Source organism: Nicotiana tomentosiformis, chromosome 5, assembly GCF_000390325.3.
Source record: "Nicotiana tomentosiformis chromosome 5, ASM39032v3, whole genome shotgun sequence".
Lineage (NCBI taxonomy): Eukaryota > Viridiplantae > Streptophyta > Magnoliopsida > Solanales > Solanaceae > Nicotiana > Nicotiana tomentosiformis.
Genome location: NC_090816.1, coordinates 12,276,403 through 12,348,491, shown reverse-complemented (window position 1 = coordinate 12,348,491; position 72,089 = coordinate 12,276,403). Strand labels below are relative to the sequence as shown.

General features: G+C 38.0%; 3 protein-coding genes and 1 long non-coding RNA gene across 5 annotated transcripts; all 4 read left to right on the top strand.

The window, feature by feature from the left end:
• Window positions 1-25,325: 25,325 nt before the first annotated feature.
• On the top strand, window positions 25,326-29,380 carry LOC104121594 (expansin-A4-like). Its single transcript, XM_009633623.4, has 3 exons — window positions 25,326-25,576; window positions 27,120-27,432; window positions 28,722-29,380. The coding sequence occupies exons 1-3, from the start codon at window positions 25,396-25,398 to the stop codon at window positions 29,023-29,025; spliced, it is 798 nt and encodes a 265-aa protein (XP_009631918.1). The 5' UTR covers window positions 25,326-25,395; the 3' UTR covers window positions 29,026-29,380.
• Window positions 29,381-35,698: 6,318 nt separating this feature from the next.
• LOC104120181 (uncharacterized) lies at window positions 35,699-40,772 on the top strand. Of its 2 annotated transcripts, XM_033652569.2 has the most exons (8): window positions 35,699-36,082; window positions 36,739-36,787; window positions 36,862-36,964; window positions 37,063-37,158; window positions 37,246-37,320; window positions 38,119-38,188; window positions 39,722-39,787; window positions 40,488-40,772. In XM_033652569.2, exons 1-8 carry the CDS (start codon window positions 35,726-35,728, stop codon window positions 40,560-40,562), a joined length of 891 nt encoding a protein of 296 aa, XP_033508460.1. In that variant the 5' UTR covers window positions 35,699-35,725; the 3' UTR covers window positions 40,563-40,772. The 2 variants fall into 2 exon arrangements, with proteins under 2 accessions (XP_033508460.1, XP_009630202.1); XM_009631907.4 differs by lacking the exon at window positions 39,722-39,787 and having other exon boundaries at window positions 35,702-36,082.
• Window positions 40,773-42,902: 2,130 nt separating this feature from the next.
• Window positions 42,903-43,216, top strand: LOC138910781 (uncharacterized). Its single transcript, XR_011415925.1, has 2 exons — window positions 42,903-42,965; window positions 43,124-43,216. It is a non-coding gene; the product is annotated as an uncharacterized lncRNA (long non-coding RNA).
• Window positions 43,217-43,684: 468 nt separating this feature from the next.
• LOC104120180 (superoxide dismutase [Mn], mitochondrial) lies at window positions 43,685-48,149 on the top strand. Its single transcript, XM_009631905.4, has 6 exons — window positions 43,685-44,142; window positions 45,455-45,501; window positions 45,577-45,702; window positions 45,841-45,897; window positions 47,134-47,211; window positions 47,792-48,149. Exons 1-6 carry the CDS (start codon window positions 43,857-43,859, stop codon window positions 47,882-47,884), a joined length of 687 nt encoding a protein of 228 aa, XP_009630200.1. The 5' UTR covers window positions 43,685-43,856; the 3' UTR covers window positions 47,885-48,149.
• Window positions 48,150-72,089: the final 23,940 nt, after the last annotated feature.

Sequence of the window (72,089 nt, the reverse complement as noted above, 5' to 3'; positions counted from 1 at the left end):
GCGATTATGTTGTTGTGAACCGGATCTACCGGTCCTGTATTATTATATTCTGTGGTTATGAAACTAGAGCAGATCTCCTATTGCTTGAGATGACCGATTTTGAAATTATTTTGGGCATGGACTGGTTATCTCCATATCATGCTATTTTAGATTGTCATGCCAAGAATGTTACCTTGGCTATTCCAGCATTGCCTAAGTTGGAGTGAAAGGGTTCGCCTGTTAGTTCATTTAATCGAGTTATTTCTTTTATAAAGGCTCAACACATGGTTGAGAAGGATTTTTTGGCTTATCTAGCCTATGTTCGGGATACTACTACAGAGACTCCGGTTATTGATTCAGTGCCTGTAGTTCGGGAGTTCCCCGATGTATTTTCGTCAGATCTTCCAGGTATGCCACCTGATCGTGATATTGATTTCTGTATTGACTTGGCTTCAGATACCTAGCCTATATCTATCCCACCGTATCGCATGGCTCCGAAAGAATTGAAAGAATTGAAAGAACAGCTTGAAGAGTTACTAGCCAAAGGGTTCGTCAGACCAAGTGTATCGCCTTGGGGTGCACTAGTATTATTTGTGAAAAAGAAGGATGGAACAATGCGGATGTGTATTGATTATCGCCAATTGAACAAAGTCACTATTAAGAACAAGTACCCGTTGTCGCGTATTGATGATCTATTTGACCAGTTGCAGGGTGCTAGGGTATTCTCTAAGATCGACTTGAGGTCAGGGTACCATCAGTTAAAGATTCGGGATTCGGATGTTCCGAAGATTGCTTTCCGTACTAGATATGGTCATTATGAGTTTCTGGTAATGTCTTTTGGTTTAACTAATTCCCCGGCAGCATTTATGGATCTGATAAACAGGGTAATCATGCCATATATTGATTTGTTTGTCATTGTCTTCATTGATGACATATTAATCTATTCGTGCAGTAAGGAGGAACATGAGTAGTATATGAGATTAGTGCTTCAGACATTGCGGGAACAAAAGCTATATGCTAAGTTCTCTAAATGTGAGTTCTGGCTTGAGTCTGTAGCATTTTTGGGACATATTGTGTCGGGCGAAGGTATTAAAGTTGATCCCAAAAAGATTGAGGCAGTTCAAAATTGGCATCGTCCCACTTCGGCGACTGAGATCAGGAGTTTTTTGGGTTTGGTAGGTTATTATCGTCGGTTCGTGGAAGGCTTTTCATCTATTGCAGCACCTTTGACCAAATTAACCCAGAAGGGTGCTCCATTCCGATGGTCCGATGATTGTGAGGTAAGCTTTCAGAAGCTTAAGACATCATTGACTACAGCACCAGTGTTAGTGTTGCCTTCCGGTTTGGGGATGTATACAGTGTATTGTGATGCTTCGCGCGTTGGCTTGGGTTGTGTATTGATGCAGGAAGGGCAAGTTATTGCATATGCTTCACGTCAGCTGAAGCCTCATGAAAGGAATTATCCGGTACATGATTTGGAGTTAGCTGCGATTGTTCACGCTCGTAAGATTTGGAGGCATTATCTTTATGGGGTATCTTGTGAAGTTTACACTGATCATCGCAGTTTACAGCATTTGTTCAAGCAGAGGGATCTAAATTTGAGGCAGCGTAGATGGCTGGAGTTACTAAAAGATTATGATATTACTATCCTGTATCATCCGGGCAAAGCAAATATGGTTGTAGATGCCTTGAGCAGAAATGCAGAGAGTATGGGTAGTTTGGCTTTCATTTCAGCAGAGGAAAGGCCATTAGCCTCAGATATTCAGTCCTTGGCTAACAGACTTGTGAGGCTGGATATTTCAGAGCCCAGCCGAGTTCTTGCATGTGTTGTGGCCCAATCTTCACTATTTGAGCAGATCAAGGCTCGCCAGTATGATGACCCACACCTGGTGGTTCTTCGTGAAACGGTACTACAAGGTGGTGCCAAGGAAGTCACTATTGGTGCAGATGGTGTTCTATGACTCCAGGATTATCTGTGTGTTCCTAATGTGGATGAACTGAGGAAAAAGATCCTGGAGGAGGCACATAGTTCTCGATATTCTATTCATCCAGGTGCTACGAAGATGTATCGTGACTTGAGGCAGCATTATTGGTGGCGACGAATGAAAAAGGACATAGTTGAGTATGTAGCTCGGTGTCTAAATTGCCAGCAAGTTAAATATGAGCACTAGAGGCCAGGTGACCTACTTCAGCAGATGACCATACCAGAGTGGAAATGGGAACGAATTACTATGGATTTTGTAGTTGGGTTGCCATGGACCTTAAGGAAGTTTGATGCAGTTTGGGTGATTGTTGACAGGTTGACCAAGTCGGCACATTTTATTCCTGTTGTGACTACGTATACTTCAGAGAGGTTGGCCCAGATTTATATTCAGGAGATAGTTCGGTTGCACGGTATGCCAATTTCCATCATATAAGATAGAGGCCCTCAGTTTACTTCATATTTCTGGAGAGCAGTACAAAGTGAGTTGGGGACCCGTGTAGAGCTCAGCACAGCCTTTCATCCGCAGACCGATGGACAGTCAGAGAAGACAATTCAGATTTTGGAGGATATGCTCAGGGCATGTGTGATTGACTTTGAAGGTCAGTGGGATCGTTTCCTGCCTTTGGCCGAGTTTGCTTATAATAACAGTTACCAATCCAGTATCGAGATGGCTCCATTTGAGGCTTTATATGGTCGGCGATGTCGTTCACCTATCGGATGGTTTGAGCCAGGTGAGGCTAAGTTATATGGTACTGATTTGGTAATGGATGCCTTGGAAAAGGTAAAGTTGATTTAGGAGCGACTTCGTACAGCACAGTCCAGACAAAAGAGTTACGCGGATCAGAAAGCGCGTGATATATCATTTATGGTAGGTGAAAAGGTTCTCTTGAAAGTTTTGCCGATGAAGGGAATTATAAGATTTGGGAAGAAGGGCAAGTTTAGCCCAAGGTTTATAGGCCCATTTGAGGTGTTGAAACGAGTTGGGGGAGGTTTCTTATGAGCTTTCCTTGCCTCCCAGCCTATCGGGAGTTCATCCGATTTTTCACGTATCTATGCTCTGGAAGTATCATGCCGACCTATCACATGTGTTAGACTTCAGCACAATTCAGCTAGATAATAGCTTGGGTTATGAAGAGGAGCCAATTGCCATTGTTGATAAACAGGTTCGCCAGTTGAGATCCAAGAGGATTTCTGCAGTAAAAGTCCAGTAGAGGGGCCAACCAGTCGAGGAAACGACTTGGGAGACCGAGGAAAACATGCGGAGCAGATATCCAAACTTATTCAGCACTTCAGGTATAATTCTAAACCCGTTCGAGGACGAACGTTTGTTTAAGAGGTGGAGAATGTAATGATCCAACCGGTCATTTTAACTTTTAGAACCTCGTTCCCTAAAATAAAACTTTCTGTAGGTGCTTGTAATGATTTATGACTTGCGGGGATGGTTGGTTCGGGATTTGGAAGTGTTTGAGGTGAAACCGGAATACTTGGTTCCTTAAGTTGGCCTTAAAGTGCTAAGTTTGACTTCGGTCAATATTTTGAGAAAATGACCCCGGAATAGAATTTTGATGATTCCAACAGCTCCGTATGGTGATTTTGGACTTAGGAGCGTGGTCGAAATTTTATTTGGAAGTCCGTAGTGAAATTAGGCTTGAAATGGCTAAAATAGGAATTTAAAGTTTGAAAGTTTGACCGGGGAGTTGACTTTTTGATACCGGAGTCGGAATCCAGTTTCGAAAATTTTTATAGCTTCGTTATGTAATTTATGACTTGTGTGTAAAATTTGAGGTCAATCGAAGTTGATTTGATAGGTTCCGGCATTGAATGTAGAAGTTGAAAACTCTTATTTTCATTAAGCTTGAATTGGGGTATGATTCATGGTTTAAGCATTGTTTGATGTGATTTAGAGGTTCGACTAAGTTCGTATGATGTTTTAGGATTTGTTGGTATATTTGGTTGAGGTCCCGAGGGCCTTGGGTGAGTTTCGGATGGTTAACGGATCAAAAATAATTGGAGTTAAAAGGCTGCTGCAATTTTTCCTCTTCTGTTGGACATTCTGGGCTGTGATCGAGCCCAGATATCGAGCCAGATATCGAGCCCAGGGTTGACGAGGTACAGGCTCGAGCTAGTGTATCGAGGGCCATGATCGAAGGTCCAGCTTGAGGGCCAGGATCGAGACCCAAGATCGAGGGGTCACAATCGAAGGCTCAAGCTCGATGCCATGATTGAGGCTATGATCGAAGGCCTAACCTCGATACCCTGATCGAGGCCATGACCGAGGTCCAGGCTCGAGCCTGTGATCGAAGATGCGATCGAAGGCAAGGCTCGAGGGCATGATCGAAGGTATGGCTCGAGGGCTAGGATCGAGACCCAAGCTCGATGCCCTGATCAAAAGCACATGTTCGATGCCGCGATCGAGGCCCAATTCGAGGATCAGTTCCGAAGGCTGCTGGGCAGTTTTATAAAAAGAGGGCATTCGTACCATTTGCCATTTTTGACGAACTTGAGCTTGAGCAGAGACGACTTTTGGCAGAATTTCAGGGGAAAAATATTGGGGTAAGTGATTCTAACTCGGATTTGGTCTACATATACAAGTGTATCATTGTTTTTCACAATTTAATTAGTGTTTTGAGATTTGGAAAAGTTTAGAAATCTCATAGAAACGAAATTTTGAGATTTCGGTATCGATTCGGAGTCGGAATCGAGTCAAACTGGTATGGTTGGACTCGTAATTGAATGGTTTGTCGGATTTCATAGCTTTTGCCGGATTCTGAGATGTGGGCCCCGCAGGCGAATTTTTAATTAATTTCGGGATTTTTATTAAAAATGTAGTATTTCATTATAAAATTTATTTCCTATAATTTTTAGTGATTGTATCGAATTATTTTGGCTAGATTCGAGCCAGACAGAGTTGGATAATCGTGGAAAGGGCAAAATTGTGGATTAAATTCGAGCAAGACGAGGTAAGTCTCTTGTCTAGTCTTGTGAGGGGAAAATTACCTCATAGGTGATTAAAATTAAATAATTATTGCTAATTGTGGGGGGGCTACGTACGCACGTGGTGACGAGAGTCTGTGCGTAGCTACTATTAATGCTAAAGTCCGGGTAGTTTAGAACTCAAAGCATGCCTTACTTGTGTAATTTGTATTCTTTGATTTATTTATATTAATTGATATCTATATGAATATATTGTGAATTGTTAGATAAAGATATTAAAGGATGGAAATCTTATAGGCTTGATTGTCTGTTTAAATTAATTAATTATTAAAAAAAATTGTTCTCCTCCCAAATTCATCTTATAATAAATATACTCTCCTTCCGGAGGCACATAAGAAAATGTCCTCCTTTCTTGTGGAGCGGGCCGAATGCCTCGGCAGGATAGATGCATCTATGGATCGCGCCGCACGTCCCTCGGCAGTGTACACGACACTCTGGATTGAGTCGTACGTCCTCGGCAGAAATCGTGCTTAATAATAATAATTACACGATACTTTAATAATTTATTTCAGCTTGTGAAGCTAGTTAATAAATTGAAAAATCCTTGGTATTTAATGAATTATTATTCTTTCTTGTTAAGGAATTAATTGTGACTCCTGTAAATGAGGTTTAATTGATAAATTGGAAACTATTTGAATTGAAGGAATTTAATTAATATATTGAGAATTGTTACATTTGAACGAATTTGATTATTTTTGTTGATTAAATAAATTATTGTGAATTCTGTAAATCATGTTGATTTAAATATCCTAGTTTTATTTCAGTTATTATTGACCCATAGTGAGTGTCAATGTCGGTCATCTCGTCTCTACCACTCCGAGATTAGGCTTGATACTTACTGGGTACACGTTGTTTACGTACTCAGACTACACTTGCTGTACTTTTTGTGCAGGATCCGAGACAGGTACTAGTGGAGGACCTATCATCACATACCCACGTCATCCCGAGCCATAGTGGTGAGCTGCCTTTCTGAGCCGTTTTGCAGCTACCAGTGTCTCTTCTTATATTTATATTCTATCTATTTCATTTCAGATAGTATTTGGAGTTTTGTATAATCTACTAGATGCTCATGCACTTGTGACACCGGGTCTTGGCACACACACATTGGTAGAAGTTGGTATTTTATTATTTTCTTGGAATAAAAGTTTAACCAATATACGTATGACTTATTAGTTGGCTTGCCTAGCTGTAGTTTTGGGCGCCATCACGACCCATAGGTGAAATTGGGTCGTGATATAGGTCAGGTTAAAATTGAATTGAATTGAATTGATTATCTAGGGTGTAAATTGAATGTTTAAGTTTGTATTGACTTGAGTAGTTTAATTAGAAATTGAATGTTTAACTTTGAATTGAATTGAGTTTTTAGGATTTGTTCTTGTGAATTGAACTTTTAGGGTATGAATTGAATTTTTAGTGGTAAGTGTTGAACTTTTTGGATAGAGCTTATGTTTTGTGAGGTTAATTGAATTGTTTAGGGTATTAATTAAAATTTTTAGGGTATGGGTTGAACTTTTAGGATATGAATTGAACTTTTAGGGGTAATGATTGAACTTTTTGGATATGAATAAAACTTTAAGGGATAAGTGTTGAACCTTTGGGGTATGAATTGAACTTATAGTTTATGTTTAAATTGAATGAATCATAACTAGTTATATTTACTATAATTTAATTTTGGTGTAATTAGTAAAAATTAATTATCTTAATTAAATAAAAATAATTTAATTAATTTATAATTGTAGAATAAATTAAGTAGATCTAATACTTATGGAAATATCTCAATTTATTTTTGTTTTATTTGTATGGATGAAACATCGTACTTGGATGTACAATAGGAATTATCCTAATCGGCGGGGATTGAGGGAGGATTTTGTAGAAGGGGTTGATGACTTAGTAAGACATGTAATGTCACTTTCATCATACCAAATTGAAGGAATAATTATGTGCCCTTGTGTCAAGTGTGATTGTGTGAAATTTTAAAAACCGGAGGAAGTTAAGCTTCATCTTTATTGTCACGACCCAAAATCCACTATAGGCCGTGATGGCGCCCAACATCGCCGTTAGGCAATCCAATGGTGAATTATCAACTTAATTACTTATTTCGTTATTTTTAAAATCATAAATACCATTAAATAAAGTGAAATATGATACTCGTAGAAACCTGTTATTTTCTTTACCAAATCCCGTATAAAATATAAAATTACAAGTTGAAATGATGATGATAATAATAATAATAATAATAATAATAATAATAATAATAATAATAATAATAATAATGATGATGATGATGATGATGATGATGATGATGATGATGATGATAATAATAATAATAATGATAATCATAATCATGATGATGATGATGATGATGATAATAATAATAATGATAATAATAATAATAATAATAATAATAATAATGATGATGATGATGATGATAATAATAATAATAATAATAATAATAATAATAATAATAATATGAACTACAATAATGAACATCCACTAGGAACCCCCAAAACTCGGTGTCACAAGTGCATGAGCATCTACTAGAAGGTATAATAACAATACAACATCTATCTGGAGTACAAAATAGACAGGATAATGTAACTAATTAAGATGCAGACTCTGTATGTTGCGGGTCGTAACATAGAATGCAGCTTACTATGAAGTCCCCGCAATAGTCGCACCTTTGCACTCCAAAGACCACCAGACATATATATAGTTGCACAATAAGTGCAACAAGTGTAGTATGAGTACGCAAATCAACGCGTACCCAGTAAGTATCTAGCCTAACCCCGGAGAAGTAGTAAGGGGTCGACATAGACACTTACTAGTTGTCCAATAAATCAAATACAGTATGAAGTAAACAAATATGAGGCAAGGTAAATAAACAGTATAAACAAATATAGGTACGCGGTACAATCTCCTCTGAAAAGTAAACTCAAGCTCTCAATTATCGGTCACCTCCTCAACCGGAGTATATATGTCAAATGGTTCCCACCAGATAGGTCGTCACAACTCAAATCAGGAAAACTCACGAATAGGATGGCTTCTTGTCAAATATTACGCACGACGCTGCCGAGGCGAATGGCCCGATCCCATAAGAGTGTTCCATGAAGCTGTCGAGGCGAACGACCCAATCCCATAAGGTATTTATGGAAATGCCGAGGCGAACAGCCCGATCCCATTAGAATATGATGTTGATGAGGCGAACGTTCCAATCCCATAAAAATATGATATTGCCAAGGCGAATGGCCCGATCCATAATAATATGATACTGCCGAGGTGAACAGCCTGATCCCATAAGAGTGTGGTACATAATTTTGCCGAGGTGAACGACCCGAACCCATAAGAGTGTTGTACATAATCCTGTCGAGGCGAACGACCTGATCCTATAAGAGTGTGGTACATAATCCTGCCGAGCCGAATGGCCCGATCCCATAAGAGTGTGGTACATAATCTTGTCGAGGGGAACAACCTGATCCCATAAGAGTGTGGTACATAATTCTACCGAGGGGAACGACCCGATCCCATAAGACTGTGGTACATAATCCTGCCGAGGCGAACGACCTGATCCCATAAGAATAAGAAGCTTTACCGGGTCCTTGATCCCACTCACGAATATACGTGTGAGTTATGAAATTTAAAGAAGCTTATCGATGAAAATGCACAGCGCGAGAGAAATTTGTAAGGGAAGCACAATTATTCTGCGGCTAATCAAGTAGCTCGTCAAATCTCTTACAATAGTGATTCTATCACTCTACGCAAGCCTAGTCTCAAGTCGTAACGCAAAATAAAGGAATTAAACAAGCAAGGATAACACAAATAGTACAATTAAAGCATGGCATAAAACTAAGTCTATCCGGACAAATCAGGAATTCTAGTATACGCACGGACACTCGTCACCTCATACATGCGTAGCTCCCACAACATGTAGCACATAAGAATATAATATCTATGGGGTAAATTCCCCATTCACAAGGGTTAGACGAGAGATTTACCTCGCTCCGAAGTTCCATAACCGACTCCAATGCCTCTCTAACACCTCGACTCAAAGCCAAACGATCCGAAACTAGTCAAATAATGTGCAAATCAATCAAAATATACTCAAATGCTTATAATTAATCAATTTATAACAATTCTCAACTCCGCTCGAAAAGTCAATAAAGTCAACCCTCGGGCCCACGTGCCCAAATTCCGAAAATTTTCGAAGATAAACTTTACCCATAATATCACGAACTCAAATATATAATTTATTCCAAATTCTATGTCCAATTTCGTGATCAAAATCCAAAAATATAATTTCTAGGGTTTTCTTCAAAAATCCCATAATTTTCACCAATTTCATGTTAAAATATGTATATAATCTATGTAAAATAGTTGGAAATTGAACAAAATTACTTACTCAAAGATTGTAGATGAAAATTCCTCTTCGAAAAACCGCCTCCTACAGAGCCTAGGGTTCCAAAAATGAGAGAATGTCTCCAAGATCCCGTCTCCCAGCCCTTTTACCCGGTGCAGATTTCGCATTTGTGACATAGGGTTCGCATTTGCGGACCTCGCAATTGCGGACAAGTGTTCGCAATTATGAACCAAGGAAAAAATCTACAATCATCGCAATTGCGAACAAATGTTCGCAACTATGAACCAATGCAAAAATCTACAATCTTCGCAATTGCGAACAAACCTGAGCACCAGCAATACCAACAATCTTTCACGACCCGAAAATGTGCATAACTCTCTCATACGACATCAGATTTTGACGATTCTTGTTGCTATGACTCCGTAATTACGATACGGATCTAATAGTTCAATAAAATCACAAATCAAAGGTCGTTTGCTCAATATTGTATCCTTTATACCCAAGAAAATGACGTTGAAACATCAAATAAGAGCGTGACACAACCCAAACACATCCGAAACACACCATAGACCCCCGGGACCCCGTCCAATTATACAAACCAATCCCAAAACATAACATGAACCTCCTCGAGGCCTCAAATCTCACCAAACAACACCAAAATCATGAATCGACAATCAAATCCTCTTTTTAACTTTCAAACATTCAAACTTCGACGAACGCGTCCGAATTACACTTAAACATTCCGGAATGACGCCAAACTTTACGTACAAGTCATAAATCATTATACGAACCTATTCCGAGGCTCAAAATCCCAAACGGACATCAGTAACACCAAAGTCCACTTCAAACCAAACTTAGGAAATTCTAAAACCTTCGAATTGCTAACTTTTCTCAATAAGCGTAGAAACACTCCCAGACCACTCGATGCTCAATTCGAACAGACGCCCAAGTCCAAAATCATAATACGAACCTATTGGAACCTTCAAATCCCAAATTCAAGGTTGTTTACTCAAAAATCAAACTTTGATAAACTCTTCCAACTTAAAGCTTCTGAATTGAGAATTTTCCATTCGAATCAACTCCGAACCTCCCGAAATTCAATTCCAACTACACGTACAAGTCATAAAACATGAAGTGAAGCTACTCAAGGCCTCAAACAGCCGAACGGCTTGCTAGAGCTTAAAACGACTAATTGGGTCGTTACCTTCTCCCTCACTTAAACATATGTTTGTCCTCGAACGTGCCAAGAACTGTTCCATAGTTGCCTCAAAATCACTGCTCAACACCTTGTGCACCTATTTGTGCCACCACAACCCAGGTGAATACCTTTGCTCAAGCCAGACTGAAATCCTCCCTTGTTTTAGTCAATAAGCCTTAGGACCAAATTTCAACCTCCGAATTTCTTTACAAGACCTGATTCTAACATACGGACATCGTATTAATCTCCACACGCTGAACCCACACATGATCATGCACCCACGCTGACATCACACAATGCACCGCATAACTCATCTGCCCATGATAACCTCCTCCAAGCACAACAACTGCAAATTCACTGACTCGACGCCTGTAGTATACCTTATAACACATCTAAGCCTGGTCTCAACCCTCACAATACTGTAACGACGAAAGAGATGCGCATGAACTCACAACCACCTGTTAAATCAATAACTCACGGAGTTCCTCCGCTCGACAAGAACCATTACCTCATTTTGAACTGAATAGTGACATTTTCCCTTTAATATACCTTACATAAATTCGATCGCACTGATTTCAGGTCCAATAACCTCGTCTCACCCAGTACAAGCTGCTCAGGCAATAGGCCACCTCAAACAGTGACCAAGATCTCATATGACGCCATCAGTGCGCCAACAAGCTATAATTTGAATATGACACATAATGAAGAACGATATTTGGAAAAGAACTATCCAACCGCGTAACAAATAAAACAACCAAAAAGATTATATGAACCCTTCTCAGCGAATGAGAAACAAAATACACAGAAATAAGTATAGGGAACCATACTCAACTTCGAGACATGAAATTTGATCCAAATAACATACCTGTGGTAGCGTGCCACCCGATCCACACATGACAATAAACAAGGAAATACCTATCAAGCCATAATGCTTATACCTACGAAATACCTGAATATCGGCCACAAGCACGCCAAGTGCATAAATATGACTCTGGGGAGACGGATCGCGCCATGTGCAACAAAACTCGAGCTCGACTAAGGTGCAATAACGATAAGATACACATGACTACAACACCCGAAGGCTCCTCCGTAAACAATGCTATGCTGAATAAACACATCTGACCTGACGTAGAGCATACGTTCATACTAGATCTACTAGCGGACCTCAAACCGATTTTGATCATCCCATACTGGGCCAATAACCTTCCAAGAACCCATAATGACCATATTCATGACATATAAGAGCAACTGTCAAATCCGTAACAAACTCCCACAGTCCACAACTAAAGGAATAAAGCGTCTCTCACTCATAACCTCTCCCATTGGCGATATTACCAAAATCTCCATACATGTTTTAAATCTCTAACAATTAAATGACTAACGCGTCACACTTATACGATTTTCCCGTGGGATATACTCCCACAACCTTATGCACCAGGTAGTAAAATCTAAACATTAATGGCCATAGATCATGGTATTTCTATAATATTGGCCAAGCATCCGCATTTCAATTCCCAACACTTCTACTACAAAACAGACCATCCTCAAGCTGCCCGAAAATAGTGCCAGCATATTCCGAACATCTGAAATCTTCTCCTGCTCCTCCGATTCGTGATATTCTTATCAAACCAAACTGTAACCTTGATCCCAACTTCCCATTACTATACCGCTCACCGCACCTATCCTGCCACTGTGCGAGAGTCCAAGAATTTCATCATAACCCCTAAACCGCCAGTATAATACGCACTTTATCGGCTAGAACACCTTTCACTCAACTTATTTCTGAAGAACAATTGCAACACGCAATCAAATTCCCATAACTCAGAAAATCAAATCTCAAGTTGTGGTCTAAACCACCATAATTTTTTCGGGATTCATTTACATATAACAAGGCCATCAGAATCAGCTACTTCCAAATCAATCCAATTACGGTAGTTGTCAAGCCCGCACGTACAACCACGAATCACCTGTATATCCTTAACACAACGAAGGAACTGATCATTTCCACAACCATGCTGATTTAAACCATTGCTAACTGACCCAACTTCTTCCAATTTACTCTTTGACTTGCCTCCGAAGTAATAATAGCTCCATTCAAACACATAACATGCCTCAAACAACACTCATCCCGAGTGACCCAAATAATGAGACCACATCATTTCAATACCCATAAGTCATCTCATACCCTCCTTATGCACTCAATAGTATTCCCAACTGATACACCCGTTCTGAAAGACCCCCTACGAACCGAAGCTCTTTCTCCCATTTCTCTAAACACTGCACCATAGACCCGATGATAACATAGAAATTCCCTAAGTATTCTCCACACTTTGCTGCAAATCCCAGTCCTCATCCACATAACGAACCCAAAAATTTTAAACACCGCACTTTAATTCTTACACCTACTAGAACCATTATTGAGAGTCACCGACTCTGACCTAGTCCCGAATCTATAACCAAACTCTAGTGCTCTGCTAGCATATAGACACTTTCAAGGAAGCAACCGTATGAATTATGTTCGTTGCCCATCACCTCCACATGAAGCAAAAATCTTGAGCCATCCCCAACACTTACACATGAATCAATAATGCGAATGCAACTCATATACGTCAAATTTCCTAATCCAAAATACCTCTTGGTCATAACTAAACTGTCAAGGCACCGATAATCAAAAACCGCACAGACACACAACCATATGGCCCAATCGTAGACGGTGGGCTTCCCCACTTAGCTTTATGCTAAAATCACTTAAATCTCGACCCCTCAATGACTTCTTCTTCTTCCCTATTACCATGGTCCCACACCGTCGCTCAATTTCTCATAAGTTCTTGTTGGACTAATCATAACACATCCTGAGTTATCAGCCACAAATGCACACTCGACATCCTAATAGTCATACTATCTTCTCCAAGCGATCCAGCTCACATCGTAGTGCATGCATCCCGTGTTAGGCAGAAAGTAAAATTCTTCGTAGGAACCTCATCAAAACCATAAAATCGCTAACCTGCTCACCGGAGATAGCCCACTTGTGTAGCCTTGTATTGACCTCCTCCAGCGTCATTGCTATAGTTATATCCATCATGAAATCAATTAATCTCCCTGGGTCCACACTGATCCACCAACCGTAAGAATCCCTTCATTCATTTACATCACCCGAAGGTCCAACAATATGTTACCAAGTCTTTCTCGCCACATTCAAAATTTCCTAAGCATAGAAACCACCTCAGAGATCATATCCCTCGAACCATCAACACTGGGCTGAAATAACAAAATACTCCTCCACAAGGCGACGATCATGGTCTACCCGTATTCGTAGAGAAAGACATCATACGTTGTATCTGTAGCATCTTAACAACTCGTTAGTGCCCAATTGATAACAAGCACTCCACACCGTATAAGAATGAGTAGGAAGGAAATGAAGTCATAATATTCAATGGAATTAAATCGCACGATGAGGAATCAAGAAAGGATGTTCTCCTAACAGCCATGTAGCCTATCGAAGATAAGTAAGAATGTCTCTGTACCGATCCACAAGACTCTACTAGACTTGCTCATGACTCGTGAGACCTAAGTGAACCTAACACTCTGATACCAAGTTGTCACGACCCAAAATCCACTATAGGTCGTGATGGCGCCCAACGTCGCCGTCAGGCAAGCCAACGATGAATTATCAACTTAATTACTCATTTCGTTATCTTTAAAATCATAAATCCCATTAAATAAATAGAATGAAATCTGGTACTCATAGAAACTTGTGATTTTCTTTACCAAATCCCGTATAAAATATAAAATTACAAGGTGAAATGATAATAATAATAATAATAATAATAATAATAATAATAATATGAACTACAATAATGAACATCCATTAGGAACCCCCAAAACTCGATGTCACAAGTACATGAGCATCTACTAGAAGGTACAATAACAATACAATATCTGTCTGGAGTAACAAATAGACAGGATAACGTAACTAATTAAGATAGAGACTTCGTATACTACGAGTCATAACATGGAATGCAACTCACTATGAAGTCCCTGCAATAGTCGCGCCTTTGCATCCCAAAGACCACTAGACATATATATATATATATATATATATATATATATATATATATATATATATATACACTGCACAATAAGTGCAGCAAGTGTAGCATGAGTACGTAAATTAACACATACGAAATAAGTATCTAGCCTAACCCCGAAGAAGTAGTGACGAGGGGTCGACATCGACACTTACTAGTGGTCCAATAAATCAAATATAGTAGGAAGTAAACAAATATGAGGCAGGGTAAATTAACAGTATAAACAAATATAGGTACGTGGTACAATCCTCCTCTGAACAGTAAACTCAATCTCTCAATTATCGGTCACCTCCTCAACCGGAGTATATATGTCAAATAGTTCCCACCAGATAGGTCGTCACAAATCAAATCAGGAAAACTCACGTATACAATAGCTTCTTGCCAAATATTACGCACGATGTTGCCGAGGCGAATGGCCCGATCCCATAAGAGTGTTCCATGAAGCTGCCGAGGTGAATGACTCGATCCCATAAGAGTGTGGTACATAATCCTGCCGAGGCGAATGCCCGATCCCATAAGAGTGTGGTATATAATCCAACCGAGGCGAACGACCCGATCTCATAAGAGTATGGTACATAATCCTGCCGAGGCGAACGATCTGATCCCATAAGAATACAAAGCTTTAACAGGTCCTTGACCCCACTCACGAATATACTTATAAGTTATGAAATTTAAAGAAGCTTTTCGATGAAAACGCACAACGCGAGAGAAATTCGTAAGGGAAGCACAATTATTCCGCGACTAATCAAGTAGCTCGTCAAATCTCTTATTATAGCAAGTTCATCACTCTACGCAAGCCTAATCTCAAGTCGTAACACAAAATAAAGGAATTAAATAGGCAGGGATAACTCAAATAGTACAATTAAATCATGGCATAAACCTAAGTCTACCCGGACAAATCAGGAATCCTAGCATATGCACGTACACTTGTCACCTCATACGTGCATAGCTCCCACAACATGTAGCACATAAGAATATAACACCTACAAGGTAAATCCCCCTCACAGGGTTAGACAGGAGACTTACCTTACTTTGAAGTTCCTTAACTGCCTCCAATGCCTCTCTAACACCTCTACTCAAAGCCAAACGATCCGAAACTAGTCAAACAATGTACCAATCAATCAAAATATACTAAAATGCTTATAATTAATCAATTTATAAAAATTTCCAACTCCGCTCGAAAAGTTAATAAAGTCAACCCTCGGGCCCACGTGACCGGATTCCAAAAATTTTCGAAGATAAACTTTACTCATAACCTCACGAACTCAAATATATAATTTATTCCAAATTCCATATCCAAGTTCGTGGTCAAAATATAAAAATACACTTTTTAGGTTTTTCATCAAAAATTCCACGATTTTCACCAATTCCATGTTAAAATTCGTATATAATCCATGTAAAATAGTTGGAAATTGAACAAAATTACTTACTCAAAGATTGTAGATGAAAATCTCTCTTCAAAAAATTGCCTCCTACAGAGCCTAGGGTTCCAAAAATGAGAGAATGTCTCCAAAATCCCGTCTCTCAGCCCTTTTACCAGGTGAAGATGTCACATTTGCGACACAGGGTTCACATTTGCAGACCCTCATAGTTGCGGACAAGTGTTCGCAATTACAAATCAAGGCAAAACTCTATAGGCTTCGCAATTGCGAATAAATGTTCGCAATTGCGAACCAAGGCAAAAATCTACAGGCTTCGTAATTGCGAACCAAGGCAAAAATCTACAATGTTCGCAAGTGCGAATAAATGTTCGCAATTGCGATACCTGAGCACTAGCAACACTATCAATCTTTTCCGACACGAAAATGGGCATAACTCTCTCATACGACATCGGAATTCGATGATTCTTATTGCTATGACTGTGTAATTATGATACGGATCTAATGGTTCAATCAAATCACAAATCAAAGATCGTTTGCTCAATATTTTATCCTTTATACCCAAGAAAATGATGCTTAAACATCAAATAAGAGCGCGACACAACCTAAACACATCCGAATCACACTCGAGGCCCCCGGGTCCCCGTCCAATTACACAAACCAGTCCCAAAACATAACACGAACCTGCTTGAGGCCTCACATCACACCAAACAATACCAAAACTATGAATCGACGATCAAATCCACCTTTTAACTTTCAAACATTCAAATTTCGACGAACGCGTCCGAATTACACTTAAACATTCCGGAATGACGCCAAACTTTATGTACAAGTCATAAATCACGATACGAACCTATTTCGAGGCTCAGAACCCCAAATGTACATCGTTAACACCAAAGTCCACTTCAAACCAAACTTAGGAAATTTTAAAACCTTTGAATTGCCAACTTTCCACAATAAGCACTGAAATGCTCCCGAATCACCCGATACTCAACCTGAACATACGCCCAAGTCTAAAATCATCATACGAACCTATTAGAACCTTAAAATCCCAATTTCGAGGTCGTTTACTCAAAATTCAAACTTTGGTCAACTCTTCCAACTTAAAGCTTCCAAATCGAGAATTTTCCATCTGAATCAACTTCGAACCTCCCGAAATTCAATTATGATCACACGTACAAGTCATAAAACATGAAGTGAAGCTACTCAAGGTCTCAAACCGCTGAACGACTTGCTAGATCTTAAAATGACCAATTGAGTCGTTATATTTATAGGAAGGGGCTTGAAGAGAATTACTTTGTGCGGACTAATCATAGATAGATCAATGGTAGCCGTGAAATATTTCATAACATGGTTATTAGTGAAATTAGTAGGTAGGTAGAGAATATAAATCAAGATATGGTTGCAGATGCTTTTGGAATTCATGATATGGTTGCAGATACTTTTGGGATGCACTCCGGGGGTGAGTCCAATGAAAATATTGAACAAACTCCTAATGATGATGCAGAATATTTTTATGAACAGTTAAAGGAAGCTAGTCGTCCACTACATGAAGGAATCCCGCACTCTAAGCTCTATGTTATGGTTAGATTACTAAGTATCAAATCTGATTAGAATATTTCTCAAGCGGCCATGGAATCTTTCATTGACATTATGAGTGAACTAGTTGACCCAAATATCAACTTACATGGTGATTTCTATAAGGCAAAGAGATTGGTTTCTAAGTTAGGACTTTCGTCGATGAGAATTGATTGTTGTGAAGATGGTTACATGTTATATTATAAAGATGATGCAAATTTAGAAAGTTGTAAATTCTATGAAAAGCCTTGTTTCAAGAGGCTTTCCAGCGGGAATATGGTTGTTGTGAAGGCGCTGCATTATTTGCCTCTTATACCTAGGTTAAAGAGGTTATATGCATCGATGAGTTCTGTTCCTCATATGAGATGACACTTTGAAAATAGAAGACCACCTGGTGTTATGTGTCATTCTTCAGATCGAGAAACTTGGAAGCACTTTGATAGGACATATCCAGATTATGCTAATGAACCAAGGAACATTCGGTTAGGTTTGTGTGCGGATGGATTCACGCCTTTTTCTATATTTGCGACACCATATTCATGCTAGTCTGTCTTTCATACACCTTATAATCTACCACCTGAGTTGTGTATGACTAGTCCATATATATTTTTAAATTTTATTATCCCCGGTCCATATAATATGAAAAGTTTGATTGATGTATATTTGCAACCTTTAATTGATGAGCTAAAACAGTTGTGGTATGATGGTGTTGAAACATATGACATACCAACCAAGAAGAATTTCAACTTGCGTGCTAATTTAATGTGGACTATTAACGATTTTCCTGCGTATGGAATATTGTCTGGGTGGATGATTGCTAGGAAGCTAGCTTGTCCTTACTGCATGAAAAATGGTTAAGCGTTCACTTTGAAACATGGGCGAAAGAAATCATGGTTTGATTGTCACCGTCAGTTCTTGCCTTATGATAATGAGTTTAGAAGGATGAAACATGCATTAAAAAGAATAAAGTGGAATATGATTCGCCACCTCCGATACTTTCAGGTGAGAAAATTTTTGAGAGGGTCCAGAACTTCAGTAAAGTTACTGAGGCTTCACCTTCTAGATTCCCCGATTATGGTGTTACTCATAATTGGACGAAATAGAGTATATTTTGGGAGTTGCCTTATTGGAAGGATAATCTTCTGCAACACAACCTTGATTTCATTCATATTGAGAAGAATTATTTTGACAACTTGTTCAACACAGTGATGAATATTAGAGATAAGACAAAAGATAACCCGAAAGCTATAATGGACTTACAAGAATATTGTAGGCGACCTGAATTATACTTGCAGACAACAGACAATGGTAAGGTGTTCAAGCCCAAAAAAAGTTACACATTCACTTTGGAGAAAAGACGATAAATTTGTGATTGGGTTACAAAATTGAAGATGCGTGAGGGTTATGCATCGAATCTGGGAAAAGAAATAGATATGGAGGTAGGGAAGTTGCGCCATTTGAAAAGTCATGACTGTCTTGTTTTCATGGAGACCTTAGTGCTTATTTCATTTTGCGGTTTACTTGAAAGAATCTAGAAATCCATCATAAAGATTAGTTTTTTTTTCTCAAAGACTTGTGTTCTAAAGTTACTGAGAGGGTCCAGAACTTCAGTAAAGTTACTGAGGCTCCACCTTCTAGATTCCCCGATTACGGTGTTACTCATAATTGGACGAAATAGAGTATATTTTGGGAGTTGCCTTATTGGAAGGATAATCTTCTGCAACACAACCTTGATTTCATGCATATTGAGAAGAATTATTTTGACAATTTTTTCAACACAGTGATGAATGTTAAAGGTAAGACAAAAGATAACCCGAAGTCTATAATGGACTTATAAGAATATTATAGGCGACCTGAATTATACTTGCAGACAACGAACAATGGTAAGGTGTTCAAGCCCAAAAAAAGTTACACATTCACTTTGGAGTAAAGACGACAAATTTGTGATTGGGTTACAAAATTGAAGATGCGTGAGGGTTATGCATCGAACCTGGGAAAAGAAGTAGATATGGAGGTAGGGAAGTTGCGCCATTTGAAAAGTCATGACTGTCATGTTTTCATGGAGACCTTAGTGCCTATTTCATTTTGCGGTTTGCTTGAAAGAATCTAGAAATCCATCACAAAGATTAGTTTTTTTTTTCCAAAGACTTGTGTTCTACCACCTTAAGGGAAGAAAACCTACTTCGGATGGATCAGAACATTCATGTAACTTCTAGTAAGATGGAAAAAATATTTCCATGTGGTTTCTTTGATGTGATGGAACACCTTCCAATCCACCTTGTACACGAAGCACGACTTAGAGGGTCTATTCAATGCAGATGGATGTATCCCTTTGAGAGGTAATATTATATGTTTGATGTAATATTCTATTTAATTTGAATGTTCTTGGCTACATGACATTATGTAGGACAATTGCCAAATGCAAACAATTTGTTAAGCTGAGAAATAGGATTGAAGGGTCTATATGTGAAGCCTATCTTGCAAAGGAAACTGCAAATATTTGTTCTTATTATTTTGAGAGTAGCGTCCCATGTTCTAGGAATAGGCCCAATAGGCACACTGTCGAATATGTGAATGATCCATTATATCCACCAATGTCCATCTTCAATCAACCAGGCCGATGTTCTAAGGATGTTAGAAAGAGAAGTTTGAGTGATATGGAATACAAGTTAGCTACAATGCATGTGTTGCTAAATTGTCCTGAATTTCAACCATATCTTAAGTAATTATTGATTTATTAGTAATCAAAATGTAAAATTTACAGTGATTACATATTGATGCAACTACTAAATTTTTTTGATGTGTCACACTCACTTCGTGGGTCAAGTTGTCCATGATGTTGTATATATGAGTTTTGATACGTGGTTCAAACAGTTTATAAGTTTATTTTGAAAGATATATCTTGGGGACCTGGGCTTCAGGTCACAACAATGTCTAAGTATGTAGTGTATGGTTATAAATTTTATTCGGTTATGCTAACTTATGAGTTTTTTTTAACACTATGTAGGTAAATAATCCAAATAATGGTGTAAATCAATTTTTGAAAGATATATCTTGGGGACCTGGGCTTCAGGTCACAACAATGTCTAAGTACATAGTGTATGGTTATAAATTTCATACAGAGGATTGCTCTAAGAATAAAAATAGCAACAACATCGGGGTGTGGGTTTAAGGCGGTGATGGCAACCAAGTTGAAGATATTGATTATTATGGTGTGGTCAAAGAAATATTACAACTAGAATATACAGGTTGGCCATATAAGAAATTAATACTCTTTAGATGCAAGTGTTTTGACCCAAATCCAACAAGAGGTACAAGAGTACACCACCAATACAACATAATTGAGGTTAATCATATGAGGGAGTATGATCTCTACGATCCTTTCATAATTGCACTTAACGTTAGGCAAGTGTATTATGCTCCTTATCCATTGCGGCGGAATAAGTTCGATTGGTGGGTTGTAATCAAAACTAAGCATGTAGGTAGGGTGGAAGTCGAGAATGTATTAGATGTTGCATATCAAAACAATATCTCCAGTGTTCACCAAATAGTGGACGATCAGTTAGAAAATAATTTGGAACATCCTGAACACATATTGGAAGAAGTTGATATAAATGAAGTAACAATTATAGAAAATGAGGATGAAGAATCAACTGATAAAATTCAAACAAGTGAGGACGAGGAATTCTCAGACGAGGAACAATACGTCGATGAGAATTAAAAAGTTGGGTTTTTCAAGCACTCTCCTGTTATAACTAGTTTCTTATATGTTTCAATCTAAATATGTATTATATTATGCAGATGGAAAGCAAGGGTCAAGGTAACAATGACCCTACTAGTTTTCGGGGTCGAGAAAAGGCTAGGAAAGGAAAGAGGAGTGTAGAATCTGGGGATAATACTACCCCCTCATTTCCACCCTCTTCAGAGATACCTATGTCTTATCCTCCACCACACGGCTATACTGAGCTGCCACAACATCACGAGGCTTATACCTTCATCCAGATACCAGGTCTTCCATCACAGGGCCATAGGACTATACGTCCGACATACAGTCCAACTACCTCACAGCCACGTGGATCGCAGCCATCTACATCACAGCCACGTGGATTACAGCCATCTGCATCACAACTACGCGGATCGCAACCCTACATATCACAGCCACATGGATCACAACCATCCATATCACAGTCACATGGGTCACAACCATCTGTATCACAGACACATGGATCACATCCAGCTATGTCGCAGTCATAGGGATCACAGACATCTTCATCATCGACTCCATCCATTTCAAGACTTCGCCTGCGAGACCGTAGCTCTGAGCCCCCATCTACACTGTCTACACATGCCTCGGATACAGATGCTGAGGATGATGATCCAGATGTAGTGCATTATGATCGCTATGGCAGGATCATCATAGTCCTTGAGGGTAACGGGTAAGAGTTATTTGTTATTTTTGTGTTTATTATTTTATAATATTTTACTAATATTTTCATATATTTTTATTGTTAAATTGCAGGTTCAGGCCGGGTAAGCAGACTACGAAGATAATCACCAATGCGATCAAAAGGTTTTATGATGGCCCCTATGCGACTTGGATTGATTTTTCATACTCGCTGAAGGAGCAAATTTTCAATCAGTTTAAGGTATAAATGTTATTTTAAGCAGTTTAATATTTTATATTTATGATATTTTCATCTAATATTTAACTTTTGAAATGCAGAGCAAGTGTGTATGAAAAGACTGCTATAACGAGAAAATGCTGTAAATTTTTATCATAAAACCCGCAAGAGATTGGCAGATCATTTTTTGTATGGTAGAAAGAATAACAAGAGGCATGACTGGTGTCTGCAACATTTATGGGATGATTTGTTAAGAAAATGGCACACCGAGGAGTTCTTAAAAAGGGGCGAACAAGGAAAGAAAGCTCGCTCATCCGAGAAGGGAGGCTCCTTGCACTCTGGGGTGCTATCAACATCGGGACAATAAGAAGAAGATTGGTAATTGCTTAAATTATTACGTCTTTACTTTTCTAAGTATATCAATTCTATTTATTAACTAAATTAATTTATTTTCAGAAAAAGAAGTATGTGCGTCCAATGAGCCATGATGAGCTATTCAAGGAGACGCATATTTTAAAGAAGAAGAAAGAAGGGGATGCGGATAGGTGGGTCGAGGACCTGGAAGAGACTACATATGTAAGCTTTCAATTTTCCTTGTTATAATTTACTTTTATAAATTTTTTATACTAATTTAATTTAAAATAACGTAGAGTTGCTACCAAAGTAACGTGGAGAACTTCAGTCGTAGTCAGCCAGCTGGTGAATTGGGCAAGCAAATCCAACCTTCGGACGAGGATGCTGAAAGAATATGGTTGGAGGTTGTTGGCGGTCCAAAAAAAGGGGAAGGAATACGGGCTTCTTGAGAAAATATTCCATCGCTATAGGTGTTGAATGCAAGGAATAGGGACTTCCTCACAGGGCGAGACACTTAATAGGGAGAGCCTATCGGCTATGCAGAAGACAGTGACAAGGCTTACATCCGAGCTAGAAACGTCCAAGGAAAGAGAAAGGCTTAGAGATGCTCAATTCCTTGGTATGCAAGCTTAGATCAGAACTCTCCTTTCTACTGGAGCTTTTCCGTTGCCCTGGTCTCGTGAGTCATCGCCAGAGGCTCGACCTCCACGCGATCGTTCCTCCCGTCCTCCACGTAATCATTCCTCTCGTCCTCCCCGTGATCGTTCTTCCCGTCCTCCACAAGACCGTTCTTTATACCGTCTTGTAGATGAAAGTTCATCAGATGGTGATGATGTTGTAGAAAACACCCCTTGACCAATACTTTGATATCTTTGAACTAGACTAATAAAATTAGTTTTGAATTAGATTGAACAATTTTGAACTTGTTGTAATTACTTGATTTTTGCTTGGTTTTGAACTGTGATGTTTAATTGAACTTTGTTAGTTTTAAAGTATTAATTGGATGTTTGGTTGGATTTGTGGTGAATTAGGGGTTGTATGTGGTGAATTGGGAGTTATTTGATGTGAATTTGGGGGGAGGGGGGAGGGGGGAGGGGGAGGTATTGGTATGCTGTTTTTATTTGGCAGGTGGTGTAGCTACCAAAACAGTAATGTTCTGTCAAAATTAATCCCAGAAAACCGAACGACCTTGGTCGGTAACTAATAAAAAAAATTAAATTGCAAAATACCGACCAATGTTGGTCGGTTAATGCACATTGAATTCCGAGAAATTCAACATTACCGACCAACTTTGGTCGGTAAGTTGGCTGCCTTGTCCAGATTACCAACCAACATTGGTCGGTATTATTAAATTTTAATTACTTATAAAAAATATAAATTTTCTAATACCGACCAACATTGGTCGATATATATAATATTATAGTTTAATTTATTTTTTATTACCGACCAAAGTTGGTCGGTAAATAAAATTAATAAATTTAGGACACCAACCAACGTTGGTCGGTAAAATTAATTAAATTATTAAAATAACATTCCGACCAATATTGGTTGGTAATTCAATTAAATTGTCAGATGGTCGTGTAGAGCATACCGAGCGACGTTGATCAGTAATTTCCGACCGACTTTGGTCGGTATGCTCTTCCAACCTTCAAAATACCGAACACACGTAAATGATCGCGTTTTGGATGGTTATTGGCCATTACCGACCGATTTTAGTCAGTTTTTCCGAATAGTTTTAAGCGAATTTTTAGTAGTGAATAATGACTATAGAGTCCTCTTGTTTTGCAAGTATCCATCATTACCAAGTAATTTGATGATTTGCAAACTAACCACATATAATTATGAGAAATTATGACGATTATCACTTTTGAGTTCGACCTTTAAGATTTTTAGTAACACGTGTAATTAAGAGAAATTGTGACAATTATCATTGATGAGTTCGACCTTCAATATTTTTAGCACTAAACTTTTGTATTTTTTTTTAACAAAATATAAGTTCATATCTAATATTTGTTGAAATATTTTGTGTGTTTAAATTTCTCGAAAAAGTTTACATTCCACGTAACTACTTAAAAAATATTGTGTTCGGTATCACTACATCCGGCCCTCACAATTAAAAATCAATAGCCAACAACTGCTTCTAGCAAAATTTTCAAAACCTATGTTGATCCCTGATTAAGTGACATTAGGTATACATTTTTTGAAATGTCAAGGAATAAATCTGATTTTTTTATTACGTAGGTGAAAGATAATGATGATTAGTGGATAGTAATTTGGTAGCTTGCTTATTAATTTATAGAAGTTAGATATGACCATATAATTACAAATTAAGATTATTCGATCTACTACCTTCCAATTCTCCACGTTGTTACCTACCTAATTAGCAATATTTTAAGTGAAGCAGAAAAAAATATTTATACTTTGACATGAATCCAATAAATAAATAAAATAAATAATAGAAAAAAGGGATATGAATATTGAAGGGAAGGCTATAAAGATTCGAAAAATGCATGTGCTTGTAGGATCTTAAGAAAAATATCAATCGGTAGTTCGTTTAGAACAACTGCATGTGCAATTTAGTCGTCGTTTTATGACCATATCAAATGTATATGGACGTATTAAATGATTAAATAATAAAAGATGAAGAATCAATTGAAGTAATTAATTAAAAGATAGTTAAAAAAAAAAGATTTTTGGTTGTTGTCACTTTCTAATTAAGCTCCAATTTCATCTTTTTATTTTCTCTATTATAAGTAGCTTCTCATTACCCTCAGCTTGTATCAAGCTAGCTAGCAGCTGCCACTAATTAGTTCTCTAATTAGTCATTTCTCTAACATTAATTACCTGAAAACTTCTTCTTCACCAATGGCTATTGTTGCAACATTTTCCATTCTTTCAATGGCTAATTATGCAACATTTTCCATTCTTTCTCTTTTTTTCATCTTCTTCTTAAGCTTTTGCGTCAATGAGAGTTTTGCTGATAATGGAGGGTGGCAAAGTGCTCACGCCACAGCCTATGGAGGGGGTGATGCATCTGGCACTATGGGTATAATTCAATCTTCTTTAATTTACTTCTTAGCTTTTTGTTCTTTTAAAAGGTCTAATTTTTAAGTAGAGGGCATGCTTATCTGTGTCGCATGGACTCTCTAAAATAATATCGCATGTGTCGGATCCTCAAAAAATATGTTGGAGAATTCAATACGCATCCGACGATATTTTCAAAGAGTCCATGCAACATAGATGATTCATATTTCTTGATTAGAGTAGCTTTAATTTTTGATTGTGCTGATTGAAACAAATGTATAATCTTAGGGATCAGTTTGGTTTACATACTAGTTAGGCGGAATTATAATGTAGAGAATTGTTTATGCAGTGAATAATAAATACGCAGATTGATGTATAGGGTGAATTAAAATATACAGAACGGGTTGGTTTAAATAAAAAGTGAGATGGGTCTTTTACGGGCAATCAGATCGTGCCACGCGACTTTTTAAAGTTTTGAAAGAGGATTTAACGCATGAGGAGTAATTTGAACCGAAAGTGCAACGATAAAGATACTTTTAATAAGAAACTGAAACAGAGGATAAATATAGCTTATTTTAAATAATACAGCGGTAAATATGATCCTTTTTCGTTAAATGTAGCGGATATGAACTGTTATGTAAGTGAATAACTACTTTTAAGAATATTTTTGTCTTTAAATGCTTTGATATCCATATTGCTAATACGTATTCTTATAATCTCATTTAATATTCTATTCCACGTAAAAACAACACATACAAACGCATAACTTAGGGTCTGTACTATTTTAAACCGTCAACTCTGCATAAAATTATATATGCAATGATTGTTTTTTTTCTTATACGGCCAACCAAAACTGCAATACTTATGAGAGAATTAGTTTCCCTAATCTCTCAGTAGCAAACATTGTCTTATATATTTTGATTACGGTATTTTTTTATCCCTATGTTGCTCGAACTTTTCAAAAATATTGCTAAGTATATGTTGGATCCTCCAAAAATAGTGTATTTTTGGAGATTTCAATAGGCAGTGGCGGAGCTAGGTGAGTGCCCCTTCACCCCTTCACGGAGAAATTACATGGTGTATATAAGATAAAAAGAAATTATGTATATACATGAGATGTTGAATCTCCTTGATTTCTCTACGTGTGTAACTTTTTAAATTTTTTTAATCCCTTTAGTAAAAATCTTGGCACCATTACTCTAACATATGTGCGACATCATTTTGAAGAGTTCGTGCAACATAACTTAATTATACCTCAACCAAACGACTATTTAGTCGTTTGCATGATTTTAACTAGTGACTAAATAACAAAGTAGAGTACAAAAAGGTCTTTGTATATATACAACAACAACAACCCAGTATAATCCCACTAGTGGGGTCTGGGGAGGGTAGTGTGTACGCAGACCTTACCCCTACCCTGGAGTAGAGAGGCTGTTTCCAATAGACCCTCGGTATCCTTCCCTCCAAGAACTCCCACCTTACTCTTGGGGTGACTCGAACTCACAACCTCTTGATCTTTGTATATATAATACTAACTAAAACTATATATGGTTTGAAAAATGCAGGGGGTGCTTGTGGTTATGTTAATTTGAACAGCCAAGGTTATGGAACAAATACTGCAGCATTAAGCACAGCTCTATTCAACAATGGTTTGACATGTGGGGCTTGTTATCAGCTCAAATGCAACAATGACGGCAAACGGTGCATTTCTGGAACAATTACTGTCACTGCTACAAATTTCTGTCCTCCTAATCCATCTTTACCTAGCAACAATGGTGGCTGGTGCAATCCTCCTCTTCAACATTTCGATTTGGCACAGCCTGCTTTCTTGAAAATTGCTCAATATAAAGCCGGCATCGTCCCAGTATCTTTCCGCAGGTAAATTTTTCCTATTAGAGTCAAACCTCTATGTAACAGTCTCGTTTGTTTCAGATATTTGTGGATGTTATAGCGAATTGCTGTTATAGAAAACATATATTATAACAGAAAATAAAATTTGGTTCCGGAAAAACTTGGTTTTTATAGTGAAGTGTTGTTATATAAGAATCCTGTTATAGAGAGGTCTGACTGTATTCTCTGTCCTCATTTTATCGAGTTTATTACTCAAATGATCACTCAACTATATGAAATTACATAATAAAGTCATTCTTCTTTAGTTTGTAATAGAAAAGTCACTTTAACTATATATATATATATATATATATATATATATATATATATATATATATATATATATATCACTTGGAAGGTCACTCATCCAAAATTTTCAAACTTTGTGATACTTATTTTACCCTTTAAATTATCAACCTTGTCTTTTTTTTTTTCTTTTTTTTTTTTTTTTTACTTTTTAAATATTACTCTATAATTTTCTTTTTTAATCTATATTATGGACTTACCTATAAAACAAATAAATAGTATTTATATATTCTTGGAAATTATTTTTTATTTTTTATTTCATAAATAAAACTTATTTGTTCAATAGGCAAGTCTATAACACAGATTAAAAAGGAAAAAAGATACCGTCATAATAAAAATTAAAAAAGAGAAAAAATATAAAGGTTAATAATTTAGAGGATAAAATATGTATTTGACCATCGAAAATTTGAGAATCTAGTTAGATGATCTTCTGAGTGTTATATGTATAATTAAGTAATTTTTGTTACAAATAAAAAAAATATGACTTTATTAGGTAATTTCGTATAATTGATTGACCGGCCATTCGAATAATGCACTCCATTGTGTGATAGTGTTTGACTATACATAAAGTATAAACAGAGAAGAAAATTTATATGCAAACTATCAAAATTGCATGTACTACCAACAATTAAATGCTAGGTATGGTGAAAGTTCCACTCATCCTTTCATATTTCTCGTTTAATTAAAGAGGTAAACTTTCATATCAAGTGAGTCTCAATAAATCTTATCTATGAGCCAATATAAAAAAAAAAGAACAAATAGTTTTACAATACCGAAATGTGATGTTCTTTTTGTCATAGACAGTAAAGAAAAGAGTGTCGAATAAAATGAGACGAATGGCATAGGACAACATTTTTACTGTCTAAGATGGTGCATATTTGCAATAACTTCAACCTGATTGAATTCACACAAGAGGTCAAGATGTAAATATTAATATTAATAATATGTGATTTGAATTTGGTCTCCAACAGGGTGCCTTGCAAGAAGAAGGGAGGAATAAGGTTTACAATAAATGGCCACTCCTATTACAACTTGGTTTTGGTGACTAATGTTGGAGGTGCTGGTGATGTTCATTCAATTTCCATAAAAGGGTCCAAAAATGGATGGACATCAATGTCAAGAAATTGGGGCCAAAACTGGCAAAGCAATTCATATCTCAATGGCCAAAGTCTTTCATTTAAAGTGACTACAAGTGATGGAAGAACTGTCACAAGCAACAATGCTGCACCAGCTAATTGGCAATTTGGCCAAACTTTTGAAGGGAGACAATTTTAGTTTCACCTACACACTCTAGGGGAAAATAAATAAAGAGGCTAGAGAGGACGTCAACTTTTATATACTGATAGTGTACAAAATTATCATTCTGAAATAATCATTATTAGTGAGTGTGTATTAATAACGTTAAAATAAGATAAATAATATGTTATACTCCTAATAGATTATAAGTTATATCTATTCAAAATTATTTTGTAGAGATCGTGTATATAATTTAAATTCATTTGCACTCGACATGGAATAGTGCGTTTGAGAGAGGCTCCTCATGAGGGAATATCCTTGTATTGCTGTGGACTGTGGTGGCTAGTTTGCTTATAGCTTAAGCCTAAAGTAGATTCTAAGTAGATTTTGTGAATGTTTTTGTATTCCTATATTCTTTTCGCGAGTTGATTGCTTATATGACTACTCAATTATTGCAAATGATGTAATATAGTCACTTTTTTTAAATAAAAATCGTCACTCAACTAATGAAAATGATGTAACAAAGTTAATTTTTTTTAATTTTGTAACAGAAACTTACTTTATATCAATCAACTATACTCTTAGCTAGAAAATATATATTCGGTAATAATTTAATAAAAGTCTAAACTCAAAAAATAAAAAAATGAGCGATTTTAACCAATATAGGAACTCGACTCACCTATCTCTAACGAAAGTAAAGTACAATTAAATTAAACAAACTACTTATGGTCATTGTTATTTAGCTTGGACACGTGAAAAATATATGACATTCCTATTAATTTTAAATTTAAACAATCCATTTGGGAGTACCATAAGTTGGATCAAAAGTACTCAATATTATTAAATTCAAAGATCATATATGCTCAAGAAAATACAGTAGAGCCGGAAATATACTTACCAAAACTTAAGGAATCATTTGGGTAAAATTTCTTTACAAATGAAGTGTTGTTATGAATATATTATATTATGGATGTTCATTTAGTACTCCGTTGTAAATAAGCTTCCTGAAAAAGTTTATCCATATGAGACTCCGCCATAAATATGTTTATCTATTTAGTACTCTATTGGAAATAAGCCTCCTGAAGAAGCTTATCCTTTCGGTACTCCGCTATGGATAAATATTACCCATGATAGAAGATTATCTATATCTGGCACAACAGTTTAGAGCAGCAGCTTACAAGCAGCTTGCAGTAGCAGCTGACACAGCAGCTTCCTTTCTTCTATAAATAGAGGAGAATTCAGTTCATTATGTACAGAAGTTTGAAGTTTGAATAATATATCAGTTTCTCTCTATACTTGTCTTTACTTTACAATCTTTATTTTATAACACGTTATCAGCACGAGACTCTGCCATCTCGAGCAAATACTTTGAAAGTATAAGAGGTACGAACTTTCTTTTTCTAAATAATGTCAAATCTTTCTAAACTTGAGTTTATAGCCCTGGATATATCGGGCAAAAGCTACATGTCTTGGGTGCTTGATGCCGAAATTCATCTTGATGCGATGGGTCTGGCAGACACCATCAAAGATAAGAATCAGGCATCAAACCAAGACCGTGCCAAAGCAATAATATTCCTACGCCATCACTTGATGAGGGCGTGAAAATGGAATATCTTACTGTTAAAGATCCAGTCATACTGTGGAGTAATTTGAAAGATAGATATGACCACCTGAAGATTGTCGTTCTTCCACAGAGACGTTATGATTGGACTCATCTAAGGTTACAAGATTTTAAATCTATCAGTGAGTATAATTCTACTATATTCAGAATTATTTTCCAATTGAAACTATGTGGTGATAATATTACTGATCATGATATGTTGGAGAAAACTTTCACCACTTTTCATGCCTCGAATATGCTCCTGCAGCAGCAATATCGAGAGATGGGATTTAAAAAGTATTCTGAACTTATCTCACATCTTCTTGTAGCCGAGCAACATAATGGGCTATTAATGAAAAACCATGAAAGCCGACCTACTGGTTCTTGTCCATTCCCTGAAGTGAATGAGACGAACTTCCACCAAGCTAAGCGTGGAAGAGGACGTGGCCCCAGTCGTGGTCATGGCCGTAGTCGGGGAGGAAACTCTAATCATGGTAATAATAATGCACCAAAGAACCCTCCTCACCACCAGCAGTGGAAAAGGAAGGAGCAAAAGCATGAAGCGGTGCAAGCAGCAAAGCCAGAAAATGCATGCTATAGATGTGGAGGAAAAGGGCACTAGTCACGTACATGCCGTACGCCAAAGCACCTGGTTGAGCTATATCAAGCTTCCCTGAAGAAGACAGAGAAAAATGCTGAAGCAAATTTTATTTCTGAAGATAATTTAGACTTCATGCATTTAGATGTAGCTGATTACTTTGCACTCCCAGAAGGAGAAACAAGTCATATGATCGGTAGTGAATCTGTAGAGATGTAAATATTTTAATTTTTGTTATTTGTAGTAGATAATATGGTTACGTAATTGTTGTACATAAATAAAAGTTATGCTTTGATAATAATGTTTACTATCATATTTATTTTGTTTATGTCATTTTGAAGAATATGGATAATCCTCAAATTATGTTTGGATCAAAGACCAATCATGAAGATATTTGTGTAGTTGATAGTGGAACAACTCATGCCATATTCAAAGATCAGAAATACTTTTCTTATTTGCATAAGGAAAAATCAAATGTTTCTACAATTTCTGGTAATATAAGTTTGATTGAAGGCTCCGGAAGAGCTATTGTATTTCTGTATAAGGGAACAAAACTTATTATCGACAATGCATTGTACTCCTCCAAGTCCCGAAGAAACTTGTTGAGTTTTATAGATATCCGCCGAAATGGGTATCATGTTGAGACAATAGATAAAATGAATGTGGAATATCTTTGCATTACAAAGAATATTTCTGGCTAGAAATGCATTATAGAAAAGTTACCAACTTTATCTTCTGGCTTATACTATTCAAAAATTAGTACAGTTGAAGCACACTCTATGGTAAACCATAAGTTTACTGATTCAAATATTTTTGTGCTTTGGCATGGCCGTTTGGGCCATCCCGGATCAATAATAATGAGACGAATTACTGAAAATTCGAGTGGGCATCCATTAAAGAACCTGAAGATTCTTACAAATAATGAATTTCCTTGTGATGCTTGTTATCAAGGCAAAATGATCACTAGACCATCACTAATGAAGGTTGGCATTGAGTCCCCTACCTTTTTAGAATGTATACATGGGGATATATGTGGACCTATTCACCCACCAAGTGGGTCGTTTAGATATTTTATGGTCCTAATAGATGCATCTTCAAGATGGTCTCATGTGTACCTATTATCATCTCGCAACCTAGCGTTTGCAAAGTTATTAGCCCAAATAATTCGATTAAGGGCACAATTCCCATATTATCCTATAAAGGCTATTCGCCTTGATAATGCTAGAGAATTCTCATCTCAAACTTTTGATGATTACTGTCTATCAGTTGGGATAAAAGTTGAACATCCTGTAGCTTATGTTCATACTCAAAATGGCCTTGCAGAGTCATTTATTAAACGACTGCAATTGATAGCAAGACCACTACTTATGAAAACAAAATTGCCCACTACTGTTTGGGGCCATGCTATCTTGCACGCAACATCACTTATCCCTCTCAGACCAACACATTATAATAAATATTCTCCGTCACAATTAGTTTTTGGTCATGAACCAAATATTGCCCATCTATAAATTTTTGGATGTGCTGTATATGTGCCAGTAGCACCACCACAGCGCAGTAAGATGGGCCCCCAAAGAAGGTTAGGAATATATATTGGGTTTGAATCACCCTCTATTATTCGCTATCTTGAACCATTGACGGGAGATTTATTTACTGCTCGATTTGCAGATTGTCGATTTGATGAAACAAATTTCCCACAATTAGGGGGAGAGAAAAAGGAAATCAAAAGAGAAATTGTGTGAAAAGTTTCATCATTATATCACTTTGATCCACGTATCGCTATATGTAATCAGGAGGTCCAGAAGATCATCCATTTACAAAATATAGCAAATCAAATGCAGACGCATTTACTGATTTGAAAAGGATAACTAAGTCACATATCCCTGCAGAGAATGTGCATATCCGAATTGATGTCCCAGCAGGACCATCTATTAGCATGAGAGCTAGTGAACCTAAAGCATGCCTGAAGCATGGTAGGCCTATGGGTTCTAAGGATCGAAATCCTAGAAAAAGAAAATCGACAAATGATCAAAATGATATTATGAAGGGATCTCCTGAAGAGACCCAAGATCTGATTAGTTATGAGATTCCTGAGGAAATCAATAAACCCGAGACTCAAGTGAGCGAGGAACTTTTAATAAGTTCTACTGGTGATGGGATTAATTTAAATCGATCTGAAATAGTGGTGGATAATATTTTTGCATATAATGTTGCACTTAACATTATGCAAGATAGTGAGGATTTTGAACCCCGATCTGTCGAAGAATGTCAACAAAGATCTGATTGGCCAAAATGGCAAGGGGCAATTCAATCAGAATTGAACGCACTTGCTAAAAGAGAGGTCTTTGGACCAGTAGTCCAAACAGCTGCTGGTATAAAACCAGTTGGTCATAAATGGGTTTTTGTGCGAAAAAGGAATGAGCAAAATGAAGTTGAAAGATACAAGGCTCGCCTTGTCGCACAAGGATTCTCATAACGACCTGGAGTCGATTATGAAGAAATATATTCACCCGTTATGGATGCCATAACATTTCGATATCTCATCAGTTTAGCCTTACGTGAAAGGCTTGAAATACATCTAATGGATGTGGTTACAGCTTATCTGTACGGGTCACTTGATAATGAAATTTACATGAAAATCCCTGAAGGATTTAAAATGCCTGAAGCATATTCAAAATCTCGGGAAATGTACTCAATCAGATTACAAAGATCTTTGTACGGTTTAAAACAATCTGGGCGCATGTGGTATAATCGCCTCAGTGAATATTTGTTGAAAGAGGGTTACATAAATGATGTTATTTATCCATGTATTTTTATAAAGAAAATGGCATTAGAATTTGTTATACTTGCTGTTTATGTTGATGACATAAATCTTGTTGGAACTCCAGAAGAGCTCCAAAAGGCAATTGAATATCTTAAGAAAGAATTTGAGATGAGAGATCTTGGAAAGACAAACTTTGTCTTGGACTGCAAATTGAATATTTAGCAAATGGGATCTTTATGCATCAATGTGCTTATACAGAAAGAGTCTTAAAATATTTTTACATGGACAAAGCACACCCATTGAGTACACCAATGGTTGTTCGATCACTTGAAGTGAATAAGGACCCGTTCCGACCTCAAGAAGAGGATGAGGAACTCCTGGGTCCTGAAACACCCTATCTTAGTGCAATTAGTGCACTTATGTATCTTGCTAATGCTATAAGGCCTGACATAGCATTTTCTGTTAATTTACTAGCAAGATATAGCTCTTCTCCTACACGGAGACATTGGAACAGGATTAAGCATATATTGCGATATTTAAAGGGAACTCTTGATATGGGTTTGTTTTATGCTAACAAAGATAGTGCAGATCTTGTTGGTTATGCAGATGCAGATTATTTATCTGATCCCCATAAAGCTCGATCTCAAACCGGGTACGTGTTTACAGGTACTGTCATATCATGGCGCTCCACAAAGCAGTCAATTGTTGCTACTTCTTCAAATCATGCTGAGATAATAGCTATTCATGAAGCAAGTAGGGAATGCGTATGGTTGAGATCAATGATTCATTTTATTCAAGAAAAATGTGGTTTGGAGTGTGATAAAAGATCCACAATTTTATACGAAGACAATGCTGCATGCATAGCCCAATTGAAGGGAGGATTTATAAAAGGAGATAGAACGAAGCACATTTCACCAAAATTATTCTACACACACGATTTTCAGAAAAATGGTGACATTGATGTGCAACAAATCCATTCAAGTGACAATCCGACAGATTTATTCACCAAATCTTTACCAACTTCAACTTTTGAGAAGATGGTATACAAGATTGGAATGCGGAGACTTAAATATTTGAAATAAGATTTTCATCAGGGGGAGTAAAATACGCGATGTACTCTTTTTTCCTTATTAAGGTTTTTTCCCACAGGATTTTCCTTATAAGGTTTTTAATGAGGCAGTTAGCAATGCGTATTACTAAATATGTGTACTCTTTTTTCTTCACTAGGATTTTTTCCCACGAGGTTTTTCCTAGTAAGGTTTTAACGAGGCACATTATCTTTTAATGAACATCCAAGGGGGAGTGTTATGAATATATTATATTATGGATGTTCATTTAGTACTCCGTTGTAAATAAGATTCATGAAGAAGTTTATCCATATGAGACTCCGCCATAAATATGTTTATCTATTTAGTACTCTATTGGAAATAAGCCTCCTGAAGAAGCTTATCCTTTCGATACTCCACTATGGATAAATATTACCCATGATAGAAGATTATCTATATCTGGCACAACAGTTTAGAGCAGCAGCTTACAAGCAGCTTATACAGCAGCAACTTACAAGCAGCTTACACAGCAGCTTGCAGTAGCAGCTTACACAACAGCTTCTTTTCTTCTATAAATAGAGGAAAATTCAGTTCATTATGTATAAAAATTTAAAGTTTGAATAATATATCAGTTTCTCTCTATACTTGTGTTTGCTTTACAGTATTTATTTTATAACAAGTACAAATTTTCTTCATATATTAGCTCCAAAGTTAGCGCATCCCGTGGACAAATGATTCCATCTTCCGGAAATTTCACTCGAAAACTCTGTCCGACCCTCTTCCGCTCTCTCCCACCTACCCGTAAAACCCCTCGAAACTTCCAAACCTCACGCGCTCACTCTTCCAGAAACTTCCACGCGCTAAACCCTCACCCTACTGCCATCCACACTCTCATCAGGCCCATTTCCGTCACTCTACAGTCTACAACCGTCGCTAACGGCAGACGTAGATCGAGTATCGCCGGCGTTTCAACCATGGCCAACGGCGGAGATAACGGCGTTACGTTTCAGTTAACTCCGTCGAGCTTGTTAAAGATTCAGAAAGGTGATATCACTCAATGGTCTGTAGACGGATTCTCTGACGCTATTGTAAGTATGAGTATCTTTGCTTTTATATATGCGTTTGAATTTAGCTGAATCATTTCTAACTTTAAATTATTCGAATTTAAATTTTTGATATAAAGATGTTGTGTACCAACGTGTACAGACTGAATAAAAAATATAGGAGTGATTAATATTTTGATTTGGAATGAAATCAAATGCTGCTACAGTTGTCCAAGAGCTTTTCAGCTCGTGCAATGAGGATTTTGTTTGGAAGCGTATAATATATTATACTAATGTTTAAGTCTCCGCGACTTGATTCTTATATGATTTGTTTCTTAGAGAAGTTTAATTCTTCATAGAGAAAAAGTTGAAGATCAGATAATGAAATAAAGCAGGTTGGCTATATCGACAGCTTACCCTACTGAGCAGTATTAGCTTTAACTTGACTTCAGGTTTACCCTGTGTTGTAAATATCAGAAGAACTTTGGATTCATTTGTGACCTATAAACAATTCCAAGCACAATAAAAGACGAGAACTGAACCCCTATGCATTTTCAAGAGAGGAATATCCAATATAATAGACTGTTTCTTTTTAGGCTAATGATATTATTTAGTTCTGCCTATGATCTATCCTTGGGGCTTATGATGCATAATACATTGTGTTTACTTGCGGCCTTTATCTTTGCACCATTTTTATACAGGTCAATCCTGCTAATGAGCGAATGCTGGGTGGTGGTGGTGCCGATGGAGGTAATTCCTTAATCATACTGCTGATTACAACTCTATGATACATGCAGTCTGATTTCATGTTTTCGCATTTCTAGCCATACACCGAGCTGCCGGTCCAGAATTACGAGATGCATGCTACAAAGTCCCAGAGGTACGTCCTGGAGTTCGCTGCCCAACAGGAGAAGCAAGGATTACACCGTATGTGCTCAGTCGTTGGCTTCAATATTTCATTAGAACCATCAGTTATATGTAGTATGGTGTCAGTACACTTACATTGTGGAGGGAAACTATTGCAGAGGTTTTAGATTGCCAGCTTCTCATGTAATCCACACTGTTGGACCAATATATGATGCTGTCCCAAATCCTAAAGCCTATTTGACAAATTCATATAGGTTTGTGAATGATTATTTTATATTCCTCATAAATTGGTTTAAATGTCATACCTTATTTGATTATCTTTTCTCTTAACTATACTGCAGAAATAGCCTGCGTGTGGCAAAAGAGAACAACATTCAGTATATTGCTTTTCCTGCTATATCATGTGGGGTCTTCGGGTGAGTTCTACTGATTAACCATGCATTTTCAAGTGTATAGGGACCGTCAGCTTATTTAGTTATGCTCGTGATGGTTCCTTCTCACAGCGAAAGTGTCCACCAGCTATTGAGTATGAAAGATGAATATGTTGGGACTACTACAGAATAAGTTTGCTGCATGATCACTCATTTCATTACCTAGACAATGGTTATCTTATTTTTCTTGTTTGTTCTGTTGGAGGGGCTGATTAAATAAAAATTGTTGCTCTAATGAACTTACAGTACGAAATTAATCTAATTGTTATGTTAAGATCACGGCTAATTAATTCTGTCTTCTGAATCTTTTTTGTGTTTTCATCTCGCCACCTAAAATTAGCTAACCCCTCATTTGTTTGGGCACAAGTTGTCACTTAAAATTAGGAATCACTTAGAATGTTGGATTCAATTCCTTTGTCTGTTTGTTTTATTGTGTATCATGCCCTAAATTCTGCACAAATAAATTTTTATATCCTGGTGATATGTGTTGATTGTTGACTGAGAAAGTTAGTCCAATAGTCCTTAGTTTGAACATATCATAGAGGTAACTTTTTTTTTTACATAACCAAGTTTACACCTTCTTGACTCTTTAGGTATTGCCACATCGTGCATATGACTGTTTTGAAACTTCTATTTTATGAGTACTACCTGTGCTAACTTGTTTGCATATTAATGAGCTAGGAAAAATGATTCTGCGGTATGATCACCTTTAGGAACAATATATAATCTTAGCAGCTATGGATGGTTACCCCTGCTTAATCTTCATTTTTTTGTGTTTTACAGATATCCTTTTGATGAAGCTGCCACTGTGGCTATATCTACTGTCAAAGAATTTGGCAGTGACCTCAAAGAGGTATTATCTGCTTATGGATTTTGGTTTGCTCAGAACTTGATTGCAATATATAGGTCACATATCTGTTGAGACTAAAATACTTCATAGTGTTCTTATCTTATGTTGGTGAAATTGTTCGCCTGAAGCAGAAATATTGATAATGGTGGATGTGGCTCCACTGTTACTAATAGTATGTTGGCATCTTGTTCCTAGTTTTTGTTTTCTTTTTGCTGATAAATGTATATATGTAATTAGTAGCGTCTTAATAGTACCCAAGAAAGTGATTGTATATAATGATTTGTGAAGGCTTAAGACCTCCATGAAGCAGCCTGAGTCTCGTCAATGCAATATAGTATTCTTGCAGAAAATTATAAAAAAGCAAGAAAGCTCCTAATATTGTACTCTCCATGGTTTAGTGCTCTGAATTTCTTTCTTTTTCTTGAGAAGTCACAAAAGGCACATGGGGACAACATTCTCTTTTACCCCATACATGAAAAACTTTCGAATTCTGGAATGAAGATGGGCTATCTTTGCTCAATAGATTTTGTATCCAAACAATGGGAACAGAGAAGTCCAACGATAAGCCACTACCTTGAAATGCCACCTGAGATTATTTTAATTTTCCCGGTGGTTTTTGCACATGAAAAACTGGCTAGGGAACCCCCCCCCCCCCCCTTGGGGTCTATTGGCATGTTTCTCTGCGGTGAACCTTATGAAGTTCATGGAATCCTATGTCGTATGTCCTTTACTGCATACTATTCTGATTGAGATGAACAATTTAATAACTTAAACAGTTAAACGTCATAGTAAAACATAATGTTTATAGCCTTGTAATATAAAAGTCATGTGGTCTGAATTTTCTCCTGCAACTTCAACTCTATTTATTTCCCGTGTACTGGTCTTGACAACTTTCTTATATGCTTTAGTATGATTGCACATTTGGAACTTGGAAATTCTTTTCATTAGCTATGATCTTACGTGGAAGTTCTGGAACAGCTTGTGTGCTCTTAGTTCAACTTTTAATCCCTTAGAACTAGAAGCTGCAGAATCTGCAGGATTGAATATAAAAGAGCCATGTCTAATTGTTGAAACACTGCAATTGCTTGAGTAATTATTCTAGTTATTCTTGCTTAGTAACTATTACTTTGATCTTGACACGTCTCTGAAAAATTTGTCGATATCATTTTCTGATGGAACTCGCTGAGGGACTTTTTTAGTTTCACTCGAAGGTGAGAAGACATCTTGGTTGGGTTGGATATTTAAACTGTCTCTTAGTTTGCAGTGGAGATGCTTTCATAGATGATGTCCTTTGTAGATATAATTTTTTTTCTTCTGGAAAACATTCTTTTTCTTGGGAAAGCTAGAAATATTAATATATCATCAGCACAAAGGTTGTGCAGAAACCATGTTACTTTTCAAAAGAAACAAAATAATCTCCTTGCTCTTCTTACAAGGATTCTATGATATTTATGAGAGATTCAGCATCATTAAGGATATCTTCTTTATACCAAGCATAAAATAAAGAAAAGCAGTTTATCTTGGCTTTCTGTACAGAATGGCGGGTTCCTTCAAAGCATGTTCTGTTTCTCTTCTTCCCCACAGTCCACCATACACAAACAGGTATCATTTGCCACCATTTTTCCTGTCTAGCAGTACCTTCAGTATTTTTCCAGCACGCCAACAGTACTTATGTATTCTTTGGCATAGCCCACTCGATTCCATTCATTTTTAGAATTAATTCCCAAATCTGTTCAGTAACTTCTTTGCGGAAGAGATGATTTACGCTCAGAATCTTTTCACACAAAAAAACATTTAGAACACAGCTTGCAACCCCCTTCTCATTAAATTTTCTCGAGTCAAGCATGCTTCCTGAGCTACTAGCCAGGAAAAACATGCCACCTTATAAGGTATCTTCACTCTCCACATTTCCTTTCAGGCCATTTGAATCCCTGTTGCCCACTGTGATCGTGTGTTTTATATGCTGATTTTACAATGTACACACCTTTACATGCTAATGTGGTACCTTATAATCTACATGTCAAGATGTGGAAAGAGGAGATCAAAATGCCCATTCCATCCGCAAATGATATTTTAATGTTATTCAAATTAAAATCGATATGTTCCTTTTGTAATTCTCTTCAAATGCCACAGTATTGCCAAAACCATCGTTATTCCAAAAAATTTGATCTATTTGTGCATGCTTTTGCTTAAAGAACTTTTTTGAGCATCAGTACTATTTTCTTCGCTTAAGATCAGATTCTGATTGTCAGAGCTGAGTGCTGGCTACAATTGTTTCCTCTTACATCTGTCATAAATGCAGGTACACTTTGTGCTGTTTTCAGATGAAATTTATGATGCATGGTTGAAGGCAGCGAATGAACTGTTGCAGAGTTGATTAGTATGTTTCTGAGCATCTGGAAAATGAAATTTGTGGTGATGGACATTGGAGATGCATATGACATACTTAGATATTGAAATTAATGAAATGTCAAAAAGAAGAGTCTGCTGAATATGAATTTATTAGTTGGTATTTTACTACCTATCCTTGTGAAGCAGAATAACGCCATTATGGTTTTATGCTCTTAGCTGAGGCTGATATTAGCTAGCAAGCTTTGTATGCGCCTATTTGCTAGACTTTGTGAGGAGAATGATAAAATGTGACGTATGGTCAGTGTGGCAATACTTCAATTTAGGGCTGGCAAGTGGGCCGGTCCCGGTCGACCGCGGCCCATGTGGGTAGTGGATCTAAACGAGCTGATCCGTTTAAGACCGGGACCGGAGGAGGTGGGCCTGGCAAGTGGGCCGGTCCTTAGCCTGAGGCCCGCGAGACCAGACCGTTTGGGACCGGGACCGGACTGGTCCTAGCGGTCCCAAACGGTTATAATTTTTTTAAAAAAATCTGCCCATTTGGATATTTAAAATCTAGTCGTTTCCTCTGCCAAAATAGTCGTTGGCTATTTACAAAATAGCCATTTAACCCCCCAACTTTGTTTTAATCCTAAATTTTTTTTAATTACACTTTTTTCTTATTTTTAACTATAAATACCCCATCATTCTTTCATTTTTCTTACAAAATCATCAATCTCTCTTTAATATCGAATATAGCTTTTATATATATATATATATATATATATATATATATATATATATATATACTATACTATATATAGTTGATTTAACATCGTAAATTTTAATATTCAACATTTAATATCGAATATAGTTTATATATGTATATATTATAACGTATTGCTTTGAATATCTCTTAACAATATTTTTGTCTTTAAATTTGAATTAAAAAATTTAGGTCACAATTCTATAATATAATTTACAAGAAATTGTCTTAGATATTTTTATTACCATTTTTTCTCTCTAACTTCTATAAAATTTTAAAAAAAAATAGAAAGTATTTGTTGGGCTCACTTAGGCCTACTTGAGCTCACTTAACCCGGAACCGTTAGTTCGTGGTCCCGGTTCCAACAAGAAGCCCGTAAAACTCGGGCCCACTTAGGACTGACCCATTTAGGATCGGACCACAAAACCCATTTAGAATCAGGCCCGGCTCACATGTCACCCTTACTTCAATTACGTAATTTAAGGGATATTTCTGAAGTATAGAGTTTTGATGAGTCTAAAGAAACTCTACAATTTCTGTTGTTGGAACAATCAATTTGTTACAGGCGTTTGATTCAGTACTTCTAGGAGTGGTTTATAGCCTATTCGGCCTTGCTTCTTTTTGGTTAAAAGTAATTTTTTTTTTCAAAGTTAAGGTTTTGTCCAATCTTTTAAAAGGAAAAAAAGTGCTTTTGAAACAGAAGCAATTTTGAGAAGCAGAAAAAAGTAATTTTTTTTAAAGCACTTTTGAGAAAAATATATATAGAAGTATTTTTTAAAGGTTTGATCATATATTAATTGCTGCTCAAAAGTATATTTTAAATTGATTAATACTCCGAGTGAGATTAGCTAAATATACTAAATATAACTTATCATTAAAAGTACCATTTCGAAAAACACTTTATAAAACAAGTTAATCGTAGAAACACGGCCAAATAAGCTATTAGTTCGCCGAAAAGTTAAGTATGGATTATAACGTATAAAGAAATTTTCATGTTAAATTTTATAAAAGGAAGGCTATTAGCTATACACATAGTTACTTTATAGTACTACGTCCGTTTCAAATTAGATGATACATTTTTCTTCTTAGTCTGTTCCAAATTAAATTATACATTTCTAAATTTAGAAATAACTCAACTTTTACCCCTTAAGTTTTTAAGACCACAAGTTTTAAAACTCTTCTTCTTTTTTCTTAAACTCCGTGACGAGTCAAACTACATCATCTAAATTGAAACGGAGAGAGTATAAAATATTTTATATCGATAAATATTAATTAAATACACATTAAACACGGGATAAAACAACATTTAATTATAATACTTTGCTTTAAGTATTTGTCAGATTTATTCCGTACTTGTACTAGTAGAAAATAACGTTATCGATAAAATAGTTAAAGTGTGTATAAATAGTAGGCCAAATACCTATACGACCACTTAAACTTGGCTCCAGTTTTTATTTTGACACTTTAATTAAACCCATTACCTATTGAACACTTTAACCCAAATCAAAGTATGCCTATTGAACACAAAAGTTGACATGGCAAAAGAGTTATATTTCAACCCCTCTTAGGCGCGTGGATTTTGATGGTTTAGAAATCATGTTTTTCTTTTCTTTTTTGTTTAAACTAAAATTGACTTTTTTTTTAAAGGCCACCCATAACCACCTTATCTCCACCATTGTCATCTCTGTAAGTATGCATCTCCATTATTGCTCTATTTTGCAGTTTTTGAACTGTGACAAAAAGACAGAAGAATATTTTTTTCTCCAACAACAAATTTGGGCAAAATAAATATGTCAATGACTTATTTTCTCCAAATTATATCCATTATTTTTCAACTTTTTCAGATTCCGCTCACCATCTTCTTCAGCTTCGCCATCTTCTTTCAACCCAGATCTGAAATTTTTTGTTGTTACAACAAAAAAATTCAAAAACAAAAATGATTTGCCCGACTATTAGTTTTAGATTTGATCCCGACGATCGAAGGGCCTATGAACGAAAGGAGAAGAAGAACGGGGAAGGGGAAAGAGGATGACCAACGATGTGAGTGGAGAAGATGAACAACGACGAGTAAGGTCCAGCGGCTTTTTTACAACCAAAAAAATAACAGCATGACTCTTTTTTTTTTTTTTTTTTTTTCTGATGTGGCTTGTTTTAATGATCTGGCATCTTTTCATTGATTATATTTTTACATAAGCGCGTTTGAGCTTCACACATTTATTTTATTTTTTGGGATTAAGTTTTTTGTGTTTAATAGACATACTTTGATTTGGGTTAAAGTGTTTGATAGATAATGAGCTTAGTTAAAGTGTTAAAATGGAAATGAAGCCAAATTTAAGTGACCGAATAGTTATTTGGTCAAGATAGTACTATATTTGTGTTGGTTTAAAATTGAACTAAATCCAACCAGGAACACATGGCGTAAAAGAAAGAGGCCATCTTTCACCCGTCTACTCAAGTAACGTCACTCTCCACATATAAAAACGCACACGATAAAGTTGAAACCTCACACTCGGTATTTGTATTACTATCATCTCCTCCGCTACAGAGTTGAATTCGAAAACATCGAGCAATTTCCAAATGGCACTTCGAACCGTAATGACCAAAAGGACCTTCGCCGGATGTCTAGGGTTCCGGCAACAACTTCGCGGCGTACAGACTTTCTCTCTCCCCGATCTCCCTTACGATTATGGCGCCTTAGAACCTGCTATTAGCGGTGAGATCATGCAGATTCATCACCAGAAACATCATCAGACTTATATTACAAATTACAATAAGGCCCTTGAACAGCTCCATGATGCTATTACTAAGAGTGATTCTCTTACCGTTGCTAAATTGCAGAGTGCTATCAAGTTCAATGGCGGAGGTAGGTCATTTCTCTCTCTTTGTTAAAATATTGCTTGAGGAATTGTTCTGCTATTTGTAATACTCCATACATCCCAATTTATGTGTTCTTTTTAAAGTCTGTTTTTAGTTTGTTAGGAAAAATGATACCTTTCTATATTTAGAAACAATTTTAATTTTTTTTTTTCATTTTACCCTTAATTGAGATGATTTATAGCTATACAAATTATCTATAACTTCTTTTAGACCACAAGTTTTGAAAGTTTGTATTTCTTCCTCCCTTGCCCTGTCAAACAATATCACATATGTTCGGATGGTGTAACATTTTCCACAATTCAAGGAAAACATTTTCTAGGAAAACACTTTTGGCCATACCAATTCGTGAATTGCTGATATTATTCTCCAATGACCTGCTTCGATTTGTAGGTTCACTAAGATTTCTTTTTATGCTCATAGTTCCGGTGGGTATGTTTCTTGAAATGTGATGATTTGGTTGCTATTTTATTAACTATGTTTATGTGAGCTTCGCAAAGCATAGGATATCGGCAAAAAGTAGGATGGTTAAGTTAGGTTGATTGGCCAGTATAAAAATAGTCTATCTGTGATGAATTGTGTGGATGCTGAATCTGAATTCATATAGTCGACCCCAACTTGTTTTGGCTTGAGGCATAGTTGTTCTTGTTGATTGACATATAGTTGATTAATTGTATTAGTTGGGTGATGATGTGTAAATTTGCCAGAGTTGTTCACATTGTACTGGGAAATGAGGGATTGAAGTTGTGAAGAAATATGACAAAGTGGAAGTTGGATGGTTTTGAATGGAATGGTGGATTAACTGGGAAAAATTGATTGTATCATGATTTGGTGTCGTTTGACCCGTTTATGTCAATTTATAGAATTTTTTAAAGAATCTGCTTGGGTGATTGTGAAATCAACTCTAATCAAACCTGTGATGTGAATTGAGTACCCAAAATGGTTGTTTTTCTTCCTGGAGGAGGGACTCACAAAAATAATTAGATTTTCCAATCATTTTAGTTTCTTTTATGTATAAAAGCAATTATGTTATCCCCAAAAAAAAGTACGAGTTGGCGTGAATTCTTTAACTATAATATCAACTTGAATTGTTGATCAGCCTGGATCTGCCTTGGATTTGTCAACCCTGCTTATTTTCATACTTCCATGACAACAAGCAGTATAATCTGTGTTCATGTCCTGGTGAAACCATTTCATGCGTCATGCTATCACTTGTCAAAAGTATATTGCTCTTTTCTCGATGAGTAAAATTATATTGCTCTTTTAATCAAGTTAATTTTCTTAGCTTTACTTTAATGCAGGTCATATTAATCACTCAGTTTTCTGGAAGAACCTTGCCCCAATTCGCGTAATCTTACTTCCTTATGTATTTTTATCATTCAACTTTGCAGGGAAATAACTTAAAAGCTAAATGATATTGCAGGAAGGTGGTGGTGAGCCTCCGAAGGGCTCTCTTGGCTCGGTCATAGACACTAACTTTGGCTCTCTTGAAGCTTTAATACAAAAGATGAATGCAGAAGGTGCAGCTTTACAGGGTTCTGGTTGGGTGGTAAGTCTGCACTTTTTGTTTCTTCCATAGGATTGTATACTTCAATATTGGTTCTTCAGCGGTGAGTGTTTGGTCTCTAAGATTCTGATTTTGTGTCATGCCTTCTGTTTCTTCTTTGCATTTTCTTTTTGCATGCAGTGGCTTGCTTTGGACAAAGAGCTGAAGCGCCTAGCGATTGAAACCACCTCAAATCAGGTAACTTATCCTTGCTTTAGTTTTTTGATATTGTAATTTATCCTTGCGTTATAGTAAACTCTTTGATAGTGAGCTTCCTCTTTAATAATTGAAGCTGATTTTGCCTAGTTTATTCATATTTCTCCGCTTCTGTTGCCACTCAATGAGTATGTAATAATAATCAACAAAAAGGGAAACGATAAGGGCACAAGACTGTTAATCTTTGTGCTGTTTCAAGTTTATGAACCTGCACTCATAACTGTCTACCTTGTCACTCATGATTAGTTGCTCTATAGTAAAAAGGTTGCTATATGTTTCCAATGTTCTCATTGGATTTTTTATTCTCAGATCTGTCTGGTAGGTGGTTTTCCTTTTTCTTTCTGGAATAAAAAAATGCATTAAATAAAGGTTTAATGCTCCTTTTGACTATGTAAAGATTCAATGAAATCTATATAGCTCTCAAAATCATTACATTGCACATATTACTGTTACACCAAATAAAATGTCAGCATCTATATTGGTTAATGTGTACAGATTCAAACCGTCTTTCAAAACATCGGCCTCCTCCTCCTACCTATTCCCTAGAATGCATAATTGATTGGTTCCCCATAGAGATTTCAGTCATTTCTTAATCCTCTGTCCAGCTTTTGAGTGCTCCTCATTGTTCTTTGGATCACCAATTGTATACCAAAAGAGGTTTAAGACAAGCCCCAGACCTGTCGACTATAATCACAGTGCAAAAACAGGTGATGGAGCTCTGCAACAACTTGAAAACTAGTAGCATCTATTGCATATGTCCATACCCCTTGTTTGTGGACTATTTTGAGGGAAAAATGTTCATTTACTGTTATCCTAGCAAACAGGAACGTTTTGCTGGAGCTTTACCTTTTCAAATAATTTTCCATGTGGCTGTACCTCCTCCGTTATTAAACTGATACTCATAACAAAACATAATTGTGAATTTTCCAACTTTCCCTGCCTTCCATATAAAAGAGTCAGATCCTAACTCCCTGAGGCCTCCATTTGAGTTTAGTGAAATTATGTAAAAATGGTTTCTTTTACTATTTGGTTTACTTTGATCACATTGATATGCCAGTATTCTGCACCATGAGGCGTTTATGCACTGATTAAGTCTTTGATTTTTTATATTCCATGTCAATTGTTTACATGATAGGACTGCATAAGAAAGTAAATGTTTCTCGACATATTGATTGATGCTAGCCAAGGTTGCATGTGATAGTATCTCCTTTTCTGCAGGATCCTTTGGTTACTAAAGGACCAAACTTGGTTCCTCTATTGGGCATTGATGTTTGGGAACATGCATACTACTTGCAGGTATAATTACTATGTTGTGTAGCCTAAACATGATTTATGATATGATAACGTTTCATGTGATGCAATGAATTTCCCCAATGTTTTCAAATGAATATTTTGCCTCTTTTCTTCTTCAAGGTTAGAAACTAGATGCTCTTGATGCTAATATATTGAATAAAGTTCAGAAAACACAGAAGCTTGATGTGCAGAATTCATTATATTGTTATTTAGGTCTCCAGTGCACCCTTTCACGTGAAGGTCTCCTTTTCTGTTTTCCTTCCCCGGTTGAGCCAAATACGTGGAATTATTTTTAGTAACGGGTGACAGTAAAACTGGATTGTAGGAACCATTGCTTTCTTATATTCTATATTGAATTGCGCGTACCACTTAATCTAAGAGTTTAAGTCAGATTTGATGCTTTTATACGTTATCACAGTCTGCAACAAATGCGTTGAAGATGTAGCTGCTTTGTAGTATCTCCTATGCACATGCATGTTTCTCTGAAGCCATTACATGTGTATTCTGGACTGGCTAATTCGATTGCTGGTGTTCTTGTGATCAAGAGTTATCTAACGGCTTGCTTTTGCTCTTCATAATGCAGTACAAAAATGTGAGACCGGATTACCTAAAGAACATATGGAAAGTTATGAACTGGAAATATGCTGCTGAAGTTTATGAGAAGGAATGCTCTTGAATAGAGATATATGGCGCGATACACCGATACAGAGGACATGGCCCGTGTTCGTATAAATTTTGACTGGGAATTTAGTGCTTATGTAGTCGCTGGTTGATGTACTGTGTAGAAACTGAATAAGCTCCTTTGGTTACTAGTTTTGCACCACGCTCTCTGCAGCTGGTCATCCAATTACAATAATATGAGCGAATGAATATGTCGGATATATGCATCATTATGGACGTCTTATTATCACATTCTATTAACTTAAGCATCAAAGCATAAATCTGGGCACGGCATGTTTTGATGTGTTTACTTATCAATAGCACTAATCGATGAGTAATTAGCTCGCTGTTATACTTAAAAGCGAGTTCAATCACATTGGTTCTACTATAGCGAGTTTTTCCCCCAAAAATCAAAATGCAACCACTTTGTTTTTTTGTGAAAAAGCAGTGGCGCATAAGATTTTGAGGGACAAAGTCTGTTTCATCAGTATCTCCTAGAATTTAGATAACACTAAAGAGTCATGGCGAAGCGACGAGTATTGGTCACTAGAGTGTTTTCTATGGACTTATGAAATTTTAGGCCTATCGGAGTTCGTTAATTTTTTTTTTTTTGCAAAACCAGCATGTACTAATACACGCGAAAAGTAAATATAATAATAAATTTGTATTGCATGACCTGAAACGCCATAAAATAAGTTCGAAAGTCATGTGGATATAATTATAAATTCGTGTTGCATGACCCTGAAACTCCTTAAAGTGAACCGAAAAATTATAGAAAAGCAATGTGTATTGGTCACTATACCGTTTTCTATGGACTAACGAAACTTCAGGCAAATCGGAGTCCATAAAAAAAATCTACAAAATCAGCATGTACTGCTACACATGTAAATGTGGATATAATTATAAATTCGTATTGCATGACCATGGTATGCCACAAAATGAACTCAAAAGTCATGGCGAAGCAATAAGTGTTGGTCACTAGGCCGTTTCCTATGGATCTATTAAAATTCAGACAAATCGGAGTCCGTCAAAATAGTTCTACAAAATCAGCATATACTAATACATACGAAAAAAATGAATATAATTATAACTTCATGTTGCGTGATCCTGGAACGCCTTAAAACGAGCACAAAAGTCATGGCGAAGCAATGTGTTTTTGATGGGCCCGCAGAATTTTAGGAGATTACGGGTCGGTCCCCCGAATTCATGCAAATGGCATGGACTAGCACATGAAATCTGGGAATCATGGGCCAACTAAATTTTAGGAGATTCGGGGCCGGTTGCCCGAATTCATGCATATGGCGTGAACTGTAGCACACGAAAATATAGGAAACGTCTGAATTCCTCTTTTATGGCCCTAAAATGCCAAAAAATGAGGAACGGTCATGGAAAAACGAAGAATATTGTTCATTAGGTCTTTTTTGATGGGCCAGATTAGGAGCCGGTCGCTCGAATTCATGCAGATGGCGTAGACAATAACACACGAAAATCTGGGGATCGTCCTGAATTCCGATGTTATGGTCCTAAAAGACCAAAAATGTGGAACGGTCATGGCAAAACGAAGAATATTGTTCATTAGGTCATTTTTGATGGGCCAGATTAGGAGTCGATCGCTCGAATTCATGCAGATGGCGTAGACAATAGCATATGAAAATCTGGGATCGTCCTGAATTTCGATTTTATGGTCTTAAAAGACCAAAAAATGAGGAACGGTAATGGAAAAGTGATCACTATAGTCTATTAGGTTGTTTAGGAGATTCTGGATCGGTCACCCGAATTCATGCAGATGGCGTGAAATATATCACACGAAAATTAGGGAATCGTCCTGAATTCTTCTTTTATGGCCCTAAAACACCAAAAGACGAGGAATGGTTCTGGCGAAGCGATGACTATTATTCATTAGGTCGTTTTTAGTTGGCACGCAAAAAATTTGGACATTCGAAGTTAGTCGCCTAAATTCATGCAGATGGAGTGGACTACAACACAAGAAAATCCGAGAATCGTCCTAAATTTCTATTTTATAGCCCTAAACACCAAAATACGAGAAACGATCATGGCGAAGCGATGACTATTATTCATTAGGTCGTTTTTATTGGGTATGCAAAATTTTAGGACATTCGATGCCGGTCGCCCAAATTCATGAAGATGGCGTGGATGTACATGAAAATCCGGGAATCGTCCTGAATTCTTGTTTTATGGCCTTAAAAAGCCAAAAAAAGAGGAATGGTAATGGAAAAGCGATGACTATTGTTCATTAGGCTATTTTTTATGGGCCCTCCAAATTTTAGGAGATTCGTGGCCGGTCGCTCAAATTCATGTAGATGGCGTAAACTATAGCACATGAAAATGAGAGAATCGTCTTGAATTACGATTTTATGGTTCTAAAAGGCCAAAAAATGAGGAACGGTCATGGAAAAGCGATGACTATAATTCATTAGGTCATTTTTTGTGGGCCCGCAAAATTTTAGGAGATTCGGAGTCGGCCGCCCGAATTCATGCATATGGCATGGACTATAACATGCAGAAATATGAGAATCATATTGAATTCCTAGTTTGTGGCCATAAAACGCCAAAAAACGAGAAAAAGTCATGGCGAAGTGATGAATTTTGTTAATTAGGTTGTTTTTGATAGGCCCGTAAAATTTTACGAGATTTAGAGCCAGTCGCCCGAAATTCATGCAAATGGCGTAGACTATAACACACAAAAATCTGGGAATCATCTTGTATTCTTGTTTTATGACCCTAAAACTCCTAAAAATAAAGAACGATCATGGAAAAGCTATGACTAATGTTTATTAGGTCATTTTTAATGGGCTCGTAAAATTTTATAAGATTCGGGGCCGGCGCTTGAATTCATTCAGATGACATGGATATAACATACGAAAATCTGGGAATCGTTCTGAATTCCTATTTATGGCCCTAAAACGCCAAAAAATGAAGAACAGTCATGGCGAAGCGATGAATATTGTTCATTAGGTCATACTTGATAGGCATGCAGAATTTGAGGGGATTCGGTGTCGATCATCCAAATTCATGTAGATGGCGTACACGAAAATTTGGGAATCGTCCTGAATTTCTGTTTTATGGCCCTAAAATGCCAAAAAATGAGGAACTGTCATGGCGAAGCGATGACTATTGTTCATTAGGTAGTACTGATGGACATGCAAAAATTTAGGATATTTTGGCCGGTCGCCCAATTCATGAAGATAAAATGAACTATAGCACACGAAAACCTCAGAATCGTCCTGAATTCCTGTTTTATGGCCTTAAAAGGCCAAAACTAAGAAACGGTCGTGGCAAAGAGATGCCTATTATTAATTAGGTCATTTTTATGGGCCCACAAAGTTTTAGAAGATTCGAGGCCGATCACCTTAATTCATGCAGATGACGCAGACTATAGCACACGAAAATCTTGAAATTGTCTTGAATTCCTTTTTTATGGCCTTAAAAAGCCAAAAAATAAGGAACGATCGTAGCGATGTCTATTGTTCATTAGGTCGTTTCTGGTGGGCCTGCAAAATTTTAGGAGATTCGGGATCCGTCACCCGAATTCATACAGATGATGTGGAGTATAGCACATGAAAATCTGGGAATCATCCTGAATTCCTGTTTCATGGCCCTAAAATGCCAAAAGACGAGGAAGAGTCATGGCGAAACGATGACTATTCTTCATTAGGCCGTTTTAATGGCCCCGCAAAATTTTAGGACATTCGGAGTCGGTCGCCCGAATTCATACAGATGACGTGGATTATAGCACACGAAAATTCGAGAATCATCCTGAATTCCTATTTTATGTCCCTAAACACCAAAAAATAAGGAAATGTCATTGAGAAGCGATGACTATTGTTCATTAGGTCGTTTTTAATGGTCCCACAAAATTTTAGTAGATTCAGAGCCGGTCGTCCTAATTCATGCAGATGTCATGGACTATAGCACACGAAAATCTTGGAATCGCCCTGAATTCCTATTTTATGGCCCTAAAACACCAAAAACAAGGATCGTTTATGGCAAAGCGATGATTATGGTTCATTAGATCGTTTTTTATGGGGCGGTACCATTTTAGAAGATTCGGGGCCGGTCGCCCAAATCATGTAGATGGCGTGGACTATAGTACACGAAAATTTGAGAATCATCCTGAATTCCTGTTTTATGGCCCTAAAACGCAAAAAAGACGACGAACGTTCATGGGGAAGCGATGACTATTGCTCATTAGGTCATTATTTATGGTCGCGTAAAATATTACTCCCTTAGTTTTAGTTTAGATGAGGTAGTTTAACTCGGCACAGAGTTTAAAAAAAAAAAAGAAGACTTTTGAAACTTGTGGCCTTAAAAATTTAAGGGGTAAAAGCTTTGTGGGGCCATGACATTTGTGTGATTATAAAACTTCTCATTAAGGGTAAAATGAGAAAAATGAAGAGTTTAAAGTTGAATTATTTCCAAATTTCGAAGTGTGTCATTTATTTTGGAATAGACTAAAAAGGAAAGTGCCTCATCTAATTTAAAATGGAGGGAGTAGGTGTTTCAGAGCCTGCCACCCTAATTCATACAGACGTAGTGGACTATAGCACACGAAAATCTAGGAATCTTCCTTAATACATGTTTTATGGCCCTAAAACGCCAAAAATCGAGGAGTGTTCACGGCGAAGCGATGATTATTGTTTATTAGGTCGTTTTCTGTGAGCCGACAAAATTTTAGGAGATTCAGGGTCGGTCGCTCGAATTCATGCAGATAGTGTGGACTATGGCATACGAAAATTTGGAAAATCGTCCTGAATTTATGTTATATGGCCCTAAAACGCCAAAAACGAGAAACGTTCTTGGCAAAATGCGGACTATTTCTCATTAGGTCATTTTTTATATTCCCACAAAATTTTAGGGCTTTCGGAGTCAGTCGGCCGATTCATGCAGATGGAGCGGACTACAACACATGAAAATTCGGGAATCGTCCTGAATTTCTGTTTTATGGCCCTAAACACCAAAAAATGAGGAACGGTCATGGCGAAGCGATGACTGCTGTTCATTAGGTCATTTTTATGGGCAGGCAAAATTTTAGGAGATTTGGTGTCGGTCTCCCGAGTTCATGCAGATGGCGTCCACACGAAAATCTGGGAATCGTTCAGAATTCTTATTTTTTGGCCCTTAAATGCCAAAAAATGAGTAACGGTCATGGAGAAACGATGATTGTTGTTTATTAAGTCATTTTTATGGGCCCGCAAAATTTTTGGAGATTCGGAGCCAGTCGCTCGAATTCATATAGATGGCATGGATATAACAAACGAAAATTTGGGAATTGTCTTGAATTCATGTTTTAAGACCATAAAATACCAATAAAATGAAGAACGATCATGGAGAAACGATGACTATTATTTATTAGGTCATTTTTAGTGGTCCCAAAAAATTTAAGAAGATTCAGAGTCGGTCACCTGAATTCATGTAGATGCCTTGGACTATAACACACAAAAATTGGGAATCATCTTAACTTCCTATTTTATGACAATAAAATGCCAAAAACGAGGAGCGTTCTTGGAGAAACAATGATTATTATTATTTAGGTCATTTTTGATAGACTGGTAAAATTTTAGGAGATTCGAGGTCGGTCGCTCGAATTCATACAGATGGCGTGGACTATAGCACACGAAAATTTGGTAATCATCTTGAATTCCAGTTTTATGGCCCTAAAACACCAAAAAACGAGTAACGTTCATGGCGAAGCAATGACTATAGTTCATTAGGTTGTTTTCTATGGGCCCGTGAAATTTTTGGTGTTTCGGAGCTGGTTGCCCGAATTCATGTAAATGTCGTGGAGTATAGCACACGAAAATCTGGAAATCGTACTGAATTTCTATTTTATAGCCCTAAAACGCCGAAATACGAGGAGCGTTCATGGTGCAGCGATGATAATTGTTTATTAGGTCATTTTTTATGAGCTGGCAAAATTTTAGGCGATTCGGGATCGGTCTCCTGAATTCATGCAAATGACGAGGACTATAGCACACGAAAATTCGGGAATCGTCCTCAATTCCTGTTATATTAGCTTAAAATGCCAAAACACGAGGAACGTTCTCGGCAAAGCGATGACTATTGCTCATTAGATCATTTTTATGGGCCCGCAAAAGTTTAGGTATTTCGGAGCCAGTCACCGGAATTCATGCAAAGGTCGTGGTATAGCACACAAAAATCTAGGAATCATCCTAAATTTATGTTTTATAGAACTAAAACGCCAAAAAATGATGAACGATTATGGCGAAGCGATGACTATTCTTTATTAAGTCATTTTCTATAGGGCAGCAAAATTTTAGGAGATTCGAGGCCAGTCGCCCAATTCATGCAGATGGCGTGGACTATGGCACATGAAAATCTGGGAGCGTGGACTATAGCATACGAAAATCTCGGAATCGTCCTGAATTCCTATTTTATGGCCCCAAAACTCCAAAAAACGAGGAACGATCATAGCAATGCGATGACTAAATAAGTCATTTTTATGGGCCCGCAGAATTTTAGGAGATTCGAAGTCAGTCGTCTGAATTCATGTAGATAGCATTGACTATAGCTCACGAAAATCTAGGAATCGTACTGAATTCCTATTTATATCCCTAAAACGCATAAAAATGAGAAACGGTCATGGCAAAGCGATGACTATTGTTCATTAGGTCATTTTTATGGGCCCGCAAAATTTTAGGAGTTTCGGTGTCGGTCGCCCGAATTCATGCAGATGGCGTGGACTATGCACACAAAAATCTAGGAATCGTTCTGAATTCTTATTTTTTGGCTCTAAAACGCTAAAAACGAAGAACGGTCATGGCGAAGTGATGACTATCGTTCATTAGGTTTTTTTTTATAGGCACAAATTTTTTTAATAGATTCGGGTCGGTCGCCCGAATTCATGCATATGGCGTGGACTATAGCACGCGCAAATCTGCAAATCGTCTTGAATTCATGTTTTATGGCCCTAAAACGCCAAAAAATGAAGAATAATCATGGTGAAGCGATGATTATTGTTCATTAGGTCATTTTATATGAGCCCGCAAAATTTTAGGCGATTCGGGGTCGCTCACCCAAATTCATGCAGATTGCATGGACTATAGCACAGGAAAATATAAGAATCGTCCTGAATTCCTATTTATGACCCTAAAATGCTAAAAATCGAGGAACAGTCATGGAGAAAAAATGACTGTTGTTCATTAGGTCCCTTTTTATGGGCCCACAAAATTTTAGGCGATTCGAAACAATCGCTCAAATTCATGTAGATGACTACTATATCACATGTAAATTTGGGAATTATCTTGAATTCCTATTTTTGGACCTAAAATGCCAAAAAATGAGGAACGGTCATGGAGAAACGATGACTATCGTTCATTAGGTTATTTTTTATGGGCCCGTAAAATTTAAAGGATTAGGGATCGGTCGCCTGAATTCATGCAGATGGCGTGAACTATAACACACGAAAATTTCAGAATCATCCTAAATTCCTATTTTCTAGCTCTAAAATGCCAAAACGAGGAACTGTCATTGCGAAGCGAGTTTAGTTTTGATGAGCCTTTATGGGATTCAAGGCCGGTCGCTCGAATTCATGTAGATGGCGTGGACTATACCACACGAAAATTTAAGAATCATCGTGAATTCCTATTTTATGGCCTTAAAAAGCCAAAAATTAAGGAACGGTCATGGCGAAGTAATGCCTATCGTTCATTAGGTCATTTTTGATGGGCCCGTAAAATATTAGGATATTCTGGGCTGATCGACCGAATTCATACAGATGGCGTAGACTATAGCTTACAAAATTTGAGAATCGTTTTGAATTCCTGTATTACGGCCCAAAAATGCCAAATAATGAGGAACGATCAAGGCGAAGCGATGACTATTATTGATTAGGTCATTTTTGATGGGCTACAAAATTTTAGGATATTCGGTGTCGGTTGCCCGATTTCATGCAAATGGCGTGAATTATAGCGAACGAAAATTAGGGAATCGTTCAAAATTCTTTTTTATGGCCCTAAAATGCCAAGCAACGAGGAATGGTCATGGCAAAGTGATGACTATTATTCACTAGGTCATTCTTGATGGGCCTGAAGAATTATAGGAGATTCGGGGCCGGTCGCCCGAATTCATGCAGATGGCGTGGAATATAGCGTACAAAAATCCAAAAATCATCTGGAATTCCTATTTTATAGCCGTAAATGTCAAAACATGAGGAACGGTCATAACGAAGCGATGACTATTGTTCATTAGGTCATTTTTATGGGCCCGTAAAATTTTAGGAGATTCGGTGTCGGTCGCCCGAATTTATGTAGATTGCGTGAAATATATTACACGAAAATCTAGGAATCGTCCTGAATTCCTGTTTTATGGCCCTAAAATGCCAAAAAACGAGGAATGGTCATGGAGAAGCGATGCCTTTCGTTCATTAGATCGTTTATTATTGGCCCGAAAATATTTCGGAGATTCGGGGCCGATCGTCCAAATTCATGTAGATTACATGGCCTATAGCACACGAAGATTTGTGAATCATCTCTAATTCATGTTTTACGTCCCTAAAATGCCAAAAAATGAGTAGCGTTCATGGATAAGTGATAATTATTGTTCATTAGATCATTCCGGCAAAATATTAGGAGATTCGGGGCCGTGCTGCCTGAATTCATGCATATGGTGTGGACGCACACGAAAAGTTTGAGAATCATCATGAATTCCTATTTTATGGTCCTAAAAAGACAAAAAATGAGGAACGTTCTTCGCGAAGCGATGACTATTGTTCATTAGGTCATTTATTATGGGCCCGTAAAATTTCAGGTGTTTCGGAGCCGGTCGCCCGAATTCATGCAGATGCCGTGGACAATAGCACACGAAAATGTGAGAATCGTCCTGAATTCGTATTTTATGGCCAAAAAATGAGGAATAATTATGGCGAACCGATGACTATTATTCATTAGGTCATTTTTTATGGGCCCGCAAAATTATAGGAGATTCAGGGTTGGTCGCCCGAATTCATGCAGATGGCGTTGACTATAGTACACGAAAATCCGGGAATCATCTTTAATTCCTGTTTTATGGCCCTAAAATGCCAAAAAAATGAGGAACGGTCATGGAAAATCAATGATTATTGTTCGTGTCGTCTTTTATGTGCCCGCAAAAGTTTAGGATATTCGGTGCCGATCGCCTGAATTCGTGCATATGACATTGACTATAGCATACAAAAATCCGAGAATCATCTTGAAATTCTGTTTTATAGCCCTAAAACGCCAAAACATGAGGAACGATCATGACGAAGCGATGACTATTGTTCTTTAGATTATTGTTTTTGGGTACACAAACTTTTAGGTATTTCGGAGCCGGTCGCCCGAATTCATGTAGATGACGTGGATTATAGGACACGAAAATTCGGGAATCGTCTTGAATTCTTATTTTATGGCCATAAATGCCAAAAAATAGGGAATGGCCATGACGAAGCGATAACTACTGTTCATTAGGTCATTTTGTGCGGGTCCTCATAATATTAGGAGATTCGGTGCCGGTCGCGTGAGTTCATACAGATGGTAGGGACTATAGCACAAGAATATCTAAGAATCGTCCTGAATTCCTATTTATTGGTCCTAAAACACAAAAAATGAGTAACAATCATGGCGAAGCAAGGACTATTGTTCATTAAGTCATTTTTTACGGGCCCGATAATTTTTAGGACAGCCGGAGCCGGTCTCCCGAGTTCATACAGATGGCGTGGACAATAGCATACGAAAATTTAGGAATCGTCTTGATTTCTTGTTTTATGGCCCTAAAATGCCAAAAACGAGGAACGGTCATGGAGAAGTGATGACTATTATTTATTAGGACATTTTTTATGGGCCAACAAAATTTTAGGTATTTTGGAGTCGGTTGCCCGAATTTATGCCGATGGCGTAGACTATAACATATAAAAATCAGGGCATTGTCCTGAATTCCTATTTTATGGGCCTAAAACGCCAAAAGTCGGGAAACGGTCATGGCGAAGCAATGACTATTATTTATTAGGTCATTTTTAAAGGGCCCATAAAATGTTAGGACATTCAGAGTCGATCTGTCACGACCCAAACTCCCTCCGTATAACATCGTGATGGCACCTAGTCTTTACGACTAGGTAAGCCTAACAATTTGCGAAAATAACAAAACGAAAGTAAAGCTTGGCAAATAACAGTAATGGATAACTAAATAACTAGTAACAATGCTGCTCGACATGTACAATAACCAATATTCTATAAATACACAGTCTTCCCAAAACCCGAAACATCGTAAGACACAAGCTACAGAAGGAAAATAGCATCTCTATACACCAGAGTCTAATAAAAGGAATACAGGAAGTGTTTGACATAGGGGAGAACAGAGGGGGACTCCTAGGTCTGCGGACGCGGAAGATATGCCTTGAAGTCTCCATACAGCAGCAAGCACTCTTAGCTAATAGCAGGGTTGATAAGAAGTACCTGGATCTGCACAAAAAAAAAATATGTGCAGAAGAGTAGCATGAGTACACCACAACGGTACCCAGTAAGTGCCAAGCCTAACCTCGGTCGAGTAGTGATGAGGTCAGGTCAGGCCCCTCGGTATATAATAAATAAAGCTGGGGAATATAACAGTATATTAAGAGACTAGAGTTTAACAAAAGGAAAATACAGCAAAAATAATAGCACAACACAGGGGTAAACAGCAGGGGATCTCCCGAGATACCGTCTCGTAGTCCCGAAGTAAAGAAGCAAAGAGATCTCCCAAGGTACTGCCATGTAGTCTCAAAAGTAAATATGCATGGAGAACTCCCGAAGTACCGCCTCGTAGTCTCAAAAGTAAATATGCAAGGAGAACTCCCGAGGTACCGCTTGGTAGTCTCAAAAGTAAATGTGTAGGGAGAACTCTCGAGGTACTACCTCGTAGTCTCAAAAGTTAATGTGCTGGGAGAACTCCTGAGGAACCGCCTCGTAGTCTTAAAAGTAAACACACAGCTCCAACTAGACTGAGCTGAAATCCAGCACATGAGACGGATCACCGTGATACTTCCGTAGCATAAAAACATGGAATACCGGATGAACTCCTACTAGACTGGGAGGTAAGGCAAGCTCACAAGCAACCTCCCTATCACGCCGCAACACCTCAAAGGGACCAATGAACCTTAGGCTCAGCTTTCCTTTCTTCCCGAACCTCTTAACGCCCTTCATAGGCAAAACCCGGAGCAAGACCCGCTCTTCCACCATGAATGCAACATCGCGAACCTGCCGATCTGCATAACTCTACTGTCTGGACTGGGTTGTGCGAAGTCAATCCTGAATCACCTTCACGTTATCCAAGGCATCCTGAACCAAGTCTGTACCCAATAATCTAGCATCGCTCGGCTCGAACCAACCCACTGGAGACCGACACCGCCTACCATACAGAGCCTTATACAGTTCCATCTGGATGCTCAGATAACTATTTTTGTAGGCAAACTCCGCAAGTGGCAAGAACTGATCCCAAAAACCTCCAAAATCTATCACACACGCACATAGCATATCCTCTATTATCTGAATAGTGCATTCGAACTGTCCCTCCGTCTGAGGGTGAAATGTTGTGCTCAGCTCCACTCGAGTACCCAACTCATGCTGTACGGCCCTCCAGAACCGTGATGTAAACTGCGTACCCCGGTCAAAAATGATAGATATCGGTATGCCATGAAGCCTGATGATCTGGCGGATATAAATTTGAGCCAGCTGCTCGAAAGAATAAGTAATCATCACAGGAAGGAAATGAGCTGACTTGGTCATCCTATCCACAATCACCCAAACTGCATCAAACCTCTGCTGAGTCTGTGAGAGTCCAACAACGAAATCCATAGTGATCCTCTCCCATTGCCACTCCAGAATCTCTAACTTCTAAAGTAACCCACTTGGCCGCTGATGCTCATACTTCACCTGCTGGCAATTTCGACAGCGAGTTACATACTCCACTATGTCCTTTTTCATCCTCCTCCACCAGTAATGTTGCCTCAAGTCCTGGTACATCTTCGCGGCACCCGGATGAATGGAGTACCACAAGTTGTGATCCTCCTGGAGAATCAACTCATGCAAACCATCTACATTGGGCACACATAGCCTGCCCTGCATCCTCAATGCACCATCATCCCCAATAGTGACCTCCTTAGCATCACCATGTTGAACTGTGTCCTTAAGGACAAACAGATGGGTGTCATCATAATGACACTCCCTGATACGATCATAAAGAGAAGACTGAGAGACCACACAAGCCAATACTCGACTCGGCTCAGAAATATCCAATCTCACATACTGGCTGGCTAAGGCTTGAACATCCAATGCCAATGGCCTCTCTACTACTGGTAGCTATGCTAAACTCACCAAACTCTCTGCTCGGCGACTCAAGGCATCGGTCACCACACTCGCCTTCCCTGGATGGTATAAAATGGTGATATCATAGTCCTTAAGTAGCTCCAACCACCTCCGCTGACGCAAGTTAAGATCCTTTTTATTGAACAGATGCTGCAAACTCCGATGATCGGTGTAAATCTCACAAGGTACACCATACAAATAGTGCTGCCAAATCTTCAAGGCATGAACAATAGCTGCTAACTCGAGGTCGTGGACAAGATAGTTCTTTTCATGCACCTTCAGCTGTTTGGACGCGTAGGCAATCACCCTACCGTCCTGCATCAACACCGCACCGAGACCAATCCGCGATGCATCACAATATATAGTATAAGATCCCGAACCTGTAGGCAATACCAATACTGGGGCTGTAGTTAAAGCTGTCTTAAGCTTCTGAAAGCTCTCCTCACACTCTTTTGTCCACCTGAATGCCCTTCTGGGTCAGCCTGGGAATAGGTGCTGCAATAGATGAGAATCCCTCTACGAAACGACGGTAATACCCCGCCAAACCAAGAAAACTCCGGATCTCCGTAGATGATAACGGTCTAGGCCAACTCTGCACTGCTTCCACCTTCTTCGGATCCACCTTGGTCCCATCACTCGATACTACATAACCCAAGAATGCCACTGAGTCTAGCCAAAACTTACACTTTTAAAATTTTACATATAACTTCTTTTCTCTCAAGGTCTGAAGCACAGTCCTCAGGTGCTGCTTATGATCCTCCCGAGTCCGGGAGTACACCAGAATGTCGTAAATAAACACAATGATGAAAGAGTCAAGATAAGGCCGGAACACACTGTGCATCAAGTGCATAAAAGTTGTTGGGGCATTGGTCAGCCCAAATGACATCACAAGGAACTCGTAGTGACCATACCGAGTCCTGAAAGCAGTCTTCGGGGTATCTGGATCCCGAATCTTCAACTGATGATAGCCGGAACGTAAAACAATCTTGGAAAACACCCTAGCACCCTGTAACTGATCAAATAAATCATCAATACGAGGCAATGGATACCTGTTCTTCACTGTAACTTTGTTCAGCTGGCGATAATCAATGCACATACGCATAGAATCATCCTTCTTCTTCGTAATCAAGATAGGAGCACCCCAAGGTGACACACTGGGCCGAATGAAGCACTTATTAAGCAACTCTTGTTACTGCTCCTTCAACTCCTTCAACTCAGGACAAGCCATACGATGCGGAAGAATAGAGATGGGTTGAGTGCCCGGCGATAAATCAATACCGAAATCAATATCTCTATCGGGTGGCATGCCCGGAAGATTAGCTGGAAACACATCGGGAAAGTCCCTCACTACTGGGACTGACTCAACTGTAGGGGCATCAATACTGACATCTCTCGCATAAGCTAGATACACGTCACACCCCTTCTCAACCATTCATTGAGCTTTAAGAAATGAAATAACCCTGCTGGGACTGTACTCTAAGGTACCTCTCCACTCTGATCGCGGTAATCCTGGCATAGCCAGTGTCACGGTCTTAGAGTGACAATTAAGAATAGCATAATAGGGCGACAACCGGTCCATGCCCAAGATAACATCAAAATCTACCATACTGAGCAATAATAAATCGGCTCTGGTCTCAAAACCACTAGGAGCAATCAAACATGACCGATACACGCGGTCCATAACAAGAGAAACTCCCATAGGAGTAGACACATAAACAGAGGAACTCAAGGAGTCCCGAGATACGCCCAAATACGGGGCAAAATAAGAGGACACATAGGAATATGTAGAGCCTGGATCAAATAAGACTGACGCGTCTCTATGACAGACCGGAACAATACCTGTAATGACAGAGTCAAAAGAAACTACCTCTGTTCGAGCCGGAAGAGCATAATATCTGGCATGGCCTCCCTCTCTAGGGCGACCTCGACCCCCCCGATCTCCATCTCAAGCTGGTTGAGCAGGTGGTGCGGTAGCTGGTGCTGGAATCACAGCCTGAGGACCCGGTGGAGCACGTGGTGGCTGAGAAGTCTGTGGAGGTACACCCTTCCTAAGTCTGGGGCAGTCCCTCACCATATGGCGAGTGTCGCCACACTCAAAACAAGCTCTCGAAGAGCATGGATGATGTGACTAGCTCGGGCCAGGTCTGCTGGACTGGCCGCTAAAAGCACCCTGTGCAGGAGGCACACTAGACACTGGCGGTGCATAATAAGGCTCCTGGGGCCTAGAAGGGACCGGAATACCACTGGCGGCTGGAAGAGCTGAATGAACGGGGCGACTCCCATAGCCCCTACCATGGCGAACTGCAGCTAGGGGACGAATACCACTATAAGTGCCAGACTCTCGGGACCTCTTGGCCTCCCTCTCCTCTCTATCCCGAGCGAGCATACCCTCCAATCTCCTAGCAATACTCAAAACCTGCTGGTAAGAAATATCCATCTCCACCTTCCGGGCAATACTAATCCTGATACTGGGGTGGAGTCCCTCAATAAACAGACGAACCCTCTCTCGAACTGTGGCAACCAAGGCCGGTGCATGTCGGGCCAAATCACAGAAATGAACTGCATACTATAACACAGTCATAGCACCCTGGCGCAACTGCTCAAACTCCGCGCGCCATGCGTCCCTCAGGCTCTAAGGGACATACTCTCTTAAACACATGTCCGAGAACTGAGTCCATGTAAGTGAAGTTGCCTCAGCCGGACTACTCAACTCATAAGTACACCACCACTGATAGGCTGCTCCTCTAAGCTGGAATGCAGTAAAGGAAACCCCACTCGACTCCGCTACACCCATAAATATGGTGACACTCCTCCAGAAAACCCTGGGCATCCTCTGACGCCAATCCACTGAAGGTAGAAGGGTGGTACTTCTTGTACCTATCAAGTCTGAGCTACTCCGCCTCAGAAAACTGTTGCCCTAACCTCGGGCTGAACTGGAGCTACCGGCTGCACTGGTATGATCTCTGAATCCTGGTCTACCTGAACTCACTACTCTAGGTTATTTCGATGGGAGTTTGTGCTCCTCCCCCGGCCTGAGATATGGCTGGAGCAAGTGGAATCAATCCAGCCTGAACTAAGGTGCTGAACATACTCAGAAACTGGGCTAGAGTCTCCTGGAGGGATGGTGCAGCAACAAGTATCTCAGGTTTCTGCCCTCCGACTGGAGCTACTAGGGGCTCCTCTGTGGCAGCGTGTATGGGGTGATATAGACGCACTACATGGACGTCCTCGGCCTCTACCCTGGACCTAGTCGCTTGCGGCTCTAGCAGGGGGCGCGGGTGCCTGGTCATCAGATCCGCCTGTATGTGTCCTCACCATTTGTGAGAGAATAGAATACAAAAGTTTAGAATTTCTATGTCAACAATTTTGCACGACAAGGAATCAAAGAAGTGAATTTTTTCTTAACACTTTCATAGCCTCCCGAAGATAAGTACAGACGTCTCTGTATCGATCCGCAAGACTCTAATAAACCGTCTTGTGACTCACGACACCTATGAACCTAGAGCTCTGATACCAACTTGTCACGACCCAAACTCCCTCCGTATAACATCGTGACGGGACCTAGTCTCTACTACTAGGTAAGCCTAACAATTTACGGAAATAACAAAACAAAAGTAAAACTTGGCAACTAACAGCAATGGATAACTGAATAACTAGTAACAATGCCGCTCGACATGTACAATAATCAATACTCTATAAATACACAGTCTTCCCAAAACCCGAAACATCGTAAGTCACAAGCTACAAAAGAAAAATAGCATATCTATACACCAGAGTCTAATAAAAGGAATACATGAAGTGTTTGACATATGGGAGAATATAAGGGGACTCCTTGATCTGCGGATGCGACATATGTACCTTGAAGTCTCCGTACAGCAGCAAGCACTCTTAGCTAATAGCGGGGCTGACAAGAAGTACCTGGATCTGCACACACAAAAAAATATGTGCAGAAGAGTAGCATGAGTACACCACAACGGTACCCAATAAGTGCCAAGCCTAACCTCGGTCGAGTAGTGATGAGGTCAGGTCAAGCCCCCAGGTATATAATAAATAAAGCAGGGCAATATACCAATATATTAAGAGACTGGAGTTTAACAAAAGAAAAACACAGCAAAAATAGCAATACAACACAGGGGTAAACAACAGGGGATCTCCCGAGATACCGTCTCGTAGTTCCGAAGTAAAGAAGCAAAGAGATCTCCCGAGATACCGCCACGTAGTCTTAAAAGTAAATGTGCATGGAGAACTCCCAAGGTACCGCCTCGTAGTCTCAAAAGTAAATATGCAAGGAGAACTCCCGAGGTATCGCCTCGTAGTCTCAAAAGTAAATATGCAGGGAGAACTCCCAAGGTACCGCCTCGTAGTCTCAAAAGTAAATATGCAGGAAAAACTCCCAAGGTACCGCCTCGTAGTCTCAAAAATAAATGTGCAGGGAGAAATCCCTAGGAACCGCCTCGTAGTCTCAAAAGTAAACAGACAACTCAAACCGATAAATACGACAGTTAATAGCAAGATTTCTATAGTTATACTGATAAAGAATAAGAAAAAGTAGGAAATCAACTAGGCATGCTTCACAAAGTTCAAATAAGCAGTTAAAGCACGTAGACATGCGATATTAGACTAAACAGGATAACTACACATATTGGAATAGCTAAATTAAGAATGAAAACAGACTAATACTCATTTAAATGGTATAACTCAAATTAAAGGAAAACCGGGTTACTACTCAGTAAAATAAATCGGGTTTTACAACAAATAGCCCGTGTACGTACTCGTCACTTCACGTACACGACACTCACATATCACACCAGTACCAAATCCTAAGGGGATTTTCCCCCCCACAAGGTTAGACAAGCCACTTACCTCGAACCAAGCTCAATCAATCGGTAGCAATGCCTTTTCCATGAATATCCGACTACGAATGACCCAAATCTAGCCAAAATCAATTACATATCATAAATATAACTATAAGAAACTAATCTAATTAATGAAATCAAAGCTAAAACAAGAAATTAGAAAATCGCCTCAAAAAGCCTCCCCGGGCCCACGTCTCGGAATCGGGTAAAAGTCACAAAATATGAACACCCATTCACTCATAAGTTCACTCATACCAAAATTATCCAAATCCGATATCAAAATCCGAATCAAGACTCAAAACGTAGTTGAAGAACTTCCAACCTTTTCCCCTAAATTTCTCAACCAAATTCCTTAGTTAGATGATGAAAACAACTATAGATTAGTGGAATATAACCATAAACGAGTTAAGAATTATTACCCCAAAGTTCTCTCTAAAAAATTCTTGAATTATCGCCAAAATCCGAGCTCTCAAAGACCCAAAAATGATAATGGGATAAAACCCTCGAATTTGGCCCTTTTCTGCCGAGCGATTTCGCATCTGCGGGTCTATAATGCACCTGCGATGCCGCACCTGCGGAGATTCCACCGCAGGTGAGGACTTAACTTAAGTCCCCTGGGTCTGCATTTGTGAGAGAAGAGGCGCACCTGCGGATGCGCTTCTACGACCAAGGAACCGCACCTGCGACCCTCACCGATCCTGCGCACCATCCAACCGTAGAAGCGAGGCTTTTGCGCAAATAGATCCGCACATGCGAACCCAGTCTGGGCTGCCCAAATCCGCATTTGTGCTCCTCCTTCCGCACGTGCGAGTCTGCACCTGCGGTCTCCCCACCGCATGTGCGAAAACACCAGAAATCAGAAAACTTCAGCAATTTGCATACGTCCAAATTCAATTAGTTAAGCATCCGAAACACACCCGAGGCCCCCGGGACCTCAACCAAACATACCAACAAGTCCTAAAACACCATACAAACTTAGTCGAGCTCTCAAATCACATCAGATAATGCTACAAACACGAATCACCCTCCAATTCAAACTTAATGAACTTTGAAACTTCAAACTTCTACAACCGATGCCGTAACCTATCAAATCACGTCCGATTGACCTCAAATTTTGCACAAAATATTTGACATTACGGACCTACTCCAACTTCCAGAATCAGAATATGACCCTGATATCAAAAAGTCCACTTCCTGTCAAAATCTCCAAAAATTCGATATTCCCCAATTCAAGCCTAAATCAGCTACGGACCTCCAATTTACAGTTCAGACACGCTCCTAAGTCTAGAATCACCCAACGGAGCTAATAGAACCGAAGAAACTCTATTCCGGAGTCGTCTTCAGATAGTTCCAACTACAGTCAAAATTCTAAGACTTAAGCTTCTATTTAGGGACTAAGTGTCCCAATTCACTCCGAAACCACAACAACAACCTCCCGGCAAGTCACATAAGTAGAAAAAGATACGGGGAAAGCAGTCAACAGGGGATCGGGGCTATAACTCTCAAAATGACCAACCGGGTCGTTATACGATCGCTTGTATTCATGCAGATGTCGTGGACTACAACACACGAAAATCTGTGAATCGTCTTAATTCCTGTTTTATGGCCCAAAAATGCCAATAAACGATGAGCGTTCATGGCAAATTGATGATTATTGTTCATTAGGTCATATTTTATGAGCCGAAAAAATTTTAGGAGATTCGGGGTCGGTCTCCGAATTCATGCAGATAGTGTGTACTATAACATACGAAAATCTGGGAATCGTCATGAATTCTTGTTTTATAGCCCTAAAATGCCAAAAAATGAGGAACATTCTTGGCGAAGTGATGACTATTACTCATTAGGAGATCTTATGGGGCTCACAAAATTTTAGATGTTTCGTATTCTTGCAGATGCTGTGGACTATAGCACAGAAAAATCTAGGAATCGTCCTGAAATCCTATTTTATGGTCCTGAAACGCCAAAAAATAAGCAACGGTCATGGTGATACGATGACTATTGTTAATTAGGTCATTTTTTATGGGGCCGGAAATTTTTAGGAGATTCGGGGCCAATCGCCCGAATTCATGCAGATGGCGTGGACTATAGCACACGAAAATCTAGAAATTATCATGTAAATTATTTTTTATTTTATGGCCCTAAAACGCCAAAAACCGAGGAACGATCATGGCGAAATAATTACTATTATTCATTAGGTCATTTTTTATGGGCCCGCAAAATTTTAGAAGATTCGGGCCGGTCGCTTGAATTCATGCAGATGGTGTTGGCTATAGTACACGAAAATCTGGAAATGGTCCTGAATTCCTATTTTCTAGCCGTAAAAGGCCAAAAAATAAGAAATGGTCATGGTGAAGCGATAACTATTATTCATTAGGTTATTTTTATGGGCCCGCAAATTTATGGAGATTTGGGGCCGATCGCCTGAATTCATGCAGATTGTATGGACTATAACACATGAAAATCTTAGAATCGTCCTGAATTTCTATTTTATGGCTCATAAACGCTAAAAATGAGAAACGGTCATGGCGAAGCGATGAAAATTATTCATTAGGTCGTTTTACTGGTCCCGAAAAATTTTACGAGATTCGACTAGTCCCCCGAATTCATACAGATTGCGTGGATGCACACGAAAATATGGGAATCGTCCTAAATTCTTTTTTATGGTCCTAAAATGACGAAAAATGAGGAACATTCATGGCAAAGCGATGACTATTATTCATTAGGTTATTTTTTACGGACCCGTAAAATTTTAGAAGATTCGTGGTCGGTCACCAGAATTCATGTAGATGGCATGGTCTATAACACATGAAAATTTGGGAATCGTCCTCAATTCATGTGTTATAATCCTAAAACACCAAAAATCAAGAAATGGTCATGGTGAATCGATAACTATTATTTATTAGGTCATTTTTAATGGGCCCGTAAAATTTTAGGAAATTCGAGATCAGTCACCCGAATTTATGCAGATGGCGTGGACTATATAGCACATGAAAATAGGGAAATCGTCCAGAATTTCTGCTTTATGATCCTAAAACGCCAAAAAATAAGAAACGGTCCTGGCGTAGCGATGACTATTGCTAATTAGGTCATTTTTATGGGCTCGCAAAATTTTAGGAGATTCAGAGTCGTTCGCCTGAATTCATGTAGATGACATGGACTATAACATACGAAAATCTAAGAATTTTCCTGAATTCCATTTTTATAGTCCTAAAACGCCAAAAATTGAGAAACAGTCAAGGCGAAGCGATGACTATTATTCATTAGGTTGTTTCCTATGGGCCCGTAAATTTTTAGGAGATTCGGGGCTGGTCGCCCTAATTCATGTAGATTGCGTGGACTATAACATACGAAAATCTGGGAATCGTCCTGCAAAAGAACTCATGTTTTATGGCCCTAAAATGCCAAAAAATGAGGAACGATCATGGAGAAGCGATGACTATTGTTCATTAAGTAATTTTTTATAAAAAATTAGGAGATTTGGGGCTGGTCGCCTGATTTCATCCAGATGGCGTGGACTATAGAACAGAAAAATATAGGAATCATCCTGAATTCTTGTTTCATGGTCCTAAAGAACCAAAAATGCGAGGAATGGTCACTGCGAAGCGATAACTATTTTTCATTAGGTCAATTTTTATGGGCCTGCAAAATATTAGGAGATTCAGAGTCGGTCGCCTGAATTCATGCATATGGCATGGACTATAGCATATGAAAATATGGAAATCGTCTTGACTTCCTGTTTTACGATCCTAAAACGCCAAAAAATGTGGAACGGTCATGGAAAAGCAATGACTATTATTCATTTGGTCATTTTTATGGACCGACAAAATTTTAGGAGATTCGGGGTTGGTCGCCCGAATTCATACAAATGACGTGGACTATGGCACACGAAAATCTAGGAATCTTCCTGAATTCCTACTTTATGATCTTAAAATGCTGAAAAATGAGGAATGGTCATAGCGAAGCAATAACTATTGTTAATTAGGTCATTTTTTATGGGCCCACAAAATTTTTGAAGATTCAAAGCAGGTCGCCCGAATTCATGCAGATAGTGTGGACTAGCACACGAAAATCTGGAAATTGTCCTGAATTCCTATTTTATGGTCCTAAAATGCCAAAAAACGAGAAGCGGTCATGGCCAAGCAATGACTATTATTCATTAGGTTATTTTATATGAGCCCGCAAAATTTTAGGAGTTTTCAGATCGGTCGCCCGAATTCATGAAGATGACATGGACTATTATAGCACACGAAAATCTGGGAATCATCCTGAATTCCTGTTTTATGGCCATAAAATGCCAAAAAACGAGGAACGGTCATGGCGAAGCGATGATTATTGTTCATTAGGTCATTTTTTATGAGCCCGCAAAATTTAAGACATTCGGAGCTGGTCGGCCGAATTCATGTCGATGGTGTGGACTATAGCACACAAAATTTTGTGAAGCGATGAGTACTGGTCACTAGGACGTTTCCTATGGAGTTACGAAAATTCTGGCCAATTGAAGTCTGTCAAAGAATTCTACAAAATCATCATGTACTACTACACACGAAAAAATAAATATAATCATAAATTCATATTGCATGATCCTGAAACGCCTTAAAATGAACTCGAAAGTATGGCGGAGCAATGGATTTCGGTCACTAGGTTGTTCTCTATGGACCTATGAAATTTCAGGCCAATCAGAGACCTTCAAAAAATTATACTAAATCAGCATGTACTAATTCACACGAAAAAGTGAATATAATCACAAATTTGTATTGCATGATCATGAAGCGCCATAAAATGAATCTGAAAGTCATGGCAAAGCAATGTGTATTGGTCACTAGTCCGTTTTCTATGAACATACAAAAATTTAAACTGATCAAAGTCCGTCAAAAAAATTCTACAAAATTCGCATATACTAATGCACACAAAAAATGAACATAATCATAAATTTGTGTTGTATGAACTCGTGACTATAGGTGAGCAATTTTGAAAGGTTAATGTTGGTTTGATAAGAATATGGGTTTTATCTTTCCGAAGGAAAACAAAATGAACGAAGGTCGAAGAAATTCAATTGAAAGTAAGGGAAGCTAAGAAAAACACACGCACGCACAAAGACAGACACACCATAACTTGTACTCAACCTCAAAATCTCGGTTGCTGAAAATGCCCAGAAATACGATCAAGTTTGCTCACGGATGAAAGAGATGAAGTAGAAAAACATATATAAGTGACGACGTTGGAATTTTTATTAAGGGGATTTAAAATATTAATAAGTAAATACTTTTCAACATATAATATATTACATAAAAAATTGACATCCCAACCCACGCCGCTCCCTTTGTTTCCTATAATATTATCCTCTCCATAATGCTTTGCTTGGTATGCATTGCCGCATACCTAAAATAAATAAATAGAAGCGTTACCTATTTAATATTTGAACTTTTATATGAGGTATTTCATATATTTTAACATGGTATTAAAACACGATTCGGTTGAAATCTCATCAAACCCATCAAAACAAAAACAAAAACAAAAAAAATGTGTTAGCCAAGAAAAAAGTTTCAAAATATACGTGCATAAACATATTAAAAAGGTAGCCCGGTGCACGAAGCATCCTCCATTCACGTAGGGTCCGGAGAATGGTCGCACTTCAAGGGGTGTGATATAGGCAACTTATCCTAATGCAAGTATCAATAACTAATTCCACGGCTCGAACACGCGACCTATAGGTCATACGGAGACAACTTTACCGTTGTTCCACGTCTCCCCAACAGTACGCTAGGAGATAATGTAGACATAAAATATATAGCCAAAGTTCATCTTTTCTTTAAAAAGTAAAAAATTTAAATCAGGAGGTTTGCACGATTCAGCACATCCAAACTAAAATTTTAGGAAATAAGTTCTTTTTCGAAATTTTGGCGTATTTAACAAGAACCATAACGATCTAAATGATCATTGCAATATTGATGAAAATCAACTTTTTTTCTTTTTCTGCTTGGAATTGGAAGGAGGCCATGCTTTTAGCCAAGCATCCTTTGTAGCAACTCCCAAATATATATAGCACCCTTCTTATTGCTTTTGTGGTATATTAGTCTAGGATTATAGAAGTAGAAATGAACCAACATAGAAGGGGGAAAAGAGGAAGTAGAAAAGAAGAGATTACTCAATGAATTTAAATCTTATGTACTAATATAGTTTAAAAATATTTATATAATGAGATCACTTAAAAGGCAATTGATAACTTGACAAAAATAATCACTAACTTGATATCAAAGGCTGATCAAGAAGTTTGAGCTTATGGGTTTTGAATTCTAGAAAAGGTTTGTTCTGGATAAATTATTTATACATATTTAATATATTTCTTAACACAAATACAGGTTTTGACAAAAGTTATCAGGTCCTACCCAATCTGTAGCTAAAACTCTACCTCTGTCTCTGTCTGATATAATAGATTAACTTATGTTGATAGTATAAACTACAAAAATAATCTAAGTGTGGTTGTCAAGAAAGGTCATGCAATGATTCACTAATATCATATACAGTCAAACCTTTCTATAACAGTCTCGTTTGTTCCGATATTTTTTGGCTGCTATAGTGAAGTGTTGTTATAGAGGACATATATTATAACATAACACAAAAATAGGTTCCGAAATTTTTTGGCTTTTATAGTGAATGATTATTATATAAAAATGTTGTTATAGAGAGGTCTGACTGTCCGTGTATGGCTAATATACCTTAATTATAGGCTAAACGTATGGCCCCTTAAGCTGTGATTACGAAGTTCGCATGTTCATACTTTATTCAAATTACTATGATTAAGCTGTTTTAATCATTCCTACAACAAAACATCTGTATTAATTAGAAGCTCCCATTATATTTGCCTAGCCTATAATTCATGACTAAGAATCAAACATTCTCTTCTCCTTTTTATAGTTTCTCTTCAGTAGAAAAATAATGGCTGTGAGCAGGAAAATAAACTCAGTCCACTGTTTTTCATAGTCTTGTTTTCATTTTTTATATTTCATATACAATTTGTGATGGCTAAATC

Excerpts from the sequence above, each read along its gene's own strand:
- LOC104121594 (XM_009633623.4), top strand. The coding sequence starts at position 25,396 with ATGGCTATTGTTGCAACATTTTCCATTCTTTCAATGGCTAATTATGCA. Across the intron at positions 25,577-27,119 it reads TGATGCATCTGGCACTATGG|GGGGTGCTTGTGGTTATGTT; the intron begins GTATAATTCAAT and ends TGAAAAATGCAG. Across the intron at positions 27,433-28,721 it reads GTCCCAGTATCTTTCCGCAG|GGTGCCTTGCAAGAAGAAGG; the intron begins GTAAATTTTTCC and ends GGTCTCCAACAG.
- LOC104120181 (XM_033652569.2), top strand. The coding sequence starts at position 35,726 with ATGATTCCATCTTCCGGAAATTTCACTCGAAAACTCTGTCCGACCCTC. Across the intron at positions 36,965-37,062 it reads GGAGAAGCAAGGATTACACC|AGGTTTTAGATTGCCAGCTT; the intron begins GTATGTGCTCAG and ends AAACTATTGCAG. Across the intron at positions 37,321-38,118 it reads ATATCATGTGGGGTCTTCGG|ATATCCTTTTGATGAAGCTG; the intron begins GTGAGTTCTACT and ends TGTGTTTTACAG.
- LOC104120180 (XM_009631905.4), top strand. The coding sequence starts at position 43,857 with ATGGCACTTCGAACCGTAATGACCAAAAGGACCTTCGCCGGATGTCTA. Across the intron at positions 45,502-45,576 it reads AGAACCTTGCCCCAATTCGC|GAAGGTGGTGGTGAGCCTCC; the intron begins GTAATCTTACTT and ends ATGATATTGCAG. Across the intron at positions 45,898-47,133 it reads TTGAAACCACCTCAAATCAG|GATCCTTTGGTTACTAAAGG; the intron begins GTAACTTATCCT and ends CCTTTTCTGCAG.